The following is a 72,089-nucleotide window of genomic DNA, read 5'->3' on the forward strand; positions in this document are numbered from 1 at the left end:
TCTACCACAGATAACAGCTTGTAATGTAATGTACAGGGCTTCTGAGGCTAAAAGGCTTCTGAGATTTTATCAGAAAATGACATTCCAAGAGACAAACCAAGCAGTCTTAACCAGTGAAAAATATAAGGGTTGAGTGACGCCCATTGACGAATCCTTTATTTAACCCAAACTTGCGCCACTGAGAAATTGAACTGTTGTTTTAAAATGAATTTGGTTATACAGTATATTTGAAGTTCCCTCGCAATTATCTTGAAAATTCTCCACCATCTGTGAAGAGAAATGCATTCTTATTATAGTAAAATCAAAATTGTTTCTCTGATGCAGTTTCAATCTAGTAATTGTACATTTATGGCTAACGGCAACTACAATCATCTGGGCAACACAAAACGCACATTGGGTTCTGGGCCAGGGTTTCAAAGGAGTCCTGTACCCCCAGAATCACTACCTACCCCTTATATACATACATAAGTGTCTTGTTTTGACAGTAAACCACGGGGACATTGCAATCCTTAAAATACATATTCATGAGCTAACCACTTGGCCGGGAAGATTGTACACTAGACTAATGTTCTATCTAGCTGCACATGTATGGGGTTCTAGACCCCACTACGCGTTCTTAGTTCTAGTTCTACAGACATAATGACTGACTGTTGCCTTGCTCCTCAGACGGTGATGCAAATGAGATTCTTTACACATGACCCTTAACCCCTGAGACGTGCAGTAACTATAGGTAGACAAGCTCGGGTAGCGTTCATTCGGGGTGCAACATCACAGAATGTTCAGATATAACTATATTATGTAGAAATGCTCTTCTCTGTCATGTAGAATAGGGAATCATGTCAGCTCTGTAACAACAAGACATTTCTATCTGTAACATTACCTCCTGAACGCAGCACTGCTTTGTGTTTTGGACGACAGATCCGCTATAGTTATTTTTCTCAGGGGTGAGGAATGATGTCCCACATCGGCCGCCGCAACAGCCCTCCTGATCTTATAAATATATTCTTAGTAATGCTGCTTTTCTTCAGAGCCTAGGCGTTAGATTCAATCCGTAGCACTGAAGATCTGCGGTATACATTTACATTTTAGTCATTTAGCAGACGCTCTTATCCAGAGCGACTTACAGTTAGTGAGTGCATACATTTTTCATACTGTGATTATAATTTAAAGGCAATGTTCCCGCGTTCGCAGAGACTGCATTCACGGTAAACGCTGCGTATGTCGGCTCAATCGGAGATTACCTTTAACTTTCAATTGCACTATACCGCGGCTCTTCAGCGCTATGGGTTGAATCTAGCCATAAATCACAGATTAGAATTTGGACACTATTTATAAAGTTAATAGTCTAGTATACACATTGAATATTGCTCCGTTTGTTCCATTATTGTGAAGTGAAACAGAGTGATATTCAGTGTGGAAGCCAGGCTATGAAGTTCATAGTACAGCTAGGAAGAACTAGGACCTCTTCAGTCCCTTATTACCTGTCCTAGCCTGGTATCCCTTGTGGTTGAAAGGATAAGGATAGATAGTATTGTTTACTCAGATGTTGACAAGTTACTCAACTGTAGCACAAAGGCAATACTTCTCATAGCACTTATAAATCTTGAACCTGTGAATCATATGTAGCCAATACAATGTTAAGTGTGATTGTAATATACAATATTCTTTCTCATTCTTAAGGGTAATAATAATTTGGCATAAACTATTATGGGTGATTATTGAGTCATTCATCTCAGAGGTATAATGATCAGAAGGTTTTTTATTCTGAATAGAGGCAAAAGTAATTGTTGAACCACAAGGGAATAGATGACCATTATAGTCAGTCAGCTAGAACCAAGGTTGGGGTCAATTCCAATTTAATTCTTCCAGTTTACTTCCGGAATGGACGGACTTGATATGGAATTGACCCCAACACTGGCTAGAACCCTCCAGAAACATCTCACACACAACTATCTCCTCTATATCCATCCCACATGTAATACATAATATCTTAAGGGAAAAACAAAACTGTCTCAGTTTGACCATGTTTGAATGTGAATATGTCGTCCAGGAGTTATATAGGAATGATATGCAGTGTTAAAGGAATACTTACGTATGTATGAAAAAAATGAAATGCTCTCTTTCCCTATAAGGGAGAGAAGGATGTAGGGGGAAACGATCCTGGTGGCTCATCACAAGAGCATTGTGGGTTAATCTCAATAGTCTTCCCTACATTCCTCTCCAACTTCTCAAAACGCATTGAAGGAAAGGGTGCAGAACCTCAGACCTTCTCCGCCAATGTGTGTTGTTGAGGAGGTGAGGAATCGAGGATGTGATGAATCAAGGAAAGACTTGAGATTTACCCCGAGTGTCTTTGAAGCTGGAAAACTTGTTTCACAGCTGAAGAATGTCTACATCCAACTCCCTAAAGTGTCCACAGCGCAGCCTACAGGCACCAGGTGGACACGGCAGGGAACTATCCATTCCACAATGCTGAATTTACTACGTTGATTTCTGTTGAATGTTGTACCGATGTAACTGTTAATATTTACTACTACTACTACTACTACTACTACTACTACTACTACTACTACTACTACTATCTCACTGCAGACTTCTCCATGTATTAGATGGTGTGTGTGTGGTGTGCTTTGCATTTCAACGAATGGCAGCGCTTGGCTACCTGACCTCTCAGAGCTTCATCTCATAGCCAGCTCCTCTTGGGTAGCAGCTGCTCACCCCCACACACTTTAGGACCAAGTGGTCTCAGTACCTGAGCATGGGTTCACCATAGAGTTGCAAAATTCCAGAAACGTTCCCAAAATTCCCTTTTTTTAAGGAATCATGGTTGGACGTTTTTCGGAATGTGGAGGGAATAAGCTAAAGGAATTTCCAACCTGGAACTCTTCAACAGGTTTTTTGTAAAATTTTACAGGGAATTTTTGAAACGTTTCCGGAATTCTGAAACCCTAGTTCCCCCAATGTCATCGCTGATCAAACAACAGAGCTGCTTTCCCCTCTTTAGTTGGAATGCCAAGCAGCTGTCACAATCAATCAATTGACAGAAATTTATCAATAACGGAATAAGATCAATACATGTGGATCGCGTTCAGGAAGGGGGCAACGTACTAAACATCGCAGATAGAAATACACTGAATAGAGCTGGCATAATGATTCCATACTCTACAAGTCAGTGGTGTCTGTTCTACGCAACATATTTTTATCTGAACGTACCACAATGCTGTGTGCCCTACTGAACGCGGCTCATGATCCAACTATTCAGTAGAAGCCAGAGAGAACATGATTGTGAACCTCAAAAAATGTCACCAATGAAAGCAGCTCTGTTGTTATGCCTGTTCAAAAAGTGTTAATGTATATGATTGCCATTGGTATCAGAAAAATCACATTGTCATCATATGCAGTGTTGTATAGCTATTATGAAGAGACATGATCAAATGATGGTTGAGTTAACTTTGTCTTACTGCACTTGAGGGTGGGCGGGGCAGCAGGGAGGGGTTTTCATGGTGATTATACATTTAGCCAAAACCTCCTGCTGGCCTGGTGGGAAGAGAAGGCAGGAAGTCCTTATAAAGGAGCTTTACGGTGAGCTTTTATCTTGTTTTTGTTCTCCATTTTCAATATTGTATGTTTGTACATTAACAATGCTTTTTATGTTAATATACTGTTTAACTTTACCATGAAATGTCCTGGCAAAGTAATACAAATATATTTATTTTAAAATACATAAATGCGTGGATGTATTATAACCGGAATATTTAGATTTACTGTAACCTCGAAGCCTTGAATACTGTGTGTGTGAGAGAGAGAGAGAGAGAGAGAGAGAGAGAGAGAGAGAGAGAGAGAAAGAGAGAGAAAGAGAGAGATAGAGAGATAGAGAGAGAGAGAATCATGTTCCTAAGGTTCTGCTCCGCAGGAAAGAGAGTGAAGTCAATTAAGAAAAATCACATTCAACGGACAGAAAACCCAACGGCCAGAGAATAATTTACATTTCATTGTTTACTTCCAAGTTCTTGTTCAAAAAGGTACAATGTCTCTTGTTTACTTTTTAACAGTTAAAATGTGCTGAAGCACCGCGTTCCTAACTTCTAAAAGCTGCTTAGGACAAATACAGAACATTTCCATGGTAATAATAAAAAAACAAAATTGTATTGTATGTATAATAAAAAGTGTAAAACACCTACACAGTAGAAAGCATTAAACATCACCATTAAAATAAAATAAAAGAGGAGGAGGGGGGTGTACAAAAGTCTGCGGCACGGGCATTTCCACGAGCATGTGTCTGGTTCTGGTTGAATACTTCAAAACGAAGTCCTTCCTTCCTGATCGGACATGACTGGATAGGTATACAAACCACTGCTACACCTATCCCCACCTCTCACATTATTTATTCTAGGAAGTGAAGAAGGAAGGATGCACGTGACAAATTACTCAAGCGGTGTGTAAATAGCTCTGTTCAAATTGTTTAAAAATCCATCCTTTCTGATTTCCTGGAGGTGATCACAGATAGTAAGTGATTGGATAGGTGAAAACAAGGGTACCAACCTATTACTTTCCCCAGTCCAACCAATGAAGATCTGTGATTACTTCAAGGGAGGGAGGAAGCATTTCAATAGCATTGGAACAGAGCCTGTGTGTGGGAGAGATTCCATGGTCTAGTCGAACATGTCGTACTGATCGTCGTCTGACCCTGACTCAACAAAGTACTTCACTTCCTTCTTGGCCCTGCCTCTGCCCGGTCGTTCTCGGGACGCCACGCTGGATTGGCTGAAACGGTTGGAGTCCACGTCATCATCATCATCTGACATGGGGGGCGAGGCCGCGGCTGCTTTCTTTGATGGCTTCTACACAGGGGGAAGACAAGAGAAGACACTAAGTATCCTGTATGGTTATTACAGTCTTAGTTTTTTCAGTATCTTCTTATATCCTATATGATTCAAATGACACACACACACACACATCGTACCCTGCTGGCGGGGGATTTGGGTGCTTTCCCAGGAGCTTTCTTGGGACTGAAATCATCCTCTTCAGATCCAGACTGCTTCCTCTTCCTCCCTCCGCCTTTACCTGCACAGGTCAGGAGAAACACACCCAGGTTACACTCAGTTCATAACCAGGTTACACTCAGTTCATAACCAGGTTACACTCAGTTAATATTACGGTTATACTCAGAACAGATTATATGTTCATAGAGAACAAGCTACAGTCCAGGGTTTTTCAACATTTCGGTCCTGAAGAGCTACTGGGTGTGCAGGCTTTCATTCAAACCCTGCAGTAACACACCTGATTCAGACTGAAGATGAATAGGTGAAGATTTTAAACAGGCGTGCTACTGAAGAGCTGGATTATAAACCTGCACACCTAGTAGCTCTCCAGGAACGGAGTTGGAGATCCCTGTTATAGTCAGTTTACACTATGTCAATCTTTTATATTCATAGAGAAATGTATGGTGACTGATTCTCCACTGGTCATTGTGAGGTAAGCATGTACACCTTTGAGTGCTGGTGCAGGCTTCTTGGAGTCGGTATCGGAGTCCGAGTCCCAGACGGACGTGTCCAGCTTCTGTTTGGGTGGCGCTTTGGGTGCTGGTGCTTTCCTGGGTTTGGGAGTTGCATTCTTAGCTGCTGTGAGTAACAGAGAGTGAGCCAATCAATACCAATATGGATCTCAGCAAGACACCATGACTGCGTCTAAAAAGGCACCCTATTCCCTATATAGTGCACTACATTCAGCAGCAGCATCAACAACATTATCAGTATCTTTTTAACCCATGTTGGTAGTGTGATTTGCATTAGTGCTCCCTCTAGTGGCAGATGTGTGTGTTACCAGAGTCATAGATCGCAACCTGTCCTCAGGGAAACTCGTAAGATTTGGGAGGTAAATTTGAGTCTGTCCATTTAGTATATAATATGTTACGTTATGAATGTAATAGCGGCCACACAATATCATACGTCTTGGAGGACTTATAGTATTATAAGTCTGGCTGAGACCAGGCTGCTTGTTGTGTCATTCCTAACGACAAAGGTTAGGAGAACTAACAACAAAGGTTAGGAGAATTTCCGTAGAAGGTAATGAGAATTAGGTTATGGTTTGGGAAGGGTTAGCTAAAATGCTACAGTTGTCCCCGACGTGACTCAAAAACACAACCTTTGGAATGAGGCTTTTAAACACCTCCCGAGTGGCGCAGTGGTCTAAGGCACTGCATTGCAGTGCTAGCTGTGCCACTAGAGATCCTGGTTCAAATCCAGGCTCTGTCGTAGCCGGCCGTGACCGGGAGACCCATGGGGCGGCGCACAATTGGCCCAGCGTCGTCCAGGGTAGGGGAGGGAATGGCCGGCAGGGATGTAGCTCAGTTGGTAGAGCATGGCGTTTGCAATGCCAGGGTTGTGGGTTCAATTCCCACGGGGGGACAGTATAAAAAAATAAAATGATGTATGCACTAACTGTAAGTCGCTCTGGATAAGAGCGTCTGCTAAATGACTAAAATGTAAATGTAAATGGACGGTCACGGTGTACACCCACCCATCCTCCCCAACCAACCTCCCTATCGTTCTGTTTTAAGTAACCAGACCATTATTTAATTCTCCAAAGTGTACATCTGTTTAATGTGGCCAGACTGTAGATGGATACATTATATGGTTCTGTGCGTTACCTTTCTTAGCTGGGACAGGTTTGTCGAAAGCAGAGCTGCTGTAGTATGAGGAGAAGGCCTTGTCTTCCCCGTCACTGTCCAAATTCAGATCATCTGGAAGAGAAGAGTAACAGACATTAACCCTCAGATGAACACTGGGACTAGGAGCTTATTTACACACAGTCCTTTTTCATAGACAAACACACAAGACTTGAAATAACGACAAGATCGTAAACATCTTTAACCTTTTACTAAATAATAATATAATAATAATATGCCATTTAGCAGACACTTTTATCCAAAGCGATTTACAGTCATGTGCGCATACATTTTTACGTATGGGTGGTCCCGGGGATCGAACCCACTACCCTGGCGTTACAAGCGCCATGCTCTACCAATTGAGCTACAGAGGACCACATGACAAAGAAAGCACATGACAAGGCAAACATGCTGAGCTTGTAGTGTGAACTCACCACTGTCATTGCTCTTTTCAGAGGAGAAGGCTGATTTGGAGGGGGAGAATATACTCTCTGGTTCCTTCTCCTTCGCTGGTGAGATGTTGATGGTGGTCTGTTTGGGCGGTGGGAAGATATCTTCATCATCCTCGTCATCGTCGCTGTATCGGTCTTTAGTCTCGGAGGAGGCGGTGAAGTCGTCTTTGCAGGGCCGGGCTGGTGAGGACGCAGCATCAGCATCATCATCATCCTCCTCCTCTTCCTCTCCTCCATCCTCTTCCTCACTGAAATCAAAGGTGTACTTGGGCTTGGCCGCTGAGGAACAGACAAAGTTCATTATAAGTGTGTGTGTGTGTCTGTGTGTGTTTTATTGCAGAAGAACCAACGTGTTTCGGCTTTGGCATTATTCAGGGTTTTACAGAAATAAGAAGGAATGAGGCTTTTAAACATTTCAAAATGGCCTCAGGGACCAATCAGGGAGAACCTGATGATCACTCTGACTGAGCTCTAGAGTTCCTCTGTGGAGATGGGAGAACCTTCCAGAAGGACAACCATCTATGCAGCACTCCACCAATCAGGCCTTTATGGTAGAGTGGCCAGACGGATACCACTCCTCAGTAAAATGCACATGGTCTGATGAAACCAAGATTGAACTCTTCGGCCTGAATGCCAAGCGTCACGTCTGGAGGAAACCTGGCACCATCCCAATGGTGAAGCATGGTGGTGGCAGCATTATGCTGTGGGGATGTTTTTCAGCGGCAGGGACTGGGAGACTAGTCAAGATCGAGGGAAAGATGAACTGAGCAAAGTACAGAGAGATCCTTGATGAAAACCTGCTCCAGAGTGCTCAGGACCTCAGACTGGGGTAAAGGTTCACCTTCCAACAGGACAACGACCCTAAGCACACAGCCAAGACAACGCAGGAGTGGCTTCGGGACAAGTCTTTGAATGTCCTTGAGTGGCCCAGCCAAAGCCTGGACTTGAACCCGATCGAACATCTCTGGAGAGACCTGGAAATAGCTGTGCAGCAACGCTCCCCATCCAACCTGACAGAGCTTGAGAGGATATGCAGAGAAGAATGGGAGAAACTCCCCAAATACAGGTATGCCAAGCTTGTAGCGTCATACCCAAGAAGACTTGAGGCTGTAATCGCTGCCAAAGGTGCTTCAACAAAGTACTGAGTAAAGGGTCTGAATACTTACGTAAATGTGATCTTATTTTTTAATTTTTTATAAATTAGCAAAAATTTATACAAATTTGTTTTTGCTTTGTCATTATGGGGTATTGTGTGTAGATTGATGAGGGGAAAAAAACAATTTAATCAATTTTAGAATAAGGCTGTAACCTAACAAAATGTGGAAAAAGTCAAGGGGTCTGAATACTTTCCGAAGGCACTGTAAGTGGTTACCTGAGGCCCGTTGTGACTTGATGTCTCGGGGGATGACCACAGGTTCACTGTCCTCCAGGTCGCTCTCTGATTTGGACTCGTCCTCCGACCAGGGGTTACGCTTCTTCACCTTCTTACCAGATGCTCCTTTGAGTGCTGGGGGTTTCCTGGCTCTGGGAGCACCTGATATAGAGAAAAGGGTTTATTCATTCCAATTTGTATCTTTCATTTAATAGCCATGAAGTCCTGAAACTGTGTCGATGTGTGAGAGTTCATGTGTGATTAACATAAATTAACAAAGTTTGCTCTAGAGGTAGCACTTCTGACTCCCATATACGAATTGCCCCAAGAGGTGGGGATAAAATCCTTGTGTCCACCACCTTCCTCACTGTGTATCCCTCTCAGCTGTCTCCCCCTCTCCCCCAATTCATGACTGAACCCATCTCAATAAGATGACAGACATATGAAAGGAGAATGGAATATCTGCTGACCTGGCTCCTTCTTCTCCCGTTTGATCCGAGGGGCCTTGGGCTTGGCTGAGGCCGGGGCCGGGGCTGGTGTATTAGAGGATGAGTTGAGGGAGTTCTCCCCTGTTCCTCCGTCTGACCCCAGCACTCCCATCTCATCATCAAACTCCAGTTTCATCACCAGGTCCGCATCACCCTGAGGACAACACACACACAGCGATACAGTGGGGGAAAAAAGTATTTAGTCAGCCACCAATTGTGCAAGTTCTCCCACTTAAAAATGTTCATCATAGGTACACGTCAACTATGACAGACAAAATGAGAGAAAAAAAATCCAGAAAATCACATTGTAGGATTTTTTATGAATTTATTTGCAAATTATGGTGGAAAATAAGTATTTGGTCAATAACAAAAGTTTCTCAATACTTTGTTATATACCCTTTGTTGGCAATGACACAGGTCAAACGTTTTCTGTAAGTCTTCACAAGGTTTTCACACACTGTTGCTGGTATTTTGGCCCATTCCTCCATGCAGATCTCCTCTAGAGCAGTGATGTTTTGGGGCTGTCGCTGGGCAACACAGACTTTCAACTCCCTCCAAAGATTTTCTATGGGGTTAAGATCTGGAGACTGGCTAGGCCACTCCAGGACCTTGAAATGCTTCTTACGAAGGCACTCCTTCGTTGCCCGGGCATGTTTGGGATCATTGTCATGCTGAAAGACCCAGCCACGTTTAATCTTCAATGCCCTTGCTGACGGAAGGAGGTTTTCACTAAAAATCTCACGATACATGGCCCCATTCATTCTTTCCTTTACACGGATCAGTCGTCCTGGTCCCTTTGCAGAAAAACAGCCCCAAAGCATGATGTTTCCACCCCCATGCTTCACAGTAGGTATGGTGTTCTTTGGATGCAACTCAGCATTCTTTGTCCTCCAAACACGACGAGTTGAGTTTTTCCCAAAAAGTTCTATTTTGGTTTCATCTGACCATATGACATTCTCCCAATCCTCTTCTGGATCATCCAAATGCACTCTAGCAAACTTCAGACGGGCCTGGACATGTACTGGCTTAAGCAGGGGGACACGTCTGGCACTGCAGGATTCGAGTCCCTGGCGGCGTAGTGTGTTACTGATGGTAGGCTTTGTTACTTTGGTCCCAGCTCTCTGCAGGTCATTCACTAGGTCCCCCCGTGTGGTTCTGGGATTTTTGCTCACCGTTCTTGTGATCATTTTGACCCCACGTGGTGAGATCTTGCGTGGAGCCCCAGATCGAGGGAGATTATCAGTGGTCTTGTATGTCTTCCATTTCCTAATAATTGCTCCCACAGTTGATTTCTTCAAACCAAGCTGCTTACCTATTGCAGATTCAGTCTTCCCAGCCTGGTGCAGGTCTACAATTTTGTTTCTGGTGTCCTTTGACAGCTCTTTGGTCTTGGCCATAGTGGAGTTTGGAGTGTGACTGTTTGAGGTTGTGGACAGGTGTCTTTTATACTGATAACAAGTTCAAACAGGTGCCATTAATACAGGTAACGAGTGGAGGACAGAGGAGCCTCTTAAAGAAGAAGTTACAGGTCTGTGAGAGCCAGAATTCTTGCTTGTTTGTAGGTGACCAAATACTTATTTTCCACCATAATTTGCAAATAAATTCATTAAAAATCCTACAATGTGATTTTCTGGAGTTTTTTTGCCACAATTTGTCTGTCATAGTTGACATGTACCTATGATGAAAATTACAGGCCTCTCTCATCTTTTTAAGTGGGAGAACTTGCACAATTGGTGGCTGACTAAATACTTTTTTCCCCCACTGTATGTCATGTCTACAGCCTGAAAACACACTGAGACCAATGCAAACAATTGAGTTTTATTTTGTGCTATGATGGGAGTTATACAGTTGAACTAACCTCATAAGGCATTGATACGTGATATTCTTCAAGAATCAATGGGTATAAATTACCAAATAAAATGAGCGAAATTGTCATAAAATATCACAGACTGGGCCTTTAACAATGAGGCATAATCCATTTAAAAAACGAAATGTGTTACCTTCTTCTTCTTGATCATCTTCTTGGAGGCGTCAGTCTTCATGGCCTGTGTGATGGTGGGTACGACCCTGCGGCCGTATGGCGAGGGTAACGTCTCCTCCAGGTGGAGTTTCTTAACCTTGGGCTTGCCCACCTTGCCCTTCACCAGCTTGGTACCTTTACCTGCACTCATGTCTGCTTGCTCCTGGGCCTCGATTTTCTGTCACACACACGAGGAGAGAATACACCTGTCACCTTTTGTAAATCGTGTAAGTCACTTGTATTGAGGTGACATCAATGTTGACGGTTTACAGTGAAAGGAGATAATAAAACCCAAACAAAATAAATCCCACTTTTTTTTTTCTACAAATAGATCTGCCTTTAGTAAGGCCAGGAGAAAGAAACCTTGAAGGTACCCGACTTCTCCTCAACAAAAGCAGTCTCACACTAGTAGGTATAAATCACAGTAGTCTCTTAAGCAGTGACTCAGAGAGGAGTGGCACCACTACATGTAGCGCTAGCACAACTCACATCCAGTTCTTCAATGAAGACAGCCAGGTCCTCCTTCCACAGGTCTTCTGGAGACTTCCTCTGCAGCTCATTCAACTCTCCTTTCTGTTGAACAACACACACTCAGTTGATAAAATATGTGGCGCTAGCAACACCAAGGTTGTGGGTTCATTTCCCACCAGGACCACATACACATACTAAAAAAGTACAGATATGCACTCACTATGCTCCAAGAACAAAACACACACAACCGTTAGAAAAGAGACACTCAGACATTGCCTACTTGTGTAATGTTGCTGCAAATTAATAGCCTTTTGGGGACAATAAAGATCTATTGAATTGAATTGCAAGTCCTTGACAGTCGGGTGTCTACACCCTTCCTCTCTGAGTCAGCACCTTGATGTCTCTCTGTCGGAGCAGCTCGTCCACCTTCTCCTTGGACAGGCACCACAGAGGCATGTTGAGGATGTAGTTGAAGTTTGGTCCCGACGACGACCCAGAGTCCACAGAGCTGTCACTGTCGTTACCATCACGATCGTCCTCCTCCAGAGCCTATAGGGAGAGAGCAGGAAGACACATAGTCCAATCAGAATACAGGGTTTTAAAGCGTCAAGCGGTCTCAGCCAATCACAGGGCTGAATGTTGGACAGTGGCAGGATGCTAACAGTACCTTTTCCTGTGCCTTGGTCCATGCCGCAACGGGGTCAGACTCAAAGCCTTTCTGCACCAGCATCCTGATCAGTTCCCTCTTAGACTTGTTCTCTGTAGACAAACATTAATAGATCAGTATTCTATTCCAAATTGCAAACTAAAATAAGAATTGAGAGAGCTTTCCTTCCCTTTGAAAGAGAGAGAGAGATATGCAGGTAAAACTCTCACCGATTGTGATCTTTCCTTCAATCTTCTCCAGCACAAATCGTGCCTGATTGGACAGTTTGGAAGCCTCCGCCCCCAGGCTCCCCACTAGCCAGTCCTTCCTCAGCTTGTAGTAGTGCAACCGCAGCTCAAAGAACTCCTTGAGAATGTCCTGGACCGAATCATACCTCTTCAGACAGCCCATGTGGTCAAACAACACCTGAGGGTAGAAGAGCAACTACTTTAGATACCTCTCATTTCCACAATATAAAAAAAACTGGTTAAAAATCATGGAACACTTAAAATTGTTCTTCACTTTAAGATGAAAGATTAATTCCAAAGAATCCCGTCATCCCGGACAGATGTGATTCCTATAAGAGGAGTGCTCTATATACACACACAAAACAGCACTTCATCCAAAGAGGTGTGTATAATGAATCAACAATGTGAGTCAATACAGGTATCAGTTCAACTCAAATACAGAGTAGGGACTCGTATAGGGCACAAAGTAGGAAAATGTTTTGCAATGGATAATGAAAACAAGCATTTATCATTGGACAAGTTCAGGTAGTTTCTCCCTGTTTCAGTCCGTTTTCTTCAGTTTGGTGCCTAGTGAATAGGACCCAGATTTGAGGAGTGGTACTAACCATGGAGTTGCAGGTGAGGCTGGACTGTAGCTTGAAGACTTTATGTAGTCCTGCAGCCTCTGCCTGGGCCAACTTCTCCTCTGACATGCGGACAACAAACTTGACGGTTTGGTCCGTGTGGTACTCCTTATAGTCATTGATCAGAGCTGGAGTCTTCTCTGTCCCCTGGAGCATGGGCTCTAGTACAGACTCCTTGTAGGCCTGGAGGGAGGTAGGGGAGGTAGGGAGGGATAGTCCATTACAAGAACTAACAAACAATATCACAGCATAGAAACAACATGTCAACATCTCCTTCATTCATTTATTAATTCAGTCAAAGCAACTGGATGACCAGAAGTGCTGAACAGGTGTGATATAGTGTACCTGTGTCCAGGTGCGAACGGGCAGCTCAGTGATCTCAATGGTGTTCTTGTCCAGGACAGAGATCTCTCCACTGACCATGTACTGGTTCTGGCCCAACTCATGGATCACTCCTTTAAAGTTCTTATAGCTGGGCAGCTGGGAGAGGAGAGAGGGGTAGGAATATTCAGTCAGCCGTTATTATGAAACTGTACATTACCTATAGGATTAAATCTGGATTATAACTGACAGAAAGTTGGTGGTTTATCCAGTTCTACTCAAAAATGACAAGTGTTTTAGCAAAAGGTTTTAATGTATAATGGTATCGATCTACAAAAATATTATCTGAGTTTATATGTTTTTAGCAATACAATTCTTAGACCAAATGGACAATAGGGCTGCTTGTATGTCCAAGACAAATTTCCCCTCTGGGACAATAGAGTTGATCTTATCTTATGTAATCAATTAAGTTTCAAACATCTAAATGTATACCATGGGCAGAGGGTCCTGCATGTTAAGCATGCGGTAGAGGTTGTTGACTATCTCTCTATGGTCGTAGTTGGGGATCTTGCAGGCCCAGCCCGTCCCGATGCCCTCGGCCCCGTTCACCAGCACCATAGGGAGGATGGGGATGTACCACTCTGGCTCCACCTTCTGGTTGTCATCGAACAGGAACTTCAGCAGGCTGGAGTCTACCGCTGGGAACAACATCTTGGCCAGGGGACTGAGGAAGTGGCATTTTGAGTGTGTTTTATGAAAGGTAATGTATAAACAAAGTTAACATTAAATGTATCATTAACCTTTAAAAAACAAAACAAAAAAACAGGTATGACTGCACTTCAGGATGGCCCAATGGCCCATACAAATCATACAATAAGTAGACTAATCAAATTGCTAGCACAATTCTGTTTTGACCTTTGACCCTCGGAGGCCTTACCTGAGCATGGTGAAGATGTAACGGGGGCTGGCAGCGTCCTTGCCCCCGTTGATGCGGGTACCAAACTGACCCAGCGGCTGCAGGATGTTCACGTTGTTGCTGCCCACAAAGTTCTGGGCCAAGTTCACAATCGTCATCAACAGGGATTGCTGGATGATTACACACATACAGAGGCACACGTGTCAAAACAATGTTTTGTGTGGAGTACCCAGTATCTTCAGACTGTATTGATTTAGTAGAAGATAACTAAGTATATTTTCTATAGTTCTGTGAGTATATTTCATATAGCTCTGTAAGTACAGTTGAAGTCGGAAGTTTACATACACCTTAGCCAAATACATTTAAACTAAGTTTTTCACAATTCCTGACATTTAATCTTAGTAAAAATGCTTTGTCTTAGGTCAGTTAGGATCACCACTTTATTTTAAGAATGTGAAATATCAGAATAATAGTAGAGAGAATAATTTATTTCAGCTTTTATTTCTTTCATCACATTCCCAGTGGGTCAGAAGTTTACATACACTCAATTAGTATTTGGTAGCATTGCCTTTAAATTGTTTAACTTGGGTCAAACGTTTTGGGTAGCCTTCCACAACCTTCCCACAATAGGTTGGGTGAATTTTGGCCCATTCCTCCTGACAAAGCTGGTGTAACTGAGTCAGGTTTGTAGGCCACCTTGCTCGCACACGCTTTTTCAGTTCTGCCCACAAATTTTCTATAGGATTGAGGTCAGGGCTTTGTGATGGCCACTCCAATACCTTGACTTTGTTGTCCTTAAGTCATTTTGCCACAACTTTGGAAGTATGCTTGGGGTCATTGTCCATTTGGAAGACCCATTTGCGACCAAGCTTTAACTTCCTGACTGATGTCTTGAGATGTTGCTTGAATATATCCACATAATTTTCCTTCCTCATGATGCCATCTATTTTGTGAAGTGCAACAGTCCCTCCTGCAGCAAAGCACCCACAGCATGATGCTGCCACCCCCGTGCTTCACGGTTGGGATGGTGTTCTTCGGCTTGCAAGCCGTCCCCTTTTTCCTCCAAACATAACGATGGTCATTATGGCCAAACAGTTCTATTTTTGTTTCATCAGACCAGAGGACATTTCTCCAAAAGGTACGATCTTTGTCCCCATGTGCAGTTGCAAACCATAGTCTGGCTTTTTTATGGCGGTTTTGGAGCAGTGGCTTCTTCCTTGCTGAGCGGCCTTTCAGGTTATGTCGATATAGGACTCGTTTTACTGTGGATATAGATACTTTTGTACCTGTTTCCTCCAGCATCTTCACAAGGTCCTTTGCTGTTGTTCTGGGATTGATTTGCACTTTTCGCACCAAAGTACATTCATCTCTAGGAGACAGAACGCGTCTCCTTCCTGAGCGGTATGACGGCTGCATGGTCCCATGGTGTTTATACTTGCCTACTATTGTTTGTACAGATGAATGTGGTACCTTCAGGCGTTTGGAAATTGCTCCCAAGGATGAACCAGACTTGAGGAGGTCTTGGCTGATTTCTTTTGATTTTCCCATGACGTCAAGCAAAGAGGCACTGAGTTTGAAGGTAGGCCTTGAAATACATCCACAGGTACACCTCCTATTGACTCAAATGATGTCAATTAGCCTATCAGAAGCTTCTAAAGCCATGACATCATTTTCTGGAATTTTCCAAGCTGTTTAAAGGCACAGTCAACTTAGTGTATGTAAACTTCTGACCCACTGGAATTGTGATACAGTGAATTATAAGTGAAATAATCTGTCTGTAAACAAGTGTTGGAAAAATTACTTGTGTCATGCAACGTAGATGTCCTAACCGACTTGCCAAAACTATAGTTTGTTAACAAGAAATTTGTGGAGTGGTGGAAAAACGAGTTTTAATGACTCCAACCTAAGTGTATGTAAACTTCTGACTTCAACTGTATATTTCATATAGCTCTGTAAGTATATTTCATATAGCTCTGTGAGTATATTTTCTATAGTTCTGTAAGTATATTTCATATAGCTCTGTAAGCATATTTCATATAGCTCTGTGAGTATATTTTCTATAGTTCTGTAAGTATATTTTTATAGAGCTCTCTAAGTATATTTCATATAGCTCTGTAAGTATATTTTCTATAGTTCTGTAAGCATATTTCATATAGCTCTGTGAGTATATTTTCTATAGTTCTGTAAGTATATTTCATATAGCTCTGTAAGCATATTTCATATAGCTCTGTGAGTATATTTTCTATAGTTCTGTAAGTATATTTTTATAGAGCTCTCTAAGTATATTTCATATAGCTGTGTAAGTATATTTTCTATAGTTCTGTAAGTATATTTCATATAGCTCTGTAAGCATATTTCATATAGCTCTGTGAGTATATTTTCTATAGCTCTGTAAGTATATTTTTATATAGCTCTGTGAGTATATTTTCTTGAGTTCTGTAAGTATATTTCATATAGCTCTGTAAGCATATTTCATATAGCTCTGTGAGTATATTTTATATAGCTCTGTAAGTATATTTTCATATAGCTCTGTAAGTATATTTTCATATAGCTCTGTAAGTATATTTCATATAGCTCTGTAAGTATATTTCATATAGCTCTGTAAGCATATTTCATATAGCTCTGTAAGTATATTTTTATATAGTTCTGTAAGTATATTTTTATATAGCTCTGTAAGTATATTTTCTTGAGTTCTGTAAGTATATTTCATATAGCTCTGTAAGCATATTTCATATAGCTCTGTGAGTATATTTTCTATAGCTCTGTAAGTATATTTTCATATAGCTCTGTAAGTATATTTTCATATAGCTCTGTAAGTATATTTCATATAGCTCTGTAAGTATATTTCATATAGCTCTGTAAGCATATTTCATATAGCTCTGTGAGTATATTTTTATATAGTTCTGTAAGTATATTTCATATAGCTCTGTAAGCATATTTCATATAGCTCTGTGAGTATATTTTCTATAGCTCTGTAAGTATATTTTCATATAGCTCTGTAAGTATATTTTCATATAGCTCTGTAAGTATATTTCATATAGCTCTGTAAGTATATTTCATATAGCTCTGTAAGCATATTTCATATAGCTCTGTGAGTATATTTTCTATAGCTCTGTAAGTATATTTTTATATAGCTCTGTAAGTATATTTTCTTGAGTTCTGTAAGAGTGTAGCACCTCTCCGTGATGGTAGGCAGACATCTCTGCTACTGAACCAGCCAGCTGAGCCACCTTCACCTCCCGCTTATCATTCCTCTTCATACAGGTGAACAGTACCTTCCTCTGACCTGGCTTCAGACCTGCACACATAGACACACATGACATCATCAAAAGGGGACCACACCACACACACACATCTTCAAAAGGGGATCACAAGTGGACCGCAGGAGGATTAGGTGTTGCAACAAAACAGCTAATGGGGATTGAATTAAACAAATCATTATACACGCCATCATCAAAAGGGGACCACATCGCACACAAACAGTACATCCAGAGGACAGTTTAACGACAAGTTTCCAGGCTTTTCATTTCCTTTAAACTTCAAAAGCCATTTGACAACAAACACAACAACAAAAGCTAGAAAGACAGAGAATGTTCAGGGAGATAGCTAGTCTAGTGCATCGCTGCATACGTACCGTCGACTAAGGATGGGATGGATCTCTCGTTGTCAGAGTTGGAGAAGAGGATGAGTTCTTTGTTGATGAAGTCGTTGTAGGAGAGGTGTTTCGCCTGCGTGCCGTACAGGTATTGCTGAGTGGGGATGATAAAAGAGATGGAGGATGAAACGTAAAGTGACTTGAATCAGGGCTATGATGTTGTTATGGTCTTTTCAGTACCACATAGGAGAGCGGTGTCTACTTTGCATCAGCCACCGACAGCAACAGAGTCAATTACAAAACTGTGTTCCATACAGGTATTGCTGTAGGATGAGACAGAAATAAACAGACCTGAAGCAGTGCTCTGATGTTATCAGTTTTAGACCTGGCTCTGATGGGATTCACATGGAGAAAGCAGCCACTACTTTAAATCAGTGATAACAGTAAAGAGAGTAATTTACTAAACGTCAACAACATAACCAGGCCGTTTTTGGGGATATCTGAGGAACACTGAAATCATCAGATTCTTGTGAATCAAAGGAGCCAGCTAGAAGACTCTAAACAAGCGGTGATAAAGTAACTCCCATGGTGGAGAGATGACTATGAAAACAGAAAGATCTAAACAGTCTACATCCTCTTCCTTTAATCAAACTCCAACATCCAACAGTCTCTCACAGGGTGCATCTCAATAGTTTGTTGCTTCCCCTACTCTCCTTTCCTTCCTCTGCACTGATGTGAATGATCTGGACTGTCTCTCACAGTGCAGATGGAAGCTAGGTGTTTCAGTGAAGCACACTTGTGTGCTGAGTAACCATTGTAGAGACCTGAAGATTTACACTATAGGAGGTATGCAAAACTTGTTATACTGGCTGTATTTCAGCCTGCTTGAACGGTGAATAGCTCAGATACACATGAAAACATGAAATGACCCCAGGAATCGATAGAACATCGCTCAGAGATGCACAAATACGATAAAACAAACAAATTGGTAAATCTTTCCTTTAAGCTAGGCGGGCTAACAGTCTTCTGGCATGCAGGAGATCCGGGTTTGAACCCAGTCGGTCACACAGTCAGTCCCACCCACCTCTGGCAGGCCGTGCATCCTCCTCTGTCTCCTGTCCTCCATGAAGTTGGTGAGCCACTCCTTCCTGTCGTCAGTCTTCTTCTTACTGAATGCCTAGAGACAGACAGCAATGGATAGATCACTGTCAGTCAAATGACATCACTGTCAGTCCCCTCTCCATTTGGCAAAGATTTCTCAAGCAGAGCACAGACAAATAAAGTCAAAAACCATCTTGTGTGAGTTGATAGGTCGGAAGAAAGCAGTAATACATTTTGTGCGACAGCAAAACTAGCTTGATTAATACATTTGTATAGCCATTTTAGAATTGATTTTCTACCTTTTCTAGCTATTTTCTGTCCATTTAATGAGAAAGTATTCAAAGACCATGACAGGAAAAAAGGAGAAAGTGGTGTCCATGGAAAACCCACCAGTGTGATGGCAGCATCGTCCTCTGTCCCGGCGTATCTGAACATGATCCGGTGTTTCTCCATGTCTGCAAAGTACTCCTTGGCCTCCTTGCTTGTACTGGTACCCAAACCTGGAACACAAACAAACACTCCAACCTTTTTCACACTATCGTGCCAACCCAAACTGTACTGAGCTTGCTCAGATATTTTCAGCATGGTCCAGCAACTATGGTGGCGTATATTCAGGCCAGCACAGAACAGTTTGGCTCGAATTGCCTCGGTAGTGTGAAACAGAATAGCTTCTAACAATAATGGTTAGTTTGGAGGATTATCCACATGTGATGAACAAACCTTTGTAGTACTTTATATGCCAGGTTTTAAAGTTGACTGTCTGTTTCTTCCATTCGTCAAACTCTGGAATGCTGTAGAAAGCATGCTCCTGTTTATTCTTGTTCACCTGCAGGAAAGTGTTAAAAGCAGCATTAGAACCATGTTTGCTAGCTTTAAGCCATGCCAATCTAAACATTGTTTGTGTTATAACAGTTTAAAGTCAGTTGCCATAAGCTGACATTATCTGTGTGAGTCTTACTTTGACGATAGGCGTGATGAACTCCTCCAGGAAGGTGTGTTTGAGCAGGGATGGCCAGTTGTGATGGAAGAAGTTGATGAGCAAACCCTTGATATGGGAGCCATCTTGATCCTGTCAGCAGATAATCAACACAAAGACACACACTATTAGTATGGATTGTTATGACCCAAGGGTACGTCCAAAATGGTACCCTATTCCATATGTAGTGCACTACATTTGGTGCACTACACCATACTACATAGGGAATAGCGCCATTTCAGATGAACCTTAAGAGAGTTTAACTTCCACAAAACAAGGCTTTGAACATGGATAATGTATGAAATATGCTTTATGCTCATAGTTATTACAATTATTGATTATGATGAAAATTGCAAGACATCAGTCAATTGTAGACGTCAGGCGTTGGTGGGATTGATTAAGTGTTAGAACCTGATCGGTCATGATCATGATCTTGCCGTAGCGTAGGGATCTCAGAGACTCTGGGTCCTCGTAGCTCTTCTTGTACTGCAGACCCACAATCTTGATGATGTTGTTGATCTCTGCGTTCTCCATGATCTGGTGGGAAAGAGAAAAATGGATGTGTCAGTGTTTCCCTACCTGACATAGGCAGGATGGGCCACCCTGGCTCAGTGGACTCCACCTAAAAGAGTTTGGATTCACTTTTAAATTATGTTGATCAGAATGGTCCTTGTGCCACGTTTGGGAAACGATCTATGTAAATCCCTTGAGTATTTGTGTTTACAAGATTATTTATCATTGTGGTGTATGCTCGATACATTCATAATTTAGATTGTAATCACTCATACACTCTCCCAGCCCTATCTAACCACTCTCTAGACACTAACCTGTTTGTGTGTGGCCTCTCGTACGTTCAGGATCTTTCCTCGTAGTGGGAAGACACCATAGCGATCTCGCCCAATGACGCCAAGGCCGGAGACGGCCAGGGACTTGGCCGAGTCACCCTCAGTCAGGATCAGAGTGCATTCTGACGAGTGTTTACCACCTGGGGGTGAAGACGGAAGAAAGACGTGCAGTTCAGTGTGTGTTTAAACAACCTAGTGTTTCCCCTTTTATAAAATGGGGTGGGGCCCAACCGCCTAGCTCTGTTCCCCCATCCTACTTTAAAGTCTTCAACTAGTTTCAATATAAACATTTGGTAAAAGAGGCCCTCTTGGTGGATAAGTAGATTAGGAACGTCGTAGGGCTTATGCACACAGAGCAGAGTAGTTGTGGTTGTCTTACCGGCATCGTTGGCGTCGTCCAGCTTGGGGATGCCTTTAATCTTGCTGTGCTTCACTGAAGAACACTTCTTGTTGAGTTGTGTCTGGGCCTTGAACTTCACCCAGTTCAGGATACTCTCCACGATGCCACAGTTGGTCGCCTGCAGACAAAATAAAGAATTGAATGATAGATCATTGTTTAATATTCCAGGTGAACCGAAAACACAAGAAAGGACCTGGAACTGATTTTAGAGATCATATGATATCAATTCAATCTAAATAACTTGACTTTCTCTGTGAGGAAACAGTGTATGTGGAGAGTAAATGCCCAACATAGGATGTATACATGTAGGAGGTAGTGATATTTCATTGTGTTAAAGAAAAGTAATTTATGAAGAAGAATCTCCTTACCGCTCTGATGAACTTCTCAGACAGAGGGCACTTAGAACCAAAGCTCTTGGTCTGGAGGGTCATGTTCTCCTTGGTCTGGGAGTCAAAGGTCGGGTTCTCGATCAACGCATTCACAAACACCCAGATGTGGTTCTTCACCTGAGTCAGACAAAAGTAAAGCATTAAGATTGTAGCCGAACGTTACACTATGTTGCTCTTATACCAGTAACAATGTAATTACTAGTAACACTATTGTAGTAACATAGTAATAACACAGTAATACGATAGTAATAACTAACCTGGAAGGGTTTGACTGAGACACCAGCTTTGTTCTTCTTCTTCACCACTTCTATCAGCTTGGCTACGATCTGGTCCACCACGTAATCAATGTGTCTGCCACCCTGAATGGCACAAAACAAGCAGTGTAGTACATAAAACATGTCTGATGTGGTTGAAAGGGATTCAAGTCATACTCCAAAATGTGAATACCATCAAAATGCACACGCATCCCAGTATATTTCCACATGCAAATCACACTTCATTTCTGTCCATTATTCCTAGATTGGTCAAGTCACAGTTTTCCAAATGGAAGGGTATAGTTCTGGTAATAGAACATTCCCTGGGGGGATGTTACCTTGGTGGTGGCGATACTGTTGACGAAGCTGATCTGTTGGAATCCCTTCTCACTCATGGTGAGACACACCTCCCAGCGCTCGTTGACCGACTCGTTGACCACCTTCAGGGCCACGCCCACCTCGTCCAGCTTGTCCTTCACGTACAGGTCCACATAGCTGCGGAACCCTGTCACCTGGGAGGAGAGGGAAAGGACAGGTGAGAAGAGCCTAAACCGGGTTTAGATAGTGCCTCCGGTTCTGGAAAGGTTATTAGCAAATGACATTGTATTGAAACAGGTGTAATGAAATGAGCCGTTTTATTTCAAGTCAAAATGTTTTGCCCAGGGTCTTCCAAGCACGTAGTCTGTGTATATGGGACAGCCCATCCTACTATGTGCGGATAAATGGGGGGACTTACAGGGAGTTTCTTCCCGTTGAGCATGACTTTGACGCCCTTGCAAGAGCCAGCGATGTCGTAGGCCCTCTTGGTGAGCAAAGCCACGATGTCCTTGTCCAGCTTCTCCATCTTGAACTTGGACAGGTCCGGCTGGAAGGTCACGCACGTGAAGTCGTCCCCGTCAAAGAACTTGATCTTGGGGTCGCTCGTCTTCCCCATGTTGTTCTGCCAAGTCTGGGGAGAGGGAGGGAGAGAGAGAAAGAAAAAAGGGGGAGAGACTGTCATGAAATGTACTACATTCTTCACATGTTAAGGAAACTAGAGTGAATCATGAGGTTGTATTGTGAAATTCCATCAAAGAGATACGAGTTAATAAAAAGCCTTATGAAACTGATTGAACAAACTATCACTATTTAGGTGAGTCATTTCACTGAAAGTGACAATTGTAGGACAAACCACACAAACAAAGACAACCATCTGGTTTATGAGAAATTACCGAAATCCCCCAAAACTATGTAGAATCCTACAATATCAACGAAGAATCCTGTGAGACCACACCCGACAGTGAGAATCAACTCATACTCACCCCCTTATATGTCACATACTGTACCCCTACAAAACATCAACTGGTGTTCAGCTGTTTGATTAATGTTATTTTCAAGGTTGACTAAACAACAGACCTCAATCACACTGTGCTTTCTCATTGTCTGTACCTGTTTGAAGCTGTGTTTGTACTCCTTGCAGGCGGTTTCCACTGTGAACTTTGTGCTGAAGATGTTGCAGAGTTTAGCACCGTACCCGTTCCTTCCACCTATGAGGAAAACAGAAGGGAGACATGCTTTCATTCGTGGAGAGATTGACCTATAGTCATTCACTAATTCCGGTGTATTGTTACTAAGCACTGCAAGGGGCACTACAAAACTATTCAGCTGAGATCATAAAAGCAGATAGTATGAAAATATTTTAGGTTAGACGTTCTGTAGAAAGCTTTATCGAAACCATATGAAATGTTATTACACAAATGGACAAAGAATAATTAAAACATTAATTAGATTCTCGTTTTCAGAGTGATTTTTCACACCTGTGACTTTCTTCTGCTCGTCGTCGTAGTTACTGGAGGTGAGGAGGTGTCCGAAGATGAGAGCGGGAACGTACATCTTCTCATCTTTGTGTTCCACCACAGGGATGCCTTTACCATTGTTCCAGATGGTGATGGTGTTGGACTCACTGAGGGAAGAGAGGAGAGGGGGATGATGAACGAAGAAACAAACAAGGAGGGATAAACAATGGAGGTGGAAGAACTTCACAGGACAGACATAATCATCATGACCCAACTTCAATAACCATTATGTATTTCCATTTAGATGTACTAACCTTTAGATTAAGATCATGAATAAAATATTTTAAGACGTAATATTCCTATTTAGTTCATAAATCTAGCCAGACCTTTCTGACAAGTAAACATCTCAACATTTTACAATACTGCAACCAATCCCCATTTGCCAGAGGACTCTTCTCCCCTGTGGATTTAGGGCTGTGATTTGAAACTGTGGAGCAACACAGCCAAACTAAATAAGCCCAACGTGTGACGATTTAAGCTCTGGAAAGGGGCTCGAACATTCATAAAACACCATTATAAATTCCAGCCCTTGAGAGCAACAGAGGAGAAGAAAGGAGAAAGAGAGCGGGGGAAAGAGAAGGAGAAAGAGAGATACATAAGAGAGGAGAGAGATGACAGGACAGGGTGGTAGAGAGAGAGACACATAAGAGAGGAGAGAGATGACAGGACAGGGTGGTAGAGAGAGAGACATAAGAGAGGAGAGAGATGACAGGACAGGGTGGTAGAGAGAGAGACACATAAGAGAGGAGAGAGATGACAGGACAGGGTGGTAGAGAGAGAGACACATAAGAGAGGAGAGAGATGACAGGACAGGGTGGTAGAGAGAGAGACACATAAGAGAGGAGAGAGATGACAGGACAGGGTGGTAGAGAGAGAGACACATAAGAGAGGAGAGAGATGACAGGACAGGGTGGTAGAGAGAGAGACACATAAGAGAGGAGAGAGATGACAGGACAGGGGTGGTAGAGAGAGAGACACATAAGAGAGGAGAGAGATGACAGGACAGGGTGGTAGAGAGAGAGACACATAAGAGAGGAGAGAGATGACAGGACAGGGTGGTAGAGAGAGAGACACATAAGAGAGGAGAGAGATGACAGGACAGGGTGGTAGAGAGAGAGACACATAAGAGAGGAGAGAGATGACAGGACAGGGTGGTAGAGAGAGAGACACATAAGAGAGGAGAGAGATGACAGGACAGGGTGGTAGAGAGAGCAGACACATAAGAGAGGAGAGAGATGACAGGACAGGGTGGTAGAGAGAGCGACACATAAGAGAGGAGAGAGATGACAGGACAGGGTGGTAGAGAGAGAGACACATAAGAGAGGAGAGAGATGACAGGACAGGGTGGTAGAGAGAGAGACACATAAGAGAGGAGAGAGATGACAGGACAGGGTGGTAGAGAGAGAGACACATAAGAGAGGAGAGAGATGACAGGACAGGGTGGTAGAGAGAGAGACACATAAGAGAGGAGAGAGATGACAGGACAGGGTGGTAGAGAGAGAGACATAAGAGAGGAGAGAGATGACAGGACAGGGTGGTAGAGAGAGACATACAGACAGGCCTCACAGGGAGGAGACAGGGAGCCCCTCTGAAGGACACTCTGACATTAAGCAGTCTGCTGTGTGTGTGTGTGTGTGTGTGTGTGTGTGTGTGTGTGTGTGTGTGTGTAGATTGCTGTGGATGTCGTGCCGTAGGTGAACAGCATGTTAAATGAGCTCCTTGAATTCCAGAGCCGACTATTCATTAAGACCTACCCAGAGATCTATCAGCCTCTACAGTACCTCCCTCTCTCCACCCAGAGATACAGTGCATTCGGAAAGTATTAAGACATCTTGACTTTTTCCACATTACAGCCTTATTCTAAAATGGATTTTATTTTTAAATTCCCTTCATCAATCTACACACAATATTCCATATTGACAAAGCCATAACAGGTTTTTAGAAATGTTAGCAAATAACAAAATACCCGGAAATATCACATTTACATAAGTATTCAGACCCTTTACTCAGTACTTTGTTGAAGCACCTTTGGCAGCGATTACAGCCTCAAGTCTTCTTGGGTATAATACTACAAGCTTGGCACACCTGTATTTGGGGAGTTTTCCCCATTCTTCTCTGCAGATCTTCTCAAGCTCTGTCAGGTTCGATGGAGAGTGTCATTGCACAGCTATTTTCAGGTCTATGGGCTACAGCTGGGCCACTCAAGGACATTCAGAGACTTGTCCCGAAGCCACTCCTGCGTTGTCTTGGCTGTGTGCTTTGGGTTGTTGTCCTGTTGCAAGGTCCTGAACGCTCTGGAGCAGGTTTTCATCAAGGATCTCTCTGTACGCTCCGTTCATCTTTGCCTCGATCCTGACTGGTCTCCCTGTCCCTGCCACTGAAAAACATCCCCACATGCTGCCACCACCATGCTTCACCGTAGGGATGGTGCCAGGTTTCCTCCAGACGTGACGCTTGGCATTCAGGCCAAAGAGTTCAATCTTGGTTTCATCAGACCAGATAATCTTGTTTCTCATGGTCTGAGAGTCTTTAGATGCCTATTGGCAAACTCCAAGCGGGCTGTCATGTGCCTTTTACTGAGGAGTGGATTCCGTCTGGCCACTCTACCATAAAGGCCTGATTGGTGGAGTGCTGCAGAGATGGTTGTCCTTCTGGAAGGTTCTCCCATCTCCACAGATGAACTCTGGAGCTCTGTCAGAGTGACCATCAGGTTCTTGGTCACCTCCCTGGCCAAGGCCTTCTCCCCCGATTCTTTGGCCGGGCGGCCAGCTCTAGGAAGAGTCTTGGTGGTTCCAAACTTCTTCCATTTAGGAATGATGGAGGCCACTGTGTTCTTGGGGACCTTCAATGCTGCAACATTTTTTGGTACCCTTCCCCAGATCTGTGTCTCGACACAATCCTGTCTCGGTGCTCTACGGACAATTCCTTCGACCTGGTTTGGTTTTTGCTCTGAAATGCACTGTCAACTGTGGGACCTTGTATAGACAGGTGTGTGCCTGTCCAAATCATGTCCAATCAATTCAATTTACCACAGGTGGACCCCAATCAAGTTGTAGAAACATCTCAAGGATGATCAATGGAAACAGGATGCACCGGAGCTCAATTTCGAGTCTCATAGCAAAGGGTCTGAATAGTTATGGGGTATTATGTGTAGATTGATGAGGATAAAAATAATTTAATCAATTTTAGAATAAGGCTGTAATGTAACAAAATGTTGAAAAAGTCAAGGGGTGTGAATACTTTCCGAATACTTACTTACACTCACTCTCTCAATTCAATTCAATGGCATATTGGCATGGGAAACGTATGTTAACATTGCCAAAGCAAGTGAAGTAGATAGTAAACAAAAGTGAAATAAACAATACAAATTAACAGTAAACATTACACTCAGAAGTTCCAAAAGAATAAAGACATTTCAAATGTTATTATGTATATATACAGTGTTGTAAAAATGTGCAAAGAGTTAAAGTACAAATGGGAAAATAAATAAACATAAATATGGGTTGTATTTACAATGGTGTTTGTTCTTCACTGGTTGCCCTTTTCTTGTGGCAACAGGTCATAAATGTTGCTGCTGTGATATTTCACACAGTAGATATGAGAGTTTATGAAAATTGGGTTTGTTTTGGAATTCTTTGTGGAAATGTCTCTAATATGGTCATACATTTGGCAGGAGGTTAGGAAGTCTCGCTACGCACACACACACACACACACACACACACACACACACACACACACACACACACATCACAGTGGGAAGACATGCTCCGCATTTTTCGAATACCCACAGAAGAATCTGCATGCCTTGATACAGTGCCTTCAGAAAGTATTCACACCCGTTCACTTTTCCCACATTTTGTTGTGTTACAGCCTGAATTTAAAATGGATTAAATTGAGATTTTAGTCACTGGCCTACACACAATAGCCCATAATGTCAAAGTGATATGTTTTTATTTATGAAAAGCTGAAATGTCTTCAAGTATTCAACCCCTTTGTTATGGCAAGCCTAAATAAGTTCAGGAGTAAAAATGTGCTTAACAAATCACATAATAAGTTGCAAGGACTCTGTTTGCAATAATAGTGTTTAACATGATTTTCGAATGACTACCTCATCTCTGTACCCCACACATACAATTATCTGTAAGGTCCCTCAGTCAAGCAGTGAATTTCAAACACAGATTCAACCACAAACATCAGGGAGTTTTTCCAATGCCTCGCAAAGAAGGGTATTGGTAGAAAAAAAAGCAGACATTGAATATCCCTTTGAACATCGTGAAGTTATTAATTACACTGTGGATGGTTTATCAATACACCCAGTCAGTACAAAGATACTGGCGTCCTTCCTAACTTAGTTGCCGGAGAGGATTTCACTATTAGGCTAATGGTGACTTTAAAACAGTTAGAGTTTAATGGCTGTGACAGGAGAAAACTGAGGATGGATCAACCACATTGTAGTTACTTCACAATACTAACCTCCTAATTGACAGAGTGTACAGAATAAAAATATTCTAAAACATGCATCCTGTTTGCAACACGGCACTAAAGTAATACTGCAAAAAATGAGGCAAAGCAATTCACTTTTTGTCCTGAATACAAAGTGTTCAGTTTGGAGAAAATCCAATACAACACAAGCATAGTGGTGGCTTTCCCCCAGACACTGGGAGATGAATTCACCTTTCAGCAGGACAATAACCTAAAACACTGGAGTTGCTTACCAAGAAGACAACGAATGTTCCTGAGTGGCAGAGTTACAGTTTTGACTTAAATCTATGGTAAGACTTGAAAATGGTTGTCTAGATGATCAACAACCAATTTGACAGAGCTTGAAGAATTTTGAAAAGAATAATACATTTTAGTCATTTAGCAGACGCTCTTATCCAGAGCGACTTACAGTTTTAGTGAGTGCATACATACAGTGGGGAAAAAAAGTATTTAAATCAGCCACCAATTGTGCAAGTTCTCCCACTTAAAAAGATGAGAGAGGCCTGTAATTTTCATTATAGGTACACGTCAACTATGACAGACAAATTGAGAAAAAAAAGACAGAAAATCACATTGTAGGATTTTTAATGAATTTATTTGCAAATTATGGTGGAAAATAAGTATTTGGTCACCTACAAACAAGCAGGATTTCTGGCTCTCACAGACCTGTAACTTCTTCTTTAAGAGGCTCCTCTGTCCTCCACTCGTTACCTGTATTAATGGCACCTGTTTGAACTTGTTATCAGTATAAAAGACACCTGTCCACAACCTCAAACAGTCACACTCCAAACTCCACTATGGCCAAGACCAAAGAGCTGTCAAAGGACACCAGAAACAAAATTGTAGACCTGCACCAGGCTGGGAAGACTGAATCTGCAATAGGTAAGCAGCTTGGTTTGAAGAAATCAACTGTGGGAGCAATTATTAGGAAATGGAAGACATACAAGACCACTGATAATCTCCCTCGATCTGGGGCTCCACGCAAGATCTCATCCCGTGGGGTCAAAATGATCACAAGAACGGTGAGCAAAAATCCCAGAACCACACGGGGGGACCTAGTGAATGACCTGCAGAGAGCTGGGACCAAAGTAATAAAGCCTACCATCAGTAACACACTACGCCGCCAGGGACTCAAATCCTGCAGTGCCAGACGTGTCCCCCTGCTTAAGCCAGTACATGTCCAGGCCCGTCTGAAGTTTGCTAGAGTGCATTTGGATGATCCAGAAGAGGATTGGGAGAATGTCATATGGTCAGATGAAACCAAAATAGAACTTTTTTGGTAAAAACTCAACTCGTCGTGTTTGGAGGACAAAGAATGCTGAGTTGCATCCAAAGAACACCATACCTACTGTGAAGCATGGGGGTGGAAACATCATGCTTTGGGGCTGTTTTTTCTGCAAAGGGACCAGGACGACTGATCCGTGTAAAGGAAAGAATGAATGGGGCCATGTATCGTGAGATTTTGAGTGAAAACCTCCTTCCATCAGCAAGGGCATTGAAGATGAAACGTGGCTGGGTCTTTCAGCATGACAATGATCCCAAACACACCGCCCGGGCAACGAAGGAGTGCCTTCGTAAGAAGCATTTCAAGGTCCTGGAGTGGCCTAGCCAGTCTCCAGATCTCAACCCCATAGAAAATCTTTGGAGGGAGTTGAAAGTCCGTGTTGCTCAGCGACAGCCCCAAAACATCACTGCTCTAGAGGAGATCTGCATGGAGGAATGGGCTAAAATACCAGCAACAGTGTGTGAAAACCTTGTGAAGACTTACAGAAAACGTTTGACCTGTGTCATTGCCAACAAAGGGTATATAACAAAGTATTGAGAAACTTTTGTTATTGACCAAATACTTATTTTCCACCATAATTTGCAAATAAATTCATTAAAAATCCTACAATGTGATTTTATGGAGAAAAAAAAATCTAATTTTGTCTGTCATAGTTGACATGTACCTATGATGAAAATTACAGGCCTCTCACAATATTTTTAAGTGGGAGAACTTGCACAATTGGTGGCTGACTAAATAATTTTTTCCCCCACTGTATGTGGTGTTCTGTCCAAACTCCAAACTTTTTTCCCCCACTGTATTTATTTATTTTTATACTCAAATATTGTACAATCCAGGTGTGGAAAGCTCTTATAGACTTACCCAGAAAGACTCACAGCTGTAATTGCTGCCAAAAGGTGATTCTAACATGTATTTACTCAGGGGTGTGATGTGTATACTTATGTAAATGAGATATTTCTGTATTCCATTTTCAATACATTTGCGAGAATAAAAAGTATAAACATGTTTTCACTTTGTCATTATGGGGTATTGTGCGTAGATGGGTGAATTATTATAATTTTTTAATCAATTTTGAATTCAGGCTATAACACAACAAAATGTGGAATAAGTTAAGGGGTATGAATGCTTTCTGAAGGCACTGTATATTTATAAGGCTACTTAGTGAGCTGAATGAACTATTGGGTTGCAGGCTTATTTTATTGGTCAACCAGAACCATTTCCATGGTAACTAACTCCGCATATTTTTTTTTAGCAATCACTGAATAGCAAGTCTAGAGAGACACAGGGGGTGTGACAATCTGACTGCATTAAAGTGCGAAAGCACTATATTACATTTACAGTTGAAGTCATACACCTTAGCCAAATGCATTTAAACTCGGTTTTTCACAATTCCTGACATTTAATCCTAGTAAAAATTCCCTGTCTTAGGTCAGTTAGGATCACCACTTTATTTTAAGAATGTGAAATGTCAGAATAATAGTAGAGAGAATGACTTATTTCACCTTTCATTTCTTTCATCACATTCATCACATTCCCAGTGGGTCAGAAGTTTACATACACTCAATTAGTATTTGGTAGCGTTGCCTTTAAATTGTTTAACTTGGGTCAAACGTTTCGGGTAGCCTTCCACAAGCTTCCCACAATAAACTGAGTGATTTTGGTACATTCCTCCTGACAGAGCTGGTGTAACTGAGTCAGGTATGTAGGCCTCCTTGCTCGCACACGCTTTTTCAGTTCTGCCCACAAATGTTCTATAGGATTGAGGTCAGGGCTTTGTGATGGCCACTCCAATACCTTTACTTTGTTGTCCTTAAGCCATTTTGCCACAACTGTGGACGTATGCTTGGGTTCATTGTCCATTTGGAAGACCCATTTGCGACCAAGCTATAACTTCCTGACTGATGTCTTGAGATGTAATTTTCCTTCCTCATGATGCCATCTATTTTATGAAGTGCAGAAGTCCCTCCTGCAGCAAATCACCCCCACAGTATGATGCTGCCACCCCCGTGCTTCACGTTGGGATGGTGTTCTTCGGCTTGCAAGCCCCCCCTTTTTCCTCCAAACATAATGATGGTCATTATGGCCAAACATTTTATTTCATCAGACCAGAGGACATTTCTCCAAAAAGTACAATCTTTGTCCCCAAGTGCAGTTGCAAACCGTAGTCTGGCTTTTTTATGGCGGTTTTGGAGCAGTGGCTTCTTCCTTGCTGAGCGGCTTTTCAGGTTATGTCGATATAGGACTCATTTTATTGTGGATATAGATACTTTTGTACCTGTTTCCTCCAGCGTCTTCACAAGGTCCTTTTTCTGTTGTTCTGGGATTGATTTGCACTTTTCGCATCAAAGTACGTTCATCTCTAGGAGACAGAACGCGTCTCCTTCCTGAGCGGTATGATGGCTGCGTGGTCCCATGGTGTTTATACTTGCGCACTATTGTTTGTACAGATGAATGTGGTACCTTCAGGCATTTGGAAATTGCTCCCAAGGATGAACCAGACTTGTGGAGCTCTACAAAAAATTTTTTGAGGTCTTGGCTGATTTCTTTTGATTTTCCCATTATGTCAATCAGAGGCACTGAGTTTGAAGGTTGGCCTTGAAATACATCCACAGGTACACCTCCAATTGACTCAAATGATGTCAATTAGCCTATCAGAAGCTTCTAAAGCCATGACATCATTTTCTGGAATTTTCCAAGCTGTTTAAAGGCACAGTCAACTTAGTGTATGTAAACTTCTGACCCACTGGAATTGTGATAGTGAATTATAAGTGAAATAATCGGTCTGTAAACAATTGTTGGAAAAATTACTTGTGTCATGCACAAAGTAGATGTCCTAACCGACTTGCCAAAACTATAGTTTGTTAACAAGACATTTGTGGAGTGGTTGAAAAAACAAGTTTTAATGACTCCAACCTAAGTGTATGTAAACATCCGACTTCAACTGTATATATTAAAACAGCCACTCATATACACTAAACTACCTCCTAAAGTGATGCTTGAAAAACCCTGACTAATTATTTTATTAAAGGGCTTTCACATTCTAACAGCAAAAATGGCATTTGGCTTGGCGAGCAATTGTTTTCCAATGAAGGCAAGCCGCTGCTCCTACCTTGGCAGCATGCACTGCACAATTTTTGGGGGGTGGCGCTGCTAGGCTCAAATGATTTGACTTTTCTAACACTCCTACGCATGACCTAAGGGCGAGCAGAGGGGTTTGTTGTCACAAAACAGAACGTATTATAAAATGACGGATGCATGACAACTAAGTGCAACAGAGGGAAGCTGCTGTGCCTACCTATGCAGAGTGCACAGTAGAGTTTTGGGGCTCAAACTGGACTAAGGATTGATAACTGCTTACTGTGTACTTACGGATCAATGGAGATCTTTATGGTCGACATGCTCTTATCCCGCTGTTTGTTGTCGGCTGCGTTGACTGTGGAGTTGAGAAAAACAAGTTGAAATGAGAAGTAGTAGACTGCAGGGATTTAATTGTGTTAGACTATTGAGAAGATACTGTACTTGGTACTTGCATTTTCATTTTAGTCATTTAGCAGATGCTCTTATCCAGAGCGACTTACAGTTAGTGAGTGCATAAATGTTTCATACTGGCCCCCCGTGAGAATTGAACCCACAACCCTGGCGTTGCAAACGCCATGCTCTACCAACTGAGCTACATCCCTGCTGGCCATTCCCTCCCCTACCCTGGACGACGCAGGGCCAATTATGCGCGCCCCATGGGACTCCCGGTCGCGGCCGGCTATGACAGAGCCTGGATTCGAACCAGGATCTCTAGTGGCACAGACCACTGTGCCACTCGGGAGAACACATCAAGAGCTTTAGACACACTTGAGAACCACATCCCTTCAACACAGCAGTCTCTCATACTGGAAACATACTGTCGGTTAAACAGTTTGGTTGGCCTGTTTCATTTTAAGCTTTTGCTTGAGTTGTAATGTGACATTATGTGTGACTGACCCTGTGTGAGTTATGTCTAGTCAGTAATTACATAGACGTGGTAGGAACTAGTGAATATTTGGGCAGCAAGGACAGACTGCGATCATTTCCTTATCACCACTATAAAACAGCTAAATGAACACTGTGTGGAGCAAAGAACTCAAATGTCTTCTCATGTCTCCCGTGTAGCTCAGTTGGTAGAGCATGGCGCTTGCAACGCCAGGGTTGTGGGTTCGTTTCCCACGGGGGGCCAGTATGAAACATTTATGCACTCACTAACTGTAAGTCGCTCTGGATAAGAGTGTCTGTTAAATGACTAAAATATAAAATGTCTCCTTCCATTGCATACGACTGACTTCCAGCAGTTTGATCGCTCAAGGTAGTGCCTGGTATAAACATACTCTTACAGGAAAGGGTATTCATCTTTTTCATATTTTCATCAATGCAGAAGCCTAACATTTTGTGGTACAATAATTGGTTGTACCCCATATTAATGTTCCAGTCAGCCAAACACATAACATAGACCAACAATGGATGCTGCTGCCGCTTGCCTTAATCTGTGTGACTGACAACCAATAAAATATTTCCTCAGATGGCTCTTCATTCCAGACAAATGGCTACATGAGGAGTAGGAGCAAGGAGGAGGGAGGACAGGCTGTCCACAGAACACACAAGGACAAGCTAGCTCCTCTACAAAATAGGTTTCATCTAATAGATGTTTCAGATGTATTGATGGACCAGATAATAGGCCTAGCTAAAAAGCGTGTTTTCATCTCCAATCACTGGACAGGTGTACAAAAATGATATCATCCTACCTACAACAATAGAATTACTGAATGTACTGCAAGTCTGTCTGGATAAGAGTGTCTGCTAAATCAGGGGTTTCCAAACTTTTTCCCTTGGGGCCCCCCTTCCAGCATTGGGGAACATCCTGCGCCACATCTATTTCTATGGGCACAAGCACTGTTCATGACACAAACTGTTCACACCCCTCTTGTCAGTGGAGAGAATTTTGCAGGTTTAAAGCTTATTTCCTGCAATTCTACACATTTTGTCATGGGGTGCAAAGAAAATGCGGTGTATTCATGTGATATTTGAGTGACTAAAAAATACAACAATATCTATGGGCTATTCTATTATCACAACTTTAAAGAGTACGCTTAAAGCCGGACTGAGTTCCTTAAAAAAATTTAAAATAATAATAACCGTTTGGGAACCACTGTGCTAAATGACTCAAAATGTCAAATGTAGATCGGTCAACTGACTTACAGGAGCAATTAGGGTTAAGTGCCTTGCTCAAAGGCACAGACAGATTTTTCACCTAGTCGGCTCGGGGTTTCGATCCAGCGGCTTTTTAATTCACCGTTAGGCTACCTTGAGGGAATGTCCATCAGAGGCCATCACAGTAATAACATCTAGCCTAATAACAATGCACTGAGGGCTATGGCTAGTTCATAATGACCACCTTCTCACCTGTGTATGTTCTGCTTTAAAAGATCCTGATAAATACACTTACCAAGAATTTCATCAAAGATTTTGTATAATCCAGGGACATAAGTGATTTCTCTGAGATTCATCCCAAGATCTTCATCGAAAACCCACATTTGCTGAAAGGGGAGAATTTATTTTATTTTATTGATCAACCATTCATAATACTTCACATCAACAACAAAGAGCAACAACAGATTTCTCGGTTAGATCTAGCTACAGAACTGGATGTTGTTGTGACTAATGTTGTGTAGAAAATGAGTCTTCTGTAGGCACAAAACAGGAGTGAAAATGGGAGATGTTACCCACAAATAAAATAAAATTTTTGTTTTCTGTTGCACCCTCCTGAACACAAGCTAGACGTCTACAGTCATGATGAACCTAACCCACCTGGGTGACAGGTTCCACAGAGCCGATGTAGGTGTCTGGCCTCAGTAGAATGTGCTCCAGCTGGGTCTTCTTCTGGTACACCCTCTCCACTGACATCTTATCTCCTCCCTTCTTCTTGGCTCCTCCACCTCCTCCCTCCGCCTTGCCCCCATCACCCCTGCCGTTCGCAGCCGCCGCGGCAGCCGCTGCCTCCTCCTCCCTCTTTTTGGCAGCATTCTTCTTATCAAAGAGGGTCTGGTATTAGACACATGTGCACAACTTTGTTAAAAATTACACTAAAGATAAATAATTGAACTCTGTGTCTGCAGGCACTAGCAGCTGATTATCAGAGCTGCCCATTAGATAAGGCACAGTAGTAGCCGTTTTGTTGGATAGTCCTACTGGTCCAGTGTAGCCTCCAATTTTTACGTCAATGCTCCTTTACACTTTGGTTGGTCGATTAGTGGGTTGGTTGGAACTTGGAAAGTTTACTTGGTTAGGCTAGTTGCCCGGCACACACGCACACAGAAGACACCATTGGTTAAGGCAGTGGATCTCATTGTTAAATACTTGGGATTGCACCCAAGGAGAGGCAATAAAAGTGACTGAGCCTGAGGAGCAAACTTTATCAAATAAACATTTAAATGTTGCAAGCATGGGGAAATCTAAACCCCCCAATTTGGGCCGCGGGTGATATAGTTTTCTGAGCAAAAAAAACAAAATAAATGCACATTATTTTTGTAAATTGTTGGACATAATAGACTGTAAAAACACCAGGAAATCAGTTCCAAGTTATTTTAATTTTGGAAATCTGTTCCAAAGTATTCCCACGCATAATAGTGAAATACTGTATATGTGTTAGTATACAAATGTAAGCAAGGTTTGAAATGATTATGTTTTAGTCAAATATATATTTTTGGCCTTATTGCGGTCAATTATTTGTCTACAAATGATTTTTGATTATGTTCCAGCCACCTGACCATCTGCTCAAGAAAATATATCGTCCCACGGCTGAATCTAATTGATGATCCCTGATCTAAACTGTATTTGTGTGGTAAGGTATACAATTGATCCAGAGCCCTTGAGCATGCAATAGGCCTACAGTGAGGGAAAAAAGTATTTGATCCCCTGCTGATTTTGTACGTTTGCCCACTGACAAAGAAATGATCAGTCTATAATTTTAATCGTAGGTTTATTTGAACAGTGAGAGACAGAATAAAAACAACAAAATCCAGAAAAACGCATGTCAAAAATGTTATAAATTGATTTGGATTTTAATGAGGGAAATAAGTATTTCACCCCTTCTCAATCAGAAAGATTTCTGTCTCCAAGGTGTCTTTTATACAAGTAACGAGCTGAGATTAGGAGCACACTCTTAAAGGGAGTGCTCCTAATCTCAGTTTGTTACCTGTATAAAAGACACCTGTCCACAGAAGCAATCAATCAATCAGATTCCAAACTCTCCACCATGGCCAAGACCAAAGAGCTCTCCAAGGATGTCAGGGACAAGATTGTAGACCTACACAAGGCTGGAATGGGCTACAAGACCATCGCCAAGCAGCCTGGTGAGAAGGTGACAACAGTTGGTGCGATTATTTGCAAATGGAAGAAACACAAAAGAACTGTCAATCTCCCTCGGCCTGGGGCTCCATGCAAGATCTCACCTCGTGGAGTTGCAATGATCATGAGAACGGTGAGGAATCAGCCCAGAACTACACGGGAGGATCTTGTCAATGATCTCAAGGCAGCTGGGACCATAGTCACCTAGAATACAATTGGTAACACACTACGCCGTGAAGGACTGAAATCCTGCAGCGCCTGCAAGGTCCCCCTGCTCAAGAAAGCACATATACATGCCCGTCTGAAGTTTGCCAACGAACATCTGAATGATTCAGAGGAGAACTGGGTGAAAGTGTTGTGGTAAGATGAGACCGAAATCGAGCTCTTTGGCATCAACTCAACTCGCCGTGTTTGGAGGAGGAGGAATGCTGCCTATGACCCCAACACCATCCCCACCGTCAAACATGGAGGTGGAAACATTATACTTTGGGGGTGTTTTTCTGCTAAGGGGACAGGACAACTTCACCGCACCAAAGGGACGATGGACAGGGCCATGTACCGTCAAATCTTGGGTGAGAACCTCCTTCCCTCAGCCAGGGCATTGAAAATGGGTCGCGGATGGGTATTCCAGCATGACAATGACCCAAAACACACGGCCAAGGCAACAAAGGAGTGGCTCAAGAAGAAGCACATTAGGGTCCTGGAGTGGCCTAGCCAGTCTCCAGACCTTAATCCCATAGAAAATCTGTGGAGGGAGCTGAAGGTTCGAGTTGCCAAACGTCAGCCTCGAAACCTTAATGACTTGGAGAAGATCTGCAAAGAGGAGTGGGACAAAATCCCTCCTGAGATGTGTGCAAACCTGGTGGCCAACTACAAGAAACGTCTGACCTCTGTGATTGCCAACAAGGGTTTTGCCACCAAGTACTATGTCATGTTTTTGCAGAGGGGTCAAATACTTATTTCCCTCATTAAAATGCAAATCAATTTATAACATTTTTGACATGCGTTTTTCTGGATTTTGTTGTTGTTATTCTGTTTCTCACTGTTAAAAAAAATAAACTATGGTCCCAGCTGCCTTGAGATCATTGACAAGAGCCTCCCATGTAGTTCTGGGCTGATTCCTCACCGTTCTCATGATCATTGCAACTCCACGAGGTGAGATCTTGCATGGAGCCCCAGGCCGAGGGAGATTGACAGTTCTTTTGTGTTTCTTCCATTTGCGAATAATCGCACCAACTGTTGTCACCTTCTCACCAGGCTGCTTGGCGATGGTCTTGTAGCCCATTCCAGCCTTGTGTAGGTCTAGAATCATGTCCCTGACATCCTTGGAGAGCTCTTTGGTCTTGGCCATGGTGGAGAGTTTGGAATCTGATTGATTGATTTCTTCTGTGGACAGGTGTCTTTTATACAAGTAACAAACTGAGATTAGGAGCACTCCCTTTAAGAGTGTGCTCCTAATCTCAGCTCGTTACCTGTATAAGACACCTGGGAGCCAGAAATACGTATTTCCCTCATTAAAATGCAAATCAATTTATAACATATTTGACATGCGTTTTTCTGGATTTTTTTGTTGTTATTCTGTCTCTCACTGTTCAAATAAACCTACCATTAAAATTAGACTAATCATTTCTTTGTCAGTGGGCAAATGTACAAAATCAGCAGGGGATCAAATACTTTTTTCCCTCACTGTATATAAACTGTGCAATAACAAACACAGTGGTTGAGAATAATGCAGTCCCTGTCACCTGTGGGCCTTGAGACCAGTTTACATTTCTCTATGGGGAGGTATCTGAGCAACATACCCTCACAATGCTCATCAACCTATTAGTAACAAACAGCAGACCAAAGACAGTTCACCCCATATAGCCTATGGTTCACCCCAACTCTCACAGCAATTCATAAATCAGCTTATCAAGCCAAAGCATCCATTTAGCTCACATGATAGTCCACCACTCTGGGATAGTTGCTTTGATAAGATACCTACAAAACATTTATATTGAGAGTATTAAATATTAGGTCTGCTAAGAACCTAATCTTGGTTGCTTAAACAATCTGAAAGAATCCTGCATGACCTCAAGATCGCATCCCTGCCAGCATTTCTCAGATGATCTGTGACGACTCCAAGCATTAACTCATGATTTATGGACAACTCCTGAACTAGGGTGTAAAACTCATGTATTATATTGAATGTAGGCTACCTATTCTGCGTGTGTCCATGTGTTTAAAATGGCTTTGGCTGAGAGGGTAGGCTACTGGCGGTGGAATAGGCCTAGCGGAGGGTAAACGCCTTGTACCCACCTTTTTCATTAAAATGCATTGAAAGTACAGGGAGCGTTACTTTTTTCACCACGACTGGCAATCAGGCTTTAACCACCTATTTTTTAAACACTGAACTAGACACTGGCTACCGCTAGGCCTATTTGAAGTTCATGGTAATACACATTGTAGCCCAGTCTAGTAAGTTGACCATCCCGTTTTTCCCGGGACAGTTTAAGCAATTTGTCAGCAAGACGCATCAATGAATGTAGGCCTAACCAATGGCAATCACTGAATGTCATTAGGCATGGTGATTTGTAACAGATGTCTATTTCCATTCATCAAATGGCACCCGTATACATGCAGTTTGGATGCTGTTATTATTTTTGGAGTGGACGAACATGCACAGGTAGCCTAATTTTTGAAGTGATTTGTTTGACGTCAGATGAAAAATGTAATGTGTTCATGCCACAATGAAAGGAAAATAATTTTTTACCGTTTAAATTACGGCTTTGTTATTAGGCCCATAAAACATTTTGTACACGCGCTTGCTCAATACAGAGACCCCCAAATGTCATGGTGTAATTCACACTCTCCTGTACAGCCTAACCTATGGATGTTGCACCCATGAAATTGAGTATCAGCCTACTCGGTGACACCCACAGAACACAACTATGTAGAGTTTACACAAATATTATCATCTTAGCTTTTTATTGTGAGACTCTAAAAACCAGTGTGAAATGAGCCACATTAAGCATTCAGCTTATTATCTAGTGCATTCGGAAAGTATTCAGACCCCTTCACTTTTTCCACATTGTTACGTTACAGCCTTAGTCTAAAATCAATTTTTTTTTTTATTCCCCATCAATCTACACACAATATCCCATGATGACAAAGCAAAAACAGATTTGCTCATTTATAAAAAATAAAAAATATGGAAATATCACATTTACATAAGTATTCAGACCCTTTACTCAGTACTTTGTTGACGCACCTTCGGCAGCGATTACAGCTTCGAGTCTTCTTGGGTATGATGCTACAAGCTTGGCACACCTGTATTTGGGGAGTTTCTCCCATTCTTCTCTGCAGATCCTCTCAAGCTCTGTCAGGTTGGATGGGGAGCGTCGCTGCACAGCTATTTTCAGGTCTCTCCAGAGATGTTCGATGGCTGGGCCATTCAAGGACATTCAGAGACTTGTCCCGAAGCCACTCCTGCTGTGTCTTGGATGTGTGCTTAGGGTCGTTGTCCTGTTGGAAGGTGAACCTTTGCCCCAGTCTGAGGTCCTGATCGCTCTAGAGCAGGTTTTCATCAAGGATCTCTCTGTACTTTGCTCCGTTCATCTTTCCCTTGATCCTGACTAGTCTCCTAGTCCCTGTTGCTGAAAAACATCCCCACAGCATGATGCTGCCACCACCATGCTTCACTGTAGGGATGGTATTGGCCAGGTGATGAGTGGTGCCTGGTTTCCTCCAGACATGACGCTTGGCATTCAGGCCAAAGAGTTCAATCTTGGTTTCATCAGACCATTCCTTCAACCTCATGGCTTGGTTTTTGCTCTGACATGCACTGTCAACTGTGGGACCTTATATAGACAGGTGTGTGCCTGTTCAAATCATGTCCAATCAATTGAATTTACCACAGGTGGACTCCAATCAAGTTGTGGAAACATCTCAAGGATGATCAATGGAAACAGGATGCACCTGAGCTCAATTTCGAGTCTAATAGCAAAGGGTCTGAATACTTACAGTACCAGTCAAAAGTTGACACACCTACTCATTGAAGGGTTTTTCTTTATTTTACTATTTTTTACATTGTAGAATAATAGTGAAGACATCAAAACTATGAAATAACACATGGAATCATGTAGTAACCAAAAAAGTGGCCAGGTCATCTGATGCAGCACTCCATCAATGTCCTTCTTGGTAAAATAGCCCTTACACAGCCTGGAGGTGTGTTGGGTCATTGTCCTGTTGAAAAACAAATGATAGTCCCACTAAGCCCAAACCAGATGGGATGGCGTATCGCTGCAGAATGCTGTGGTAGCCATGCTGGTTAAGTGTGCCTTGAATTCTAAATAAATCACAGTGTCACCAGCAAAGCACCCCCACACCATAACACCTCCTCCAAGCTTTACGGAGATAATCTGTTCACCCACACTGCGGTTTGAACCAAAAAACTCAAATTTGGACTCCAGACCAAAGGACACATTTCCACCGGTCTAATGTCAATTGCTCGTGTTTCTTGGCCCAAGCAGGTCTCTTCTTCTTATTGGTGTCCTTTAGTAGTGGTTTCTTTGCAGCAATTTGACCATGTTTGGCCGGTGTAGGCCGTCATTGTAAATAAGAATGTGTTCTTAACTGACTTGCCTAGTTAAATAAAGGTAAAATTAAATAAATCCAAATGATGGCCTGATTCACACAGTCCCCTCTGTTACTTTAACTCTGTGAAGCATTTATTTGGGCTGCAATTTCTGAGGCTGGTAACTCTAATGAACTTATCCTCTGCAGCAGAGGTAACTCTGTCTTCCATTCCTGTGTCGGTCCTCATGAGAGCCAGTTTCATCATAGCGCTTGATGGTTTTTGCGACTGAACTTGAAGAAACTTTCAAAGTTCTTGAAATGTTCCGTATTGACTGACCTTCATGTCTTAAAGTAATGATTGACTGTCGTTTCTCAAATCAAATCAAATGTTATTTGCCACATGCGCCGAATACAACAGGTGTAGACATTACCGTGAAATGCTTACTTACAGCCCTTAACCAACAACACATTTTTTTTTTTTTATAAAAAAGTAATATAAAACAACAACAACAAAAAAGTGTTGAGAAAAAAAGAGCAGAAGTAAAATAACAGTAGGGAGGCTATATACAGGGGGGTACCGGTGCAGAATCAATGTGTGGGGGCACCGGCTAGTTGAGGTAGTTGAGGTAATATGTACATGTGGGTAGAGTTAAAGTGACTATGCATAAATAATTAACAGAGTAGCAGCAGCGTAAAAAGATGGGGTGGGGGTGGGGGGGCAGTGCAAATAGTCTGGGTAGCCATGATTAGCTGTTCAGGAGTCTTACGGCTTGTGGGTAGAAGCTGTTGAGAAGCCTTTTGGACCTAGACTTGGCGCTCCGGTACCGCTTGCCGTGCGGTAGCAGAGAGAACAGTCTATGACTAGGGTGGCTGGAGCCTTTGACAATTTCGAGGGCCTTCCTCTGACACCGCCTGGTATAGAGGTCCTGGATGGCAGGAAGCTTGGCCCCAGTGATGTACTGGGCCGTACGCACTACCCTCTGTAGTGCCTTGCGGTCGGAGGCCGAGCAGTTGCCATACCAGGCGGTGATGCAACCAGTCAGGATGCTCTCGATGGTGCAGCTGTAGAACGTTTCAAGGATCTGAGGACCCATGCCAAATCGTTTCAGTCTCCTGAGGGGGAATAGGCATTGTCGTGCCCTCTTCACGACTGTATTGGTGTGTTTGAACCATGATAGTTCGTTGGTGATGTGGACACCAAGGAACTCGAAGCTCTCAACCTGTTCCACTACAGCCCCGTCGATGAGAATGGGGGCGTGCTCAGTCCTCTTTTTTTTCCTGTAGTCCACAATCATCTCCTTTGTCTTGGTCACGTTGAGGGAGAGGTTGTTATCCTGGCACCACACAGCCAGGTCTCTGACCTCCTCCCTATAGGCTGTCTCATCGTTGTCGGTGATCAGGCCTACCACCGTTGTGTTGTCGGCAAACTTAATGATGGTGTTGGAGTCATGCCTGGCTATGCACTCATGGGTGAACAGTGAGTACAGGAGGGGACTGAGCACGCACCCCTGAGGGGCCCCCGTGTTGAGGATCAGCGTGGCAGATGTGTTGTTACCTACCCTTACCACCTGGGCCCGTCAGGAAGTCCAGGATCCAGTTGCAGAGGGAGGTGTTTAGTCCCAGGATCCTTAGCTTAGCGATGAGCTTTGAGGGCACTATGGTGTTGAACACTGAGCTGTAGTCAATGAATAGCATTCTCACGTAGGTGTTCCTCTTGTCCAGGTGGGAAAGGGCAGTGTGGAGTGCAATAGAGATTGCATCATCTGTGGATCTGTTGGGGCGGTATGCAAATTGGAGTGGGTCTAGAGTTTCTGGGATAATGGTGTTGATGTGAGCCATGACCAGCCTTTCAAAGCACTTCATGGCTACAGACGTCAGTGCTACGGGTCGGTAGTCATTTAGGCAGGTTATCTTAGTGTCCTTGGGCACGGGGACTATGGTGGTCTGCTTGAAACATGTTGGTATTACAGACTCAGTCAGGGACATGTTGAAAATGTCGGTGAAGACACTTGCCAGTTGGTCAGCACATGCTCGGAGTACACGTCCTGGTAATCCGCTGTAGTCTGTAATAGTTTTCAAGCCATGCCACATCGGATGAGCGTCAGAGCCGGTGTAGTACGATTCAATCTTAGTCTTGTATTGACTCTTTGCCTGTTTGATGGTTCGTCAGAGGGAATAGCAGGATTTCTTATAAGCGTCCGGGTTAGAGTCCCGCTCCTTGAAAGCGGCAGCTCTACCCTTTAGCTCAGTGCGGATGTTGCCTGTAATCCATGGCTTCTGGTTGGGGTACGTACGTATGGTCACTGTGGGGACGACGTCATCGATACACTTATTGATGAAGCCAGTGACTGATGTGGTGTACTCCTCAATGCTATCTGAAGAATTCCGAAACATGTTCCAGTCTGTGCTAGCAAAACAGTCCTGTAGCTTAGCATCTGTGTCATCTGACCACTTTTTTATTAACCGAGTCACTGGTGCTTCCTGCTTTAGTTTTTGCTTATAAGCATGAATCAGGAGGATAGATTTATGGTCAGATTTGACAAATGGAGGGCGAGGGAGAGCTTTGTATGCGTCTCTGTGTGTGGAGTAACGGTGGTCTAGAGTTTTTTTTTCCTCTGGTTGCACATTTAACATGCTGGTAGAAATTAGGTAAAAAGGTTTCTCTTTGCTTATTTGAGCTGTTCTTGCCATAATATGGACTTGGTCTTTTACCAAATAGGGCTATCTTCTGTATACCCCCCTACCTTGTCACAACACAACTGATTGGCTCAAATGCATTAAGAAGGAAATAAATTCCACAAATTAACTTTTAAGAAGGCACACCTGTTAATTGAAATGCATTCCAGGTGACTACCTCATGAAGCTGGTTGAGAGAATGTGAGAGTGTGCAAAGCTGTCATCAAGGCAAAGGGTGGCTATTTGAAGAATCTCAAATTGAAAATATATTTTGATTTGTTAACACTTTTTTGGTTACTACATTATTCTATATGTGTTATTTCATAGTTTTGATGTCTTCACTATTATTCTACAATGTAAAAAAATTTACAAATAAAGAAAAACCCTTGAATGAGTAGGTGTGTCCAAACTTCTGACTGGTAGTGTACGGTATCTGTTTTTTCTTTTTAATCCATTTGCAAAAATTTCTAAAAACCTGTTTTCGCTTGGTGATTATGGGGTATTGTGTGTAGATTGAGGAACATATTTTATTTCATCAATTTTAGAATAAGGCTGTAACATAACAAAATGTGGAAAAAGTGAAGGGGTTTGAATACTTTCCAAATGCACTGTATGTATTCAACATACATACTGGACTGTACAGCCTCTGTGGGTGTCACAGAAAAGACTAATAGCCCATTTAATGAGTGAACAATCTCTGTTTTAGGCTGTACAGTCCAATATGAATGTTCAATATGCACAATAGGCTGTATAGTAAGCTGATTTCCCACAGTTAAAATTCTCTAATAAGAGCTAAGACGTTAATATTTGTGTAAACGCTACACAGTTGTGTTCTGTGAGTGTCACTGTATAGGCTGATTACCCATTTCATGGGGGCAACATCCATAGGTTAGGCTGTACAGTGCAATATGAATGTCTAATACACAAAGTAGACTGACTGGAAAGGTGATTTCCCACAAAGTCCTGTCATAAGAGTGAAGACGCTAATATTTGTGTAATCTCTACACAGTTGTGTTCTGTGAGTGTCACGGAGTAGGCTGATTCCCCATTTCATGGGTGCAACATCGATTGGTTAGGCTGTACAGTGCATGTAAGTATGCCCCCAACTCAATTATAAAGTCTAATACATCCACAGTGCGATTTCAACCAAAAACATTTGTCAAATTAACTTTATTATTGTCTTTTGTTGAATTTATAGAACAACACTCCGACCTTGTTTAACATTATCTAGTCCAAATTTGGCATGATTCCACTATTTGTATCCGTTTGAATCACTTTCAAATGGTGGACTTTTATTTTGAAGGTCAACCGCAAATTCCACTATTATGGCTAAATCCTTATGTGGCTAGCTTCATACAGGTCCCAAATTGTGCCGCTTCATCTACGGGCTGGAAGCTGCTAGCTGGCCAAATGTCGTGCAAATACATTTAAGGAATATGTTCGCATACATTTTTTTTTTTATTGATTTGGCTACCTACGAATAACTGTATTTTTGAGACACATTTAAGATATTATATTCAAACAGCGTGCATGCAAAATAGGCAAATGACTATCAATCACACTTGACGTGTATTACAACAAAGAACTTTTTGGGGCATTGCCATTGGCCAAGTGGCTCATTCACCCGTGCCTTGCAGGAAAGCAATGTTGCCTAATGACATCATCATGTTTACAGAAAACAATGTATCTGCTGACGTTGGTGGACCAATCTGTGATTGTATTTCTGCCGGGCAATCATAGCTAAATGAATATACAACAGTTTGGCCCATCTTAAATAGGCGCATGCTAGTTTAAAGGGGTGTATTAGCTGCTGGCTAGTTAGCATCATCACTGGCCATTTTAAAATGTCCAACTCGTGACAAACTGGGGATTTCTCTCGTGCATCCTGGCAAAATGATGAACGCTAGCTGAAGCGATAAAGCAAACCTGTCCAGTAATCCAACATTAAAACAAAATAGTAACTTACCACCCAAGTCAGACCCCCGCTTCCTGCTGCGCCGTTGGACATCTTCCTTTTGTTTCCCTAAATTTTCGTGATACTACTTGCAGATAAAATACTGAAAAGTCCTGCATACAATATAGTCCATCAACTCAGGAATTATTTCAGTTAACGGACCACATTGAGTTATTTTCTGTATCCGTCCCAGTTTAAAAATGTCTGTCAAAATAGTTCCAGATGAGGGAGTGTATCGCGGCTATTGTTAAAATCGACGAGCGGTGGTTAGATCTAGGCCTGAAATCCTCAACAAAGCTTGCTTGCTACCTAAATGCATAAATTACTGTACAAAATCCAAACGTTAAATAGTTTCACAGCATTTCATGTAGTACAAAATAAATTGAAATAATGTATAAATAAAATTTATTTTTAATACGCCTGTAATTTAATACCCTAAATCTTCATTCAGAAATAAAAACACCACCGCCTGCCTCCATCCGGCTCCACCATCCGCACCGCGACAATCCCAACAGCGGAACCCACCAATCCGGGGCTCACTTTTCGAGGCGCCGGTACTTCAGCCAATGAAAGAATACATGCCCCACAATGTACTTGCAATTTGTAACCAGTAGGTGGAAGTAGAAACACACCAACCGCAGTAAATTTTCTTACCAAGGCACCCATGTAGTCCAGGCATAGACTGTGTATGAAACAACAATTCATCTGTAAAAAGAAATACCTTTGTTATACCGATTGCACAATTTACATATTTGAACAAGGACACATTAACTCCTTTCATATAATTTGGATTTCTGCAAGGTAGTAGTAGTTCAAGTATTTTAACAAAGGTCTCCATCATGCATTCACCACAAATAAATGTAGAATACCAGTATATACATAACCATAAGTGGATACAGACATACAACATTGTTAATAGTTACATGGCTTTCTGGTGTCCATTCAAACATTACATATAACAATTACACAAATCATATTGGTTTCTTCAAAAGACGAGTGGAAACTCCATAGCAGATGGACTTTAGGCTCACAGGTCATATATCCCTATTCTGTGTCAGGAGCCAGAACCTTGTTATGGCAGGGGGTTGCAGCCAGGCCATACTGATCCATAGACCCCTTTGAGGTGGAAAGCCATGGGGGACGCCATATGCTCCCAAAGGTTCCAAGAGGATTAAGTCAAGTAAGTAACTCCTCTTTTGGAAGAGACAGTCTAGATAACAAAGGAGTTTGTGTCATACAGAAGCTGGGTCTTGGTCTTGTGACATTACTGGCAGTAAATATCCAAGCAGCATCATTACAAGATCTGTAATCAATACAAGATTATTGATTCAAGACACACAGATCCCAAAGGATTATTGGACTACCTTACCATCCATCCATCCATCCATCCATCCTGTACCCACAAACAACATCACCAAACTACTACTTCTCCGTTTTTCTCATAAGCACCAAGACGCATATGAATATACTATACATGACTATGCAGAGTCAGTGTATTCAAGGTGATAATCTTGAGCAAGGCACTGAGCAGAATCTCTGATCTATACATCATGTTGCATCCCAAAATAACTACTCATTACTTGATTAAGATTAGCGAACCAACGTAGCGCCTTGCTCAGAGCGATCGAACGCACTGAGAGTCTCCATCATTAAGCATCGTCCTCCTCCATCTTGACGAGGATTTCCGACGAGGATTCCTTTCGCTCATTCAAAGTCCGTCGGAACATCTGGGAGTGTTGCCATGACGACTCTCCTCCTCCGGCTAGCTCCGCCTCCATGACCAGCTCCAAGGATCAAGAAAGACCCAAAACAGAATGCATCTCCCTGTCTGTGTTCGAAAACGTGACGAATCCTTAAACATGTTTAGCTATTGTTATGCAAGATAAGGAAGAAAAAAAATCTAATAATTTAAGTGCACATGCAAATCAATGTCACACCTCTCTGACTATCAAATTATAATATATCCCTATTACATTTACAAATCACTAAGTACCAGTATACAATTTGCAATTTGAAAAAAGGCTTCCAATTTAATCCTGAAAGGGATCACATAAACCAGACAAAAATATATCTGACAAACATGTATCAATCATCCATCCACCTCCTGAGAACTACAGTGGGGAAAAAAAGTATTTAGTCAGCCACCAATTGTGCAAGTTCTCCCACTTAAAAAGATGAGAGAGGCCTGTAATTTTCATCATAGGTACACATCAACTATGACAGACAAATTGAGAAAAAAACATCCAGAAAATCACATTGTAGGATTTTTAATGAATTTATTTGCAAATTATGGTGGAAAATTAGTATTTGGTCACCTACAAACAAGCAAGATTTCTGGCTCTCACAGACCTGTAACTTCTTCTTTAAGAGGCTCCTCTGTCCTCTACTCGTTACCTGTATTAATGGCACCTGTTTGAACTTGTTATCAGTATAAAATACACCTGTCCACAACCTCAAACAGTCACACTCCAAACTCCACTATGGCCAAGACCAAAGAGCTGTCAAAGGACACCAGAAACAAAATTGTAGACCTGCACCAGGCTGGGAAGACTGAATCTGCAATAGGTAAGCAGCTTGGTTTGAAGAAATCAACTGTGGGAGCAATTTTTAGGAAATGGAAGACATACAAGACCACTGATAATCTCCCTTGATCTGGGGCTCCACGCAAGATCTCACCCCGTGGGGTCAAAATGATCACAAGAACGGTGAGCAAAAATCCCAGAACCACATGGGGGGACCTAGTGAATGACCTGCAGAGAGCTGGGACCAAAGTAACAAAGCCTACCATCAGTAACACACTACGCCGCCAGGGACTCAAATCCTGCAGTGCCAGACGTGTCCCCCTGCTTAAGCCAGTACATGTCCAGGCCCGTCTGAAGTTTGCTAGAGTGCATTTGGATGATCCAGAAGAGGATTGGGAGAATGTCATATGGTCAGATGAAACCAAAATAGAACTTTTTGGTAAAAACTCAACTCGTCGTGTTTGGAGGACAAAGAATGCTGAGTTGCATCCAAAGAACACCATACCTACTGTGAAGCATGGGGGTGGAAACATCATGCTTTGGGGCTGTTTTTCTGCAAAGGGACCAGGACGACTGATCCGTGTAAAGGAAAGAATGAATGGAGCCATGTATCGTGAGATTTTGAGTGAAAACCTCCTTCCATCAGCAAGGGCATTGAAGATGAAACATGGCTGGGTCTTTCAGCATGACAATGATCCCAAACACACCGCCCGGGCAACGAAGGAGTGGCTTCGTAAGAAGCATTTCAAGGTCCTGGAGTGGCCTAGCCAGTCTCCAGATCTCAACCCCATAGAACATCTTTGGAGGGAGTTGAAAGTCCGTGTTGCCCAGCGACAGCCCCAAAACATCACTGCTCTAGAGGAGATCTGCATGGAGGAATGGGCCAAAATACCAGCAACAGTGTGTGAAAACCTTGTGAAGACTTACAGAAAACGTTTGACCTGTGTCATTGCCAACAAAGGGTATATAACAAAGTATTGAGAAACTTTTGTTATTGACCAAATACTTATTTTCCACCATAATTTGCAAATAAATTCATTAAAAATCCTACAATGTGATTTTCTGGATATTTTTTCTCATTTTGTATGTCATAGTTGACGTGTACCTATGATGAAAATTACAGGCCTCTCTCATCTTTTTAAGTGGGAGAACTTGCACAATTGGTGGCTGACTAAATACTTTTTTTCTCCACTGTATGTGGTGTTCTGTCCAAACTGCAGACTCCAGCGGAAGGTTCCAGAGTGAAAGGTCTGGCTGCATGCTCTGACTGAGACAGTCTTTATCTTCATCCTTACAGGAGCACAGTCCAACTTCCAACTGATGTTCCCTGACGATGAGCCCTCTGTACGAGCTAGATACACCTGACAGGACATAATGCACATTTACTGACAGGAAAAAGACAGCATAAATATGGAAACATTTACAGTTGATATACACACATCCTATAGAAGCAACATATCCAAAGTTTGGATAGATTGATAAATGCAACTTCTTCATTATTAGTTCTGCTAAAAAGTAATGCCCTTGCCTTAACGATCACAAAGACTGACCAATAGAAAAAAGACAGAAAAGAAACACAAAGTATCCCATTGATGTGTCAATTTAAGAACTGCATTGAATCAATAAGAGCATTGCATCTTATCGTTTATGACATATCATGAATGAAAACGAACCATCTGCCAGTCATTCTCCAGCTTCCTGAACACAGACTCTTTCCTCCACACAGTCTTGTGCCAGCCCTGGATGTCCTCATTGTCATTGGATACCCTGCAGTAGTGATCCTTGGTGGAGTTGTACCTCAGATTAAATACTCTCCCACTCTTCACCTTCTCAGTCGGAACAAACACAAACTCTGCTCTAGCAGCCTGGGAGAGAAAGAGAGAGGAACACAAACACATTGTTTAAAAAAAGCAGTTGCCCCCATTGGTCCCCAAGTTCAAAGACTCCAAGGACCATTAAAGTTAATAATAAGATACAGTAATAATATATGCAATTTAGCAGACACTTTTATCCAAAGCGACTACAGTCAAAGCGACTACAGTCAAAGCAACTACAGTCATGCATGCAAACATTTCCGTATCAGTGGTCACAGTGGGTCCACAAACAGCCAAGGAAGTAAGCAGTTATTTGACTCAGTAAAACAGCTGTACTGTATATCTCACCAATGGGGCAGTCCCTGGTCCTGTCCCCACTCTCTTGAGCTGACTGGCAAATTTAGGGCCATTCATCTAGTTTAAAAAATAAATGTAATATGCCTCTTGAATGACATTGCTTTTATTTTTACAATCTACCTTACCAGATGAGAGGTCTCTACACAAATGTCATAACATATATGCTCATAACAAGTGAAGCATTATACATGTTTTCACATACAGTGCATTCGGAAAGTATTCAGACCCCTTGACTTTTTCCACATTTTGTTAGGTTACAGCCTTATTCTAAAATTGATTAAATTGTTTTTTCGTCATCAATCAACACACAATACCCCATAATGACAAAGCAAAAACAGGTTTGTCGAAAATGTTGCACATTTATTACAAATAAACAACTGAAATATCAAATTTTCATAAGTATTCAGACCCTTTACTCAATACTTTGTTGAAGCATCTTTGGCAGCGATCACAGCCTCGAGTCTTCTTGGGTAGGACGCTACAAGCTTGGCACACCTGTATTTGGGGAGTTTCTCTCATTCCTCTCTGCAGATCCTCTCAAGCTCTGTCAGGTTGGATGGGGAGTGTTGCTGCACAGCTATTTTCAGGTCTCTCCAGAGATGTTAGATCGGGTTCAAGTCCAGGCTCTGGCTGGGCCACTCAAGGACATTCAGAGATTTGTTCTGAAGCCACTCCTACATTGTCTTGGCAGTGCTTAGGGTTGTAGTCCTGTTGGAAGGTGAACCTTTGCCCCAGTCCAAGGTCCTGAGGGCTCTGGAGCAGGTTTTCATCAAGGATCTCTCTGTACTTTGCTCCGTTCATCTTTGCCTCGATCCTGACTGACATGCTGCCACCACCATGCTTCACCGTAGGGATGGTGCCAGGTTTCCTCCAGACGTGAAGCTTGGCATTCAGGCCAAAGAGTTCAATTTTGGTTTCATCAGACCAGAGAATCTTGTTTCTCATGGTCTGAGAGTCTTTAGGTGCCTTTCGGCAAACTCCAAGCGGGCTGTCATGTGCCTTTTAATCTGGCCACTCTACCATAAAGGCCTGATTGATGGAGTGCTGCAGAGATGGTTGTCCTTCTGGAAGGTTCTCTAATCTCCACAGAAGAACTCTAGAGCTCTGTCAGAGTGACCATCGGGTTCTTGGTCACCTCCCTGACCAAGGACCTTCTCCCCCGATTGTTATTTTTAATGCCTGCCAGCAAAGCCACTACACAACACAACACTAAACAATACATTAATTGCACTATAACGGTGACAAACGGTAAAGGGAATTGTTGATAGTGTTAGATAAGGGGGAAAACTAGAAAGTTGAGTAAAGTTCAATCTTGTGCTTCTCTGCGTGGCCTGATATTTATCCTGTGTGGCAGTCCTGGGGGAGCTACGCGCCCACGCGCAGTTTAGAGGGAACATTGGCCAGGGGCTGTCTCCAACACTCAGACATTAACAAACGAAGCGTGTGTGTTTAGTGAGTAAGCCAGATCAGAGGCAGTAGGGATGACCAGGAATGTTCTATTGATAAGTGCCTGAATTTAACAAATGTCCTGTCCTGCTAAGCATTCAAAATGTAAATATATGGATTAAAAAGTTCATACATTTTTTTGGGAATGTAGCTTAGTAAAAGTAAACGTCAAAAATATAAATAGCAAAATACAGATACCCCCAAAAACGACTTAAGTAGTACTTTAAAGTATTTTTTACTTAAGTACTTTACACCACTGGATTTAATAGATAGCCTATAACTTCAGTTTATTGTTGTTGTAGCCTTGTGTTATTATGCAATTATTAATGGCTATGTTTAGTTAATGAAATTGGAAGGTATCGATTGTGATCATGGTCACAGTTCTATCGCAATTGCCGATCAGCTGTTGTTAAAATGCATTAGATTGAAGGTAACAGTCAGTCAGATACAGGTACAAAAATAAATAAAATAAAAACACTGGCTGTTGTTGACAAGCATAGGCCTATTCAGTTCAGATCCATGTTATTAATATTTCAGTGATTGAAATTAAGACCCATCCTCAGTAGTCTATTCCAGCAGGCTATTGGGCAACGGAAGCACTTCTTACCTCGAAATCGCCTACCTATTGATGATGAATACATTTGTCTGTCAATTTGAACTAAGCAAGCTGGTGAATCGTTCATCTTACATCTTGCCTACATTTTGCCTAGGCTACTGTAGGCTATCTGAAATTAGATGTAGGCCTATCAGGGGCTATAGACTACCTGCATCTAGCTAACCAAACCATGGCAGAATTGAATTACAGTCATAAACCCAGATTTTAGTCAGTAGACCTAGCCTATGCCTAATGAAATGACAAGTCAATCTTGCAAATAGGCAATGTATAACGGTTTGTAGTCTTAACATAACAGCACAATTTCCAGAAAATAGCCTAACATTCGTTTTTTAAAGTTTAATAAGGGCGAATTATATCGCCAATATTTTCTCTTGCGACATATTCAAATTCCTTTATTAGTTACATTATCTCGCAATAATTATTATTTTGATGGAAATCCAAATGTTGCTTCTTAGGTCGTTAGAAGTGATATTCATAATTAATTCGTTCGATAACGTTATTGGAAAAAGGGTTTATTCGCTAAATGTGGCAACTCTTTTGCTGCGAAAAAAAACCATTGGCCTAGTTTTCAGGCCTTGGGCAGGTTTTGAGTAGTCATTTGGTACACATTTTAGCTAAACCTGGCAACCTTGAGCAAACGCAACCTCAAATCAAAATAGCTGCCTTTGCAATGCCTGAACAAAACATAACTATTCAATAATCAAATTTAATGCAAAATCTGCTAATGATATATATTTTTTAATCACTATTTCCTGAATCTATGTATACATTGACATTATTCTGTTATGGAAAAATGGTAATCTACATTTCTCTGAGGAATGTATGGGAGCAGGCAATTGGATAGTATCCCCCTGAAATGAACTCAGTTCGTCAGTTGCATGGATGTTGTGAGCGTGTGAACGATACTCATTTGACATTTGCAGAGGATTTCAGAGGTATAATGACCTTATTCGTAATCACTCAAGCTATCTATCATAGCTTTCACAAGGTAAGTGGCAAATAGATTATTCAGTGAGGTTTATTTAATAGATGGACAAATTTGAACGCTAGGAGCCTGTTGTCATGTGTTGGTGAGGGATTAGTTGGCAGGGTTCAGGGACACAGATGGAGCAGTAGCCTATCAGTTTGTAAGGATAAGGATATAATTAAGCAATAAGGCACGAGGGGGTGTGGTATATGGCCAATATACCACGGCTAAGGGCTGTTCTTAGCCGTGGTATATTGGCCATATACCACAAACCCCGAAGTGCCCTATTGCTATTATAAACTGGTTACCAATGTAATTAGAGCAGTAAAAATAAATGTTTTGTCATACCCGTGGTATATGGTCTGATATACCACGGCTGTCAACCAATCAGCATTCAGGGCTCGAACCACCCAGTTTATAATAGCATTTGTACTACGTACATACCATACTGTATTGACATGATTGGTGGTATGTATGGTTCAAGAATGAGTTATGCTGCTAAACTGTTTATTGTTTTTCTCAACACCACAGGATCCACAGTGGTAGATAGCAGAGAAACAAAACAACATCATGTCTTCATGTTGGCCAAAGAAGCTGTTGTACTTGGCATCACAGCACACCACCAGAACACTTCTCAACAAGAGCACTTGTGTTTGTTCAACGAGCCCCAATCTGAGACACTATACCTGTGGAAAGAATCCATCCCGGAGGAGAGTAGCAATCACTGGAATAGGACTTGTCTCTCCTCTCGGCACAGGGACTACTCTACCCTGGAACCAGCTGATTAACGGTGCCAGTGGGATCGTCGCCCTTGACTCTGAGATGTATAAGACAGTCCCCTGTAAAGTGGCAGCCCTGGTGCCCCGAGGGGATGGAGAGGGCCAGTTCAAGGATGAGAGATTCGCCACACGCGGGGAGATCAACAGTATGTCACCAGCCACTGTCATGGCTCTCGCTGCCGCCCAGCTGGCACTGGAGGATTCTGGGTGGTATCCCAGCAGCCCTGAGGAGCAGCTGACCACAGGGGTGGCGGTGGGGATGGGCATGGTTTCGCTGGACGAGATCGCCAAGACGTCGGCCATCTTCCAGGCAAAAGGTTACAGTAAGGTCAGTTATGGGGTCCGCTGTAGCCAGCGGGCGCTGAAGTGTGCTGTGCTGCTTCCAACCTCTCAGATGTGTGTGTGTGTGGCAGGGTTGGTTGGTAGGTAGGAGTGTGTCCTATTTGCAGAGCAGGGTTGAGAACTTGAGATTAAATAAGAACAGACTGCAAATAAAACACACATTTTGATGGATTTAATAAAAGTTGTATTTGTATTCTAGGTCAGCCCCTTCTTTGTGCCTCGTATCCTGGTCAACATGGCTGCCGGTCACATCAGCATCAAGCACAAACTGAAAGGCCCCAACCACGCCGTTTCCACTGCCTGCACCACTGGAGCCCATGCCCTCGGTGACGCAGCCAGGTTCATCGCCCACGGAGACGTCATCGCCATGGTAGCGGGTGGGACAGAAGCCTGCGTGGGACCTCTGTCAATCGCGGGGTTCGCCAGGGCGAGGTAAGTCTTGAAGATTCCAGGATTATTTTGTTTGTTTGTGTTATTTTTGTTAGTATAGATCTAATCTGTCCTTTGATCAACTTTTACATATGTATTAAGACGTATGCCTATGCCATTTGTATGTTCATGGATTCAGATTGTATTGACTACTATGTGGGTGTAATTCGACTTGAACCTTTACTTGAAGGGCTCTGAGTACCCACTGGAACGACCAGCCAAGGCTGGCATCGCGGCCCTTCCACCCAGAGAGGGATGGGTTTGTAATGGGTGAAGGGGCTGCGGTGGTGCTTCTGGAGGAGTGGGAGCATGCTGTGGGGAGGGGGGCCTCGGTGTACGCTGAGGTGCTGGGGTACGGACTGTCAGGGGACGCCAGCCACATCACAGCCCCCGCTGCTGATGGAGACGGAGCCTTCAGGTAATAGTCATGGATGGGGTTTATAGCACTCTTTCACCAGGTGCTTACTATTTGTGTTAGGAGTTAAGGAACTATTGAGATGTACTGTAGCCAGTACCATTATCAATATCTAGCAAGTTGACCATGAGAAAATATTTGTAATTTTTTTTAGGCCAATTTCAAAAAGATTCTGACATTTTTAAATGAAATGGTGAACATATTTGAAGTTATAAAATTTTTGCAGTCCACTTTCATTCTCCTCTTCTTCCAGGTGCATGTCTGCAGCGCTCAGAGACGCCGGTGTGGAACCGGCCCATGTGACGTACGTGAACGCACATGCCACCTCTACACCACTAGGTGACGCTGCAGAGAACACTGCCATCAAGAGACTTTTCCAGCAGCACGCTGCCGCCCTGGCTGTCTCCTCCACTAAGGGGGCCACGGGGCATCTCCTGGGGGCTGCCGGGGCCCTGGAAGCAGCCTTCACTGCCCTGGCCTGTTACCACAGCACTTTGCCACCCACCCTCAACCTGGACCGCACCGAACCAGAGTTTGACCTGAACTATGTGCCTTGCACAGCACAGCAGTGGAAGACAGAGGGCAGGCGGGTAGCTCTCACAAACTCTTTTGGGTTTGGGGGGACTAATGCGTCGCTGTGTCTCGCCAGTGTCTGAAAAGCTTGTCTGAAGGATTTACTTCTTACTGGTTTTGTATGGGATTTGATTTCACAACAGGTTCTTTATAGATTCCTAGTATTTCAGTTTCAAAATGTTCTCAATATTATATTGGGACATGTAATGCAAACATCGATCATACAATTCTGATCGATGTTTGCATTTTGATCATTCAAATACAGATATGCTTTGTGTACTTGAATACAGTAGTACAGTGGCTTGCGAAAGTATTCAGCCCCCTTGGCATTTTTCCTATTTTGTTGCCTTACAACCTGGAATTAAAATGGATTTTTGGGGGATTTGTATCATTAGATTTACACAACATGCCTACCACTTTGAAGATGCAAAATATTTGTTTGTTTGTTTTGAGCGTGTATAACTATTCACCCCCCCCCCCAGTCAATACTTTGTAAAGCCATCTTTTGCAACAATTACAGCTGCAAGTCTCTTGGGGTATGTCTCTATAAGGTTGGCACATCTAGCCACTGGGATCTTTGCCCATTCTTCAAGGCAGAACTGCTCCAGCTCCTTCAAGTTGGATGGGTTCCGCTGGTGTACAGCAATCTTTAAGTCATACCACAGATTCTCAATTGGATTGAGGTCTGGGCTTTGACTAGGCCATTCCAAGACATTTAAATGTTTCCCCTTAAACCACTCAAGTGTTGCTTTAGCAGTATGCTTCGGGTCATTGTCCTGCTGGAAGGTGAACCTCCGTCCCAGTCTCAAATCTCTGGAAGACTGAAACAGGTTTTCCTCAAGAATTTCCCTGTATTTAGCGCCATACATCATTCCTTCAATACTGACCAGTTTCCCAGTCCCTGCCGATGGAAAAACATCCCCACAGCATGATGCTGCCACCACCATGCTTCACTGTGGGGATGGTGTTCTCGGGTGATGAGAGGTGTTGGGTTTGCGCCAGACAGCGTTTTCCTTGATGGCCAAAAAGCTCAATTTTAGTCTCATCTGACCAGAGTACCTTCTTCCATATGTTTGGGGAGTTTCCCACATGCCTTTTGGCGAACACCAAACGTGTTTGCTTATTTTTTTCTTTAAGCAATGGCTTTTTTCTGGCCACTCTTCCGTAAAGCCCAGCTCTGTGGAGTGTATGGCTAAAAGTGGTCCTATGGACAGATACTCCAATCTCCGCTGTGGAACTTTGCAGCTCCTTCAGGTTATCTTTGGTCTCTTTGTTGCCTCTGATTAATGCCCTCCTTGCCTGGTCCGTGAGTTTTGGTGGGCGGCCCTCTCTTGGCAGGTTTGTTGTGGTGCCATATTCTTTCCATTTTTTAATAATGGATTTAATGGTGCTCTGTAGGATGAATGTTTCAGATCTTTTTTTATAACCCAACCCTGATCTGTACTTCTCCTCAACTTTGTCCCTGACCTGTTTGGAGAGCTCCTTGATCTTCATGGTGCTGCTTGCTTAGTGGTGTTGCAGACTCTGGGCCTTTCAGAACAGGTGTATATATACTGAGATCATGTGACAGATCATGTGCAACTTAGATTGCACACAGGTGGACTTTATTTAACTAATTATGTGACTTCTGAAGGTAATTGGTTGCACCAGATCTTATTTAGGGGCTTCATAGCAAAGGGGGTGAATACATATGCACGCACCACTTTTCCGTTATTAATTGTTTAGAATTTTTTTAATTTCACTTCACCAATTTGGGCTATTTTGTGTATGTCCATTACATGAAATCCAAATAAAAATCAATTTAAATTACAGGTTATAATGCTACAGGTTGTAATGCAACAAAATAGGAAAAACGTCAAGGGCGATGAATACTTTTGCAAGGCACTGTATGTTTATTTATCACCAGCAGGTGGCACTGTCTCACAAGGAGACTACGCTGGAGAGGCTATGGGTTATTACCTTTTATACGGTCTATACAGGCAGTTCAGCTCCAGCCCGAGCCCTTTATTGTAATAGAAGGCTTTGCTGGTTGGTCATAAAGTGTAATTTCCCAAGACTTCCTGGATCCACCATGAGCATAAACATCACAGTCACTCATTTGGGTCCCAAAGGCCCTGGTTCACACTTTCTGTCCTCCAAAACAGGGTTTTATTGGTGGAATTCAGAGGTTCTCAACCTGGGGTACGGGTTAACCAGGGTATACTTGGGAAGACGCATAGGAACATAGGCCTACTGGTATATTGCACATGAGGGTTACTGCAGGGTCACCCCAGGCAGAGCTAAATGTAATTGCGGATACAGTAACTAAAGAACCACTGGTGTAATTCTACAGCCGGATTTAGCACTGCTGGTTATTGGAGGAGTGATGATCTAAAGTTTCCAATCTTCTCTCTCTTTCTGAAAGTGCTTATAGTTTTGTTTGTTAAATCAGCAATGCATCCAAGTACTGTATTTTGTGTATTTACTGGTATTTAAGGTGTTCATCCATCGTGGCCCTGTAAGATCTATTCTAAATACTGGGGGCTGGTTTCCCAGACACAGATTAAAAAGCCTAGTCCCGGACTAAAAGGAGCTTTCAATGGAGATTGTCAGGTAAAATGGCCTTCTATTTTTGGGGACTCTGTGTGAACAACAAGTCATCAGTACCGCAGACAGAGGAGAGCAGTGTAGTGATATGATATAGGGGAAGGTTAAGTGGGGACATCTGGCATTAGTTGCATCCCAAATTCCCCCTAGCACACAACTTTTGACAAGGGCCTATAGGACTCTGGTCAAAAACTAATGTGTGTGCTCTATAGAGAATAGGGTGCCAATTAGAATGCATACACTATCTCAAGGGAGACAGAGGTGATGGGAAAAATAAGCTTTCACATTACTCCTCTTCTCCACTCCTCCGATGTGTAAAAGCAATAATCAGGGCTAGTCGCTCTTCTGTGGAAAAGAAAAACGGAGTTCTTGAACCGACCTGAGGGAGACGTGAAATGATTGCGTATAAAGGGTCATTTGGGGGGATCTCTTATCCTCTTTGTGTTCCCTCTGGATCACAGGATGTGGGTTGCTCAGTCTGAGGGAAAGCTACTATAAGTGTGATTGACTTGAAGAATAGAAGCAGACGAAGACGTGCCTCTTGCAAACTGTTGGCGCAGGAGTATTTTTGCCGCGTTCAAAACAACTGGGAACTCTGAAAAATACGAGGTCAAATCATGACGTCAGTGATCTTCAGGTCGGAAATCGGAGGTCTAGGAAGTGGCCAGAGTTCCCAAATTGGAATTCCGAGTTGGATGAATGTTCAAATCGATTTTTCCCAGTCGGAGCTAGTTTTTTTCCCCGAGTTCCCAGTTGTTTTGAACGCGGCAATATAGAGGTAGACGTATTAGTAGTGTATTTTACTGTAAATATTGACTGGTAGGAATGTCAGTTAATATGAACAAATGCAGGCTTTCTATCAATTTATTGGAAACGTGCAAAACACTCTTCAGTGTATGAATTCTTGAATACTTTGTTCAGTCACGAGTCATGACTGAAGTGAATAGCAGATGCAATACGTGAAAATAATTAGCATGATGAATTACAGGGGGATGTCTCTTTCTCAGGGCCATTTTTAGAGATTACGTTTTATTAACTCTTACAGGATGCCATCTTCCACTAATGAATAAATCAATTATTAATTCCCATTTTAATTATAAATAATTGTATGTGGATAAATGAGATGGGAAGCTTTTTTCTAGTTCGAAGGAAGGATATCCCTTATCTGTGTCTTGAACCTTTTTAGAGTTTCGTTTTTTAGCTTGACAACTGACCTAACCCACAGCAGGTGCTGTTCTCAAAGTTATTTGTGGAAGTTAACCTTGTCCCCTGGCTATTGCTACACAGCACATTTGGGCGGAAGTGTCTGGGAACGAGATTAGTGGAAAGTGGATATAATGTAGGCTATCAAACAAAACACAGTAAGAAAAGATTCACTGTAGGCAGTCTCATTCATTGATGACCTGACCCCCCCCAATGGCTGCCATTGCATTGCCATCCCTCATGTATCAAAAGTACTGACACACTGCAGTATTGTGCTGTTATGACTGATTGTTGATCAAGAGATGATAATTATCTATTCCATGTACAGTATAGACATAGAAATGTGAGATCACAAGATCACAAATATGGTTTCCAATCGACTTTCTCTAAGGCCCATCTGTTGTTTGTTGGTTTTTCTGACGGAGTAGAGCTGCAGCAAGTTTTAGGTCTACTCATTTTCATTGCTTTTTGGTGCATGAAATTGGAGATTGACATTTACAGTTCCATTTGTTTTTATAGCGTTATACCTAAGGCTAGCTCCCAGCTACCGACAGAAGGAAGTGCCCCTGCCTTCCCACCTCACGGCACTGGTACTGTAATGCACTCACACTGCCAGTTATTTCACAGAACGGGAGGTGTTAAAACATTGACAGCTAGAGAGCGAGGACCCAGAGTATGTGAATTATCTGTGGCGTACAGTACATTCAGCTTCCAAGTATTTCTCTGCCTGGCCTTTCTACTGTGAACGGCAATCCATCTAAGTGAACGGTTCCTCCATTGATCTGTATGAACCCCTTTGCTCCCTCACTCCCCCTGTCACAAACCCTCTTCTGATCCCTCTCCCCCTTCACCTATCCATACTGCCACAACCCGAGCACCGCACTAGGCCAGGGACTATTGCATCCTATTAATGATGATGATCCGATTCATGTTTTTTCTCTCTTTTCTCCTTCTCTCCAGCCATGCTTTCCAATTAGGAGACATCCAAGCTGAATTACACTCACCATGGCAACAGAGTCGGCATGTATTCTCTTTGATATCAGACGGAGCAGACTGACCGTCCCACTGGGTTTAGCTGGGTTTAGCTCCTCTACAGACACACGTACACATGCTAAAATTAGAGCTTCTCTTTATCACTAGGCTGTTCATTGGGGCATAGTGCTGGTTTAATGAGGGTCAATATACAGTAGAACCTGATGTAACCGAATCACACAACCGCAGGCAGAGCCGTTTATATTCGGATTAGTAGGTTAAAAGGCTCTGGAATATTATATTGACGCACTAGAGTGGACACCGGGGGGGTGGAAGACCATGCACATTCTTCAAAAGGCATAGTTCAGATTATGACCTGTGTGTTAGCCTAGAGATGTTTACTACAGCGTGGTAATATATAGAGAGGAATATAAAGAATGGCCAGAGATGTGTTCCACTAACCTCATAAAGACACTAATGAACCTAGGGGTCATGGGTTTTACAGTATAGTGTGAGGCTCTGTTGCTGTCCCCCTGGGTAGTGTTTCCCAAACGGTGGGTAAGAACCCATTGGTGGTGGGTCTCAGTAAGTTTTTTTCCTGGTTTAATTAAGACTGGCTTGGCTACAAACACTGGTTTTGTTGAGTTGATTGATTGATTTTATTATCCTGTTGAAAACACATACACACAGTACATACATTTTAAATACATGACAGGGATAACACAAAAAACTCAGACTTATTGCCATTGTGGTCTCTAAACATTACAACATTACATAGATACAGATACATTACAAATATGGATACAGACATGAACATTTATTTTATTGCCCGATCATTAGCCAGCTTTTGACATTCTTTTTAAATGAAGTTATGGTCTGCATGGCTTTGAGTTGCTGTGGTAACTGCTTGTCTACCTCAGCAGCTCCAATACTCCCAATGACCAGCCAGTGGAGTCAGTGAGAAGTCCCTATGTGAGTTAGTAGCATAGACAGTAATTCATGTCCTGCATAACATATTTGATTGGCCAAACAGACGGCTGAACAAACAGTGCTCCCACGGGGCTACAGTGAATAATGTCCGACACATTGTTGTTGAACATCTGTTGAGTAGCATTACAAAGCAATACGTTTCCCAGACCTAGACTAAGCCTACTGTTTTTACTCTTGGAGGTTCTCCATCGAACAACCCACAGCGATGATACTAAGCATATTAGTATCCCCATGTAATGATCTAGGATCTGTGTTATGTTTATATCTGGACATGACTGTGGAAGTGTTCAGTTAAGAGCATCAATTATAGAAAGTATATTATACTGTGCATTAATTCAATGATCATTCAGTAGCTCTCTCTTTCTTGTGTTCCTCAGAAACAGAGGGGTCGTTCCACCAATTCGGTGCCTTTTGAGAAGTATAACTTGGTCAAATGTTTTTGATTTTACTTAATTTTAACATTCTGTTATAAAGACAACATGTTCAACTTAATAAAAAACATGTTTTCCCATCTCAAGAGGTTAAATAAAGAAATTACTACAGTAGGTGCCTATTAAGTGCCAAATAAAGTAACACGGTTGACCGTAACAGGGTCGTCAATTTCTTCTTAAATCAGCCATAAATCCCCTCGTGACAGGGAAAACGGAAACTTGTAGTGTGCAACAGGGAGTGGCAATTGAATGCAAGCTTCACTTAAAAAATGTAATTGTTAAAAAACATTTCTAGCCTGTCTATCTATGGGTAACAGGGTTGACATTTTATGCTCGACCCTCTATGTTATCCAACACAAAACACCAAAAATTGTCCAAAATGACTACACTCTATAAAGAAAAGGTTCCTGAAGTATCCTTTAGGGGTTCTTCAAATTGAAACTGTGGGGGAACCCCTATAAGTTCTTCAAATAACCCCTTTTAATGGATCCTCGAATAACCTTTTGAATAACCTTTTGGGGTTCATTTTTGAACTACCCCCCCTCCCCTATTATTATTATTATTATTATTAATAATAATAATAATATGCATAACAATAACAACAAGAATACAATATTTTTGTTGTCAGTGATATTATGATCTTAGTGGCAAAGCAGAATTAAGAAATCGAAATATGAGGTGAACTCCCAGCAGAGCCCCAAGTACAATGGGTATATCCTCTGGCGTGTTGATGTTAATGTGTTGATGTTCTCCGTATCCATAGCCAGAATGATTTTGCAGTGCATGGTGATCGAGCAGGTTTGCTGTTATATTCATCAGAGGTGTAGGGAGGGTGAAGTCTCTGAATCCAAAAAATAGTAAGTATACAGATGATTAACAAAACATGCACACGACAGTATTCATGCCTTGGTTTTTGTGGTAAATGTGAATGAAAAAAACTGTTTTGATAATGGTTTCATACACATACCTTGTCTATAATGTAGAGGCCTATGGGATTTTCATTGAAGAGGTCAGGGAGGAGGATAAAGGCTAAGGGAGGATGGTACATGTGATCTGCATAACATACCAATACCAATTGACATACCTTTGTATACCTCCTTGTCTGTATTCCTGCAGACACAGACACAAAAGTGAGCAGTTCAGTCATCTGCACCCAATACAGCTAGCCTTCAACATATTCTTATAGCATACATATTCTTACCTCTTTGTTGATTGATATCCATTGAATTGTGTCCATTTTCTGTTTGAGAAAAATGTGCACACATATCAAAATATAGATGGTATCATAAAACAATATGAATTAAGATCATACAAGGGACAAACCTTACCTTAAAATGAAGAGATCTTTACATTTTTCAGTTTAGTGCCTCCACCTGCTGTCCTTTCACATTCAAATCCAAATGTTTCAGTTGGGCAGTTAGGTTCTTGCAAGAACCCCCACCAACTAAGGAGGTTCCTCAATGAACACCACCTCCTATGGGGTTCTTGGAAGAACCTTTTGGGGGCAAATTTCAGTGCCAAGAAGCCTAAGGTTCTTCAAAGAACTTTGAGGATCTTAGAAGAACCCTTGTTGAACCCCTAATATTTAGAGTATAGAACCAGCTCACCTGCTTTTACTCTATGATTTGATTATTAGATGTTCAAGGTTTCTTTTAAATAATACATTTTAAAAAATGAATAGTTTCACCATATTAAAACGAGAGTTCAGTTCACATAACAGGGTTGACCTTAAAATGAGGGACAGACGCAGGGCTGGGTTAAGAAATCATAGGCCCCGGGGCTTTGTTTTGATTATTGCCAGGGTAAGAGGTTCCAAAACCCTTCAATGGATTATACTGTATATCTATGGCCACAACGCAACAAGCTGTATATTTGGCGCGCATGCTGCCCAAACTGGCTTATCCGACTGTAGGCATACGGTAACTGCCAAAATAAAGGAAACACTTGAGTAAATTAAGAATACAAAGTATATGTTATGGTGCGGCTTGCATTTTCCTGGCATGGTTTAGGTACACTTGTAGAATCTATGCCAAGGCGCATTGAAACTGTTCTGGCAGCTCGTGGTGGCCTAACACCCTTTTAAGAGACTTTATGTTTCCTTTATTTTGGTAGTTACCTGTATGCGCTTGTGATCAAACTTAATGCACAGTTATTTTTTTGAAACTATTGATCCTCTGTGGCTAAATTATGCTCTCTATGTATACTCCTGTCCTGTTCAATGTAGTCCTTCTGTGTAAATTGATGTAGTTTCTGTCCTCTCAGCATGTTCTGATGGGTTCCACTGAAGGTGCTTATTTCACAGAATCAAGAGTCTGTCTTCCCCGCCCCCGTCCCTCCGTCGTTGTGCCGCTGTAGATGACAAGGCATTCTAGGAAATCATACATTCAGACCTATACTGTGCATTATAATGACTGCACAGGAGGACAATTGATTTCTAAGAACTGCCCACATAGGTATTCCAGATGTAGGATCTTAATTTGATCACCCTGTTGCAGGAGAAAACAGCTTCTGAAGTTTGTAATTTCCACTTTGAAATTTCAGACTTGATTGTCCATTATGAAAAATGTATCAACCACCACAAAAATGTCCATTAATTATAATTCACATAATAATTCACATTTCCTGTTGCTGCAGAATCCTTTTCCTGCTGTAGAAAATTGGCTCAAATTAAGATCTTACATCTGTAATTCAATCCTCTTCATTCCTATGAACATATGACTTCCACACACGAAGCTGCCCTCCTAGATATTGTGTTCCATGGCAGGCCACAGACCTTCACCTGCCTCTCCACTATTCCCCTCTGTGTTTCCTTCCTCTTAGGACGGCTAATGACCTCTGCTCTGTTAAGTGGCGTTATTAATATGAATGGTGATATACGACTCACTCAAGCCTTGAGGGATGAGGGTCCATCTCCATTCACTGTGATTTAGTGTGGATCAAGAAGTTAAAGTACCCCCTGAGCATTAGAATACATTTCCTGTCAAGCAGAAACCTCTGTGGTTTTTCCACACCGCACAATGATCTTTGTCTATGAAGTGTATGTGGCTATTCACAAGTTTCTCAATATTCAAGGTTATTAAAGTTACAGTACCAGTCAAAAGTTTGAACACACCTACTCATTCAAGGGTTTTTCTTTATTTTTACAATTTTCTACATAGTACAATAATAGTGAATACATCAAAACTATGAATTAACACATATGGAATCATGTAGCAACCAAAAAAGTGTTAAACAAATCTAAATATATTTTATATTTGAGATTCTTCAAAGTAGCCACCCTTTGCCTTGATGACAGCTTTGCACACTCTTGGCATTCTCTCAAGTGTATATTTGTATGTGTAACTGTTAGGATTAGATCCCGCCAGGTCTGCTGCTGGTCAACCGACCAACAAATCACCTCCTCTACATATGCACTTAGGAAACATGATATCAGAGATTTCTTAACAGCACCTATTACCATGCATATTCCCTCTCCGATTTAGCCGTTGGAAATTTCCCCATGGAATCGTCATACCATGGCATTTTAATGACCTGAGACTAGAACAGCAGTGCTTGAGTTGAGCCGGTGCTCAACTGGTACAGAGTATACAGACACCCTGAGTTTTCTACGGCTTGAGTACCAATACCTCATAGAATATTGCCTCAGAACATTGGCACTAAAGTTAAAATGAGTAGCCTAGTGGCACCTAAAATGAGTACTGTACACCTTTTTCATTCCATCCACTTTAAACCCTTGCTAAATGGGAGAAAGGGTAGGGGTGGAGGGGGTGTGGAAGAAGGGAAGGGCAGAGTACAGAGAGAGAGGGACAATGAGAAGTGAGAATATTCCCTAAAGATTAATCTTGGAGCTCCTGTGGATGCTGTAGTCACCCTTAAATGCCACTTTGCTGAATATGTGAAATATGGGTTTTGTCAGATGAAATTGTGGAGAAATGTGGAATTATGAGGCATTTTATGAATTCCTCTGGTGGAAGGCATGAGAAGGAAATGTTATATTTTGAGTCAGAATGTTACTGGTCCTGTATAGTGTATCCCTCTCCATCCATGTCTGTGGAGGCTGGATCTAGACTTCTATGTTTTATAAATGAGAAAGCCTGGCTTGGATGAGGGATTCTACTTATAATGAAGAGAACATGGAAATGCCGACATTTAAAGCAGAGACACAAAGCCCTGTGCTCCGAGAGAGGGTGGCAGGGGACTTGCAATGTTTCAAACCTTACGTTACAAAGAGGCAGAAAAACCCAGTGGATGCAAATGTGATGGAAAATAACTTGGTTGTTCAGCTCCATCATTGTTCTCTCCATGAACTGCCTTTATTCTTCCTATTGCATACTGTGTGGTTCAAGTGGTATTTCACTAGTCTGGGCTGTGTTTTTCAACGCTTTGTATGTTATGTTGAGTGTCCACAATGCAGTAGAGATTATATACAGTGAGGGAAAAAAGTATTTGATCCCCTGCTGATTTTGTATGTTTGCCCACTGACAAAGAAATGATCAGTCTATAATTTTAATGGTAGGTTTATTTGAACAGTGAGAGACAGAATAACAACAAAAACGCATGTCAAAAATGTTATAAATTGATTTGCATTTCAAAGAGGGAAATAAGTATTTGACCCCCTCTCAATCAGAAAGATTTCTGGCTCCCAGGTGTCTATTATACAGGTAACGAGCTGAGATTAGGAGCACACTCTTAAAGGGAGTGCTCCTAATCTCAGTTTGTTACCTGTATAAAAGACACCTGTCCACAGAAGCAATCGATCAATATGATTCCAAACTCTCCACCATGGCCAAGACCAAAGAGCTCTCCAAGGATGTCAGGGCAAAGATTGTAGACCTACACAAGGCTGGAATGGGCTACAAGACCATCGCCAAGCAGCTTGGTGAGAAGGTGACAACAGTTGGTGCGATTATTCGCAAATGGAAGAAACACAAAATAACTGTCAATCTCCCTCGGCCTGGGGCTCCATGCAAGATCTCACCTCGTGGAGTTGCAATGATCATGAGAACGGTGAGGAATCAGCCCAGAACTACACGGGAGGATATTGTCAATGATCTCAAGGCAGCTGGGACCATAGTCACCAAGAAAACAATTGGTAACACACTACGCCGTGAAGGACTGAAATCCTGCAGCGCCCGCAAGGTCCCGCTGCTCAAGAAAGCACATATACAGTGGGGAAAAAAAGTATTTAGTCAGCCACCAATTGTGCAAGTTCTCCCACTTAAAAAGATGAGAGAGGCCTGTAATTTTCATCATAGGTACACGTCAACTATGACAGACAAAATGAGAAAAAAATTCCAGAAAATCACATTGTAGGATTTTTAATGAATTTATTTGCAAATTATGGTGGAAAATAAGTATTTGGTCAATAACAAAAGTTTCTCAATACTTTGTTATATACCCTTTGTTGGCAATGACACAGGTCAAACGTTTTCTGTAAGTTTTTCACACACTGTTGCTGGTATTTTGGCCCATTCCTCCATGCAGATCTCCTCTAGAGCAGTGATGTTTTGGGGCTGTCGCTGGGCAACACAGACTTTCAACTCCCTCCAAAGATTTTCTATGTGGTTGAGATCTGGAGACTGGCTAGGCCACTCCAGGACCTTGAAATGCTTCTTACGAAGCCACTCCTTCGTTGCCCGGGCGGTGTGTTTGGGATCATTGTCATGCTGAAAGACCCAGCCATGTTTCATCTTCAATGCCCTTGCTGATGGAAGGAGGGTTTCACTCAAAATCTCAAAATCCTTTACACGGATCAGTCGTCCTGGTCCCTTTGCAGAAAAACAGCCCCAAAGCATGATGTTTCCACCCCCATGCTTCACAGTAGGTATGGTGTTCTTTGGATGCAACTCAGCATTCTTTGTCCTCCAAACACGACGAGTTGAGTTTTTACCAAAAAGTTCTATTTTGGTTTCATCTGACCATATGACATTCTCCCAATCCTCTTCTGGATCATCCAAATGCACTCTAGCAAACTTCAGACGGGCCTGGACATGTACTGGCTTAAGCAGGGGGACAAGTCTGGCACTGCAGGATTTGAGTCCCTGGCGGCGTAGTGTGTTACTGATGGTAGGCTTTGTTACTTTGGTCCCAGCTCTCTGCAGGTCATTCACTAGGTCCCCCCTGTGGTTCTGGGATTTTTGCTCACCGTTCTTGTGATCATTTTGACCCCACGGGGTGAGATCTTGCGTGGAGCCCCAGATCGAGGGAGATTATCAGTGGTCTTGTATGTCTTCCATTTCCTAATAATTGCTCCCACAGTTGATTTCTTCAAACCAAGCTGCTTACCTATTGCAGATTCAGTCTTCCCAGCCTGGTGCAGGTCTACAATTTTGTTTCTGGTGTCCTTTGACAGCTCTTTGGCCTTGGCCATAGTGGAGTTTGGAGTGTGACTGTTTGAGGTTGTGGACAGGTGTCTTTTATACTGATAACAAGTTCAAACAGGTGCCATTAATACAGGTAACGAGTGGAGGACAGAGGAGCCTCTTAAAGAAGAAGTTACAGGTCTGTGAGAGCCAGAAATCTTGCTTGTTTGTAGGTGACCAAATACTTATTTTCCACCATAATTTGCAAATAAATTCATAAAAAATCCTACAATGTGATTTTCTGGATTTTTTTTTCTCAATTTGTCTGTCATAGTTGACGTGTACCTATGATGAAAATTACAGGCCTCTCTCATCTTTTTAAGTGGGAGAACTTGCACAATTGGTGGCTGACTAAATACTTTTTTTCCCCACTGTACATGCCCGTCTGAAGTTTGCCAATGAACATCTGAATGATTCAGAGGAGAACTGGGTGAAAGGGTTGTGGTCAGATGAGACCAATTGGAGCTCTTTGGCATCAACTCAACTCGCCGTGTTTGGAGGAGGAGGAATGCTGCCTATGACCCCAAGAACACCATCCCCACCGTCAAACATGGAGGTGGAAACATTATGCTTTGGGGGTGTTTTTCTGCTAAGGGGACAGGACAACTTCACCGCATCAAAGGGACGATGGATGGGGCCATGTACCGTCAAATCTTGGGTGAGAACCTCCTTCCCTCAGCCAGGGCATTGAAAATGGGTCGTGGATGGGTATTCCAGCATGACAATGACCCAAAACACACGGCCAAGGCAACAAAGGAGTGGCTCAAGAAGAAGCACATTAAGGTCCTGGAGTGGCCTAGACAGTCTCCAGACCTTAATCCCATAGAACATCTGTGGAGGGAGCTGAAGGTTTGAGTTGCCAAACGTCAGCCTCGAAGCCTTAATGACTTGGAGAAGATCTGCAAAGAGGAGTTGGACAAAATCCCTCCTGAGATGTGTGCAAACCTGGTGGCCAACTACAAGAAATGTCTGACCTCTGTGATTACCAACAAGGGTTTTGCCACCAAGTACTAAGTCATGTTTTGCAGAGGAGTCAAATACTTATTTCCCTCATTAAAATGAAAATCAATTTATAACATTTTTGACATGGGTTTTTCTGGATTTTTTTGTTGTTATTCTGTCTCTCACTGTTCAAATAAACCTACCATTAAAATTATAGACTGATCATTTCTTTGTCAGTGGGCAAACGTACAAAATCAGCAGGGGATCAAGTACTTTTTTCCCTCACTGTATCTGGCACATTATTCTATAAGGCTTGTTTCTCCAAGAGAGAAAGAAAGAGACAGAGAGAGATACACACACACACACACACACACACACACACACACACACACACACACACACACACACACACACACAAGACTCAAATACACACACACACACATTATTTTCTACTGATTTCTATAGCCATGTGTGGAAACAGTGACAATTACATTGATGGTCACGTCGCCCCATCAGACTTCTTAAAAAGATACAGAAGCCGACACATCTTCTGAGCTCAGGCAAACCCCACACCCTTCATTTTTGGATTTAATACATGGGAACAGATTTTCGATCAGAGTTGATTTACAGAAAAACAATGACATCTTGTAGTATTAGTGAGAATACAGTACTGTTTATGGTTTGATTTATTAAACAATAGTGGCAGACAGTTGTGAGGGTGAGAGACATGACCTCGCCCTTGTTGTGAATAACGTAATATTGAATCTGTGTTGACAGGCAAACAACAAGCAACTTGAGGTCTCCTCTACTGTACATACGATCAACTGGACACGGTAGGTTAGGTCTATATGGGACCACTGGCTGCTGACGCTACCACTATTAACTGTGGATTACTCTCTCCCTCTCTGCTCATTCCCCCTTCTCATCCTCCTCCTCCTACCTCTCCTCTTCCCCTCAGCATCCCCATCCTCCCTTTTCTCCTCCCCCTCATCCGTTTTGACACCACACTCCACAAAGCAAGTCCTGCAGGCTCTAGTTTGATCTTATCTTGATTATTGCCCAGTCGTGCGGTCAAGTGCTGCAAAGAAAGACCTAGTTAATCTGCAGCTGGCCAGAATAGAGCGGCGTGTCTTGCTCTTCATTGTAATCCGAGGGCTAATATTAATACAATGCATGCCAGTCTCTCTTGGCTAAGAGTTGAGGAAAGACTGACTGTGTCACTTCTTGTTTTTATAAGAAACATTGTGTTGAAAATTTCAAATAGTTTGCGTAGTCAACTTACACACAGCTCTGACACACACAGTTACCTCACCAGACATGCCACCAGGGGTCTTTTCACAGTCCCCAGGTTATACAGAGCCGTGAGTGCATGGAACTCCCTTCCATCTATAGCGCAATTGAACAGCAAACTGGGTTTAAAAAAACAAATAAAGCAACACCTCACGGCACAACGCCTCTTCCCCATGTGACCTACTTTTTGTGTGTATGTGCTGACATGTATGTGTAACTGATAGATGCACACACACACACTACATGTTAATGTTTTGAAATGTATGTAAATTGTTAAGTCTTTTGTCTGTAATGTATTTTCGTTATGTGTCGGACCCCAGTAAGACTAGCTGTCGCCATTGGCGTCGGCTAATGGAGATCCTAATAATTCAAATCAAAACCTCCCCCCCTTCTTCCCCTGCACCCAGTATGCCCTCACACTTCACACTCGATGTGACATTGACAACAGTGAGGACCCAAGGGCATACAGCTGTTGGTCCATTCATAGACAGTAATTGGCTGATCTAACCTTGAACAGGTCTCAACATTGAATGTATCAGTGAATATGATTATAGAGGGAAGAAAGGACTGAGGGATGGAGAGAAGGAAGAATTAAATGAGTTAAGGAGGGATAGAAGGACGGAGTGATGGAGGGATGAGGGATGGATGCAGAGACGGAGGGATGGAGGGATGAAGGAATGGAGGGAAGAAGAGGTGGAAGGAAGGACGGATGGATGAAGGGATGGAGTCTAGGAGTGATGGAGGGAGGAAGGAATGGAGGGAAGAAGAGGTGGAAGGAAGGACGGATGGATGAAGGGATGGAGTCTAGGAGTGATGGAGGGAGGAAGGAATGGAGGGAAGAAGAGGTGGAAGGAAGGAGGAATGGAAGAAGGGATGGAGTCAAGGAGTGATGGAGGGAGGAAGGAAAGGAGAGATGAAAGGAACGAGAGACCCCAGCTGCAATTGACAGTGCACTCAGTCAATGCAGACAGAGATTATTACAAAATGATATCAAGGCAAGAGAACGGCCCGGTCCTGGCAAAACTCCAGAAACCGTCAATCATGACACAGTCAGACAAGTGGCTACACAAACACACACACACACAGCGACAAGTGGCTTCACTCCAGGG

The 72,089-nt window shown here is 42.4% G+C and overlaps 2 protein-coding genes and 1 pseudogene across 5 annotated transcripts; 1 reads left to right on the forward strand and 2 right to left on the reverse strand.

The window, feature by feature from the left end:
• Positions 1-4,228: 4,228 nt before the first annotated feature.
• On the reverse strand, positions 4,229-46,421 carry LOC121586559 (DNA topoisomerase 2-beta-like). 3 transcript variants are annotated; one of them, XM_041903334.2, is made up of 35 exons: positions 45,957-46,421; positions 35,219-35,452; positions 34,857-34,947; positions 32,756-32,819; positions 23,581-23,726; positions 23,213-23,310; positions 22,521-22,733; positions 22,123-22,296; positions 21,788-21,889; positions 21,510-21,647; positions 21,121-21,259; positions 20,724-20,881; positions 20,308-20,433; positions 19,879-19,989; positions 19,641-19,746; positions 19,311-19,420; positions 18,904-18,996; positions 17,859-17,973; positions 17,401-17,522; positions 14,246-14,394; positions 13,801-14,032; positions 13,333-13,467; positions 12,970-13,170; positions 12,347-12,542; positions 12,138-12,229; positions 11,864-12,019; positions 11,489-11,572; positions 10,980-11,177; positions 8,962-9,133; positions 8,492-8,653; positions 7,102-7,398; positions 6,650-6,742; positions 5,490-5,618; positions 4,964-5,064; positions 4,229-4,841 (listed from the first exon to the last, which is right to left on the reverse strand). In XM_041903334.2, the coding sequence occupies exons 1-35, from the start codon at positions 45,996-45,998 to the stop codon at positions 4,653-4,655; spliced, it is 4,968 nt and encodes a 1,655-aa protein (XP_041759268.2). In that variant the 5' UTR covers positions 45,999-46,421; the 3' UTR covers positions 4,229-4,652. The 3 variants fall into 3 exon arrangements, with proteins under 3 accessions (XP_041759268.2, XP_041759269.2, XP_041759266.2); XM_041903335.2 differs by having other exon boundaries at positions 5,490-5,621; positions 35,219-35,434; positions 45,957-46,420; XM_041903332.2 differs by having other exon boundaries at positions 5,490-5,621; positions 45,957-46,420.
• A 304-nt stretch (positions 46,422-46,725) lies between these two features.
• On the reverse strand, positions 46,726-50,694 carry LOC121585783 (annotated as a pseudogene).
• Positions 50,695-53,566: 2,872 nt separating this feature from the next.
• Positions 53,567-56,557, forward strand: LOC121585615 (3-oxoacyl-[acyl-carrier-protein] synthase, mitochondrial-like). Of its 2 annotated transcripts, none has more exons than XM_041901939.2 (5): positions 53,567-53,687; positions 54,198-54,773; positions 54,987-55,219; positions 55,407-55,634; positions 55,885-56,557. In XM_041901939.2, exons 2-5 carry the CDS (start codon positions 54,237-54,239, stop codon positions 56,285-56,287), a joined length of 1,401 nt encoding a protein of 466 aa, XP_041757873.2. In that variant the 5' UTR covers positions 53,567-53,687; positions 54,198-54,236; the 3' UTR covers positions 56,288-56,557. The 2 variants fall into 2 exon arrangements, with proteins under 2 accessions (XP_041757873.2, XP_041757874.2); XM_041901940.2 differs by having other exon boundaries at positions 53,577-53,634.
• The last annotated feature ends 15,532 nt before the right edge of the window (positions 56,558-72,089 follow it).

The sequence above is a fragment of the Coregonus clupeaformis genome, chromosome 17 (genome assembly GCF_020615455.1).
Source record: "Coregonus clupeaformis isolate EN_2021a chromosome 17, ASM2061545v1, whole genome shotgun sequence".
In the NCBI taxonomy this organism is placed as follows: Eukaryota; Metazoa; Chordata; class Actinopteri; order Salmoniformes; family Salmonidae; genus Coregonus; species Coregonus clupeaformis.

Coding starts and splice junctions, on each gene's coding strand:
- LOC121585615 (XM_041901939.2), top strand. CDS start 54,237: ATGTCTTCATGTTGGCCAAAGAAGCTGTTGTACTTGGCATCACAGCAC. Junction 54,774..54,986: donor AGGCAAAAGGTTACAGTAAG/GTCAGTTATGGG, acceptor TTTGTATTCTAG/GTCAGCCCCTTCTTTGTGCC. Junction 55,635..55,884: donor GATGGAGACGGAGCCTTCAG/GTAATAGTCATG, acceptor CTCTTCTTCCAG/GTGCATGTCTGCAGCGCTCA.
- LOC121586559 (XM_041903332.2), bottom strand. CDS start 45,998: ATGTCCAACGGCGCAGCAGGAAGCGGGGGTCTGACTTGGGTG. Junction 19,421..19,640: donor GCATATAAAGTACTACAAAG/GTTTGTTCATCA, acceptor TTTGTGTTCCAG/GTTTGGGTACCAGTACAAGC. Junction 11,178..11,488: donor TCTTCATTGAAGAACTGGAT/GTGAGTTGTGCT, acceptor TGTGTGTGACAG/AAAATCGAGGCCCAGGAGCA.